The sequence below is a fragment of the Diadema antillarum genome, unplaced genomic scaffold (assembly GCF_040938485.1).
Source record: "Diadema antillarum isolate AM-2024a unplaced genomic scaffold, OU_Dant_1.0 seq00000382_RagTag, whole genome shotgun sequence".
Classification (NCBI taxonomy): domain Eukaryota; kingdom Metazoa; phylum Echinodermata; class Echinoidea; order Diadematoida; family Diadematidae; genus Diadema; species Diadema antillarum.
In genome coordinates this window covers 190,589-262,677 of record NW_027271380.1, presented here as the reverse complement: position 1 = coordinate 262,677, position 72,089 = coordinate 190,589, and the positions used below count along the sequence as shown (strand labels likewise).

At 39.7% G+C, this 72,089-nt stretch overlaps 1 protein-coding gene across 1 annotated transcript; it reads right to left on the bottom strand.

Annotated features, from left to right (window-relative positions):
* Positions 1-35,239: 35,239 nt before the first annotated feature.
* On the bottom strand, positions 35,240-66,170 carry LOC139731632 (uncharacterized). Its single transcript, XM_071642524.1, has 21 exons — positions 66,093-66,170; positions 57,972-62,633; positions 56,717-57,207; positions 55,845-55,973; positions 55,301-55,352; positions 53,707-53,783; positions 52,702-52,825; positions 52,109-52,186; positions 51,324-51,421; positions 50,791-50,941; positions 49,946-50,086; positions 49,206-49,316; positions 47,779-48,517; positions 47,459-47,724; positions 42,682-44,055; positions 41,669-41,875; positions 40,551-40,712; positions 39,794-39,909; positions 39,086-39,266; positions 38,151-38,252; positions 35,240-36,098 (listed from the first exon to the last, which is right to left on the bottom strand). The coding sequence occupies exons 1-21, from the start codon at positions 66,168-66,170 to the stop codon at positions 35,943-35,945; spliced, it is 9,495 nt and encodes a 3,164-aa protein (XP_071498625.1). The 3' UTR covers positions 35,240-35,942.
* Positions 66,171-72,089: the final 5,919 nt, after the last annotated feature.

Here is a 72,089-nt window from a genome sequence, read left to right as displayed (position 1 = left end):
TTCGCATATGAAGTCGGAAGAACTATACTCAAAAATTGCGAAAGAATGGTTTACGGTTCCATTGTAGGGACACATTTAGAGACAACCCTTACTGAATATTGGACTCACAATTCTTTTTTGACATTCGTATCCTACGCAAATTATTCGGGTACTCATTGTGGAGGTGTCACACTGTCTAGATATTGAGTGAAGATGGACACACGATCAAAGAAATGTTCGTGGGGCCATCGTATGGGCCGCCGCTGGAGATTCTCAGGCTTCGTAATCGCGATACCAAGATCTACGTGTAGCAACTTTGTTTTCTTTGTCTGTCTTTCTGAAAAAAAAAAACTTGATAAAGATTCATAATATATCTTTATATAGCCTTCATGTGTGGTTCGGGTGCCATGGTGTGACCCTCCGTAGGCACGATACTGCTTCGAATTTTGTCAGCTTTTGACCATGTTTGGAACCAAATTCACATGGAATTGATAATTCAATAGTCGTTTTGCCATCTTCTGCCGATTTCGGGACAGTGTGAAGCCACTCCTTTGTGTATGTCGTTGGTATTATAAGAATCATTTTGTCTGGTCAAGAAACGGTGAATAAATGAATGTGGACTGCGTCAAGCACTAATAGTCATGACACGTGGATACCGACACCCCACAAAGATTTTTCAGTAGCAGTTCTTACAATCTTTTTGTCGACTAAAAACTAACCGGTGACCAATCGCCGAACGCTGACAGCTCTTTGCCGGCTTAAAAACAGCAACAATAACAACAAAACTTTTTACGACATCTGACAACCAACTGCCGGTCTTTACTCTTGTGTTACTGGGACCTAAGTCCGTGTGTTTTTTCGCTTCTGTTCTGCAGACATACACCATGGAAACATTCCATCAAACAAGCATCCAGAATCTGGAGTGTTCCCTCTGTCTGACACTTTTCAACCAACCAAAGACTCTGGTATGTTCTCACTCCTTCTGCACAGACTGTCTGGAACGTGTCCTCCAAACTCAGCCAGACCAGCCAACTATATGTCCACTATGCAAGAAAGCAACGCATGCAATACCCAGTGGAGATGTGCGTGAGTTACAAACGGACGTATCGCAGAGTACTCTCGTTGACGAATTGAAAACTATGAGTACAACATGCATGATATGTGATCAAGAAGAAAAGCAGCCAGCTGTGTCCTGTTGTTATGACTGTAAGAAGGTCATGTGCAAATCTTGCGATAAAGACCATTCTAGCTGGAAACCGTTCTCAAACCATACTGTGGTGACCGTAAAAGATCTGCTCTCGGAAAAAGTGCCACTTAAGAAGCGACGGAAGTGTAAGATACATCCTAATGAAAAAGAAGATCGTTTCTGTCCAGGATGTCGAAAATACGTCTGCTTCAAATGCGGCGTGTTGGCGCACTCGCAAAAGGGGCATGGGATGGTAGAGGCATCCAAACATGAGGATGAATTAGTTGGAAAGATCATAGATTTGAGAGAAAGAGCAAATTCAAAGAAAACAATCCTTGAAAACCACATTAAGTTCCTAGAGACAAAACGCATGGAAGTACTAAGCATGATGACAGAGCTCAATGTTGATGTAGACAAGACCTATGAAGGATATATGGAACGATTGTCAGAAAGAAGACAGGCACTGAAATGTCGAGTGGAACAATGGCATGAAGAATTCAAGAAGGAATTGCATGACATGGCGGAAGAGAGTCGCCAAACAATCAATCACATAAACACTGCGGAACAGCTGGTAACTAACGGTATTAAGGTACAGCTAGAGAAGAACGCCTCGTTTGCACACGACACACTGTGCGAAAACTGGGAGAGCATTCTGGGACGAGATGATCCTGACGACCAACCACCGAGGGATGTGGCAGAACGAGCACAGAAGATATCATTCCGCAAACATGTGGGAGTATGTGAACTTGGTCTGGGAGGGTTCGGAGGATATGCGCACAAGGTGACTCTTAAGGCAGAGGTAGATCTCCCTGTTGATATTGATGTGAGCTGTATCACCCGCACCCCAGACGGTAAGGTGGCAGTGGCCTCATGGAAAGGTGGAGTCTATCTCTACTCTCCAGATGGCCACTTACAGCAGACGGCGATAAAGGATGTCCCAATCATGGCAATTGCTTTCCTGTCAGATGGTAGATGTGTTGTATGCGATAAAAACCAAAAGATATCGCTGTACACTCCACAATGGGAGAAGCTCGATGTTCAGTTCTGTGTTCATACTTCACCAGGGTATTATTTTAGCCTGTCTGTTGATCGGAATGATTATGTCTACGTGGCTACTGAATTTCCCGAGACTATCCAGGTTTTTACCCACCAGGGTGGGAAGGAAGTCAGGAGAATTGATTGTGATGGATATAATCTCAAGGAATTGTTCTCCTTTCAATCTAAGAGTAACCTGATACTGCCATGTTCTGGCCGTATCGTGTGCCTTTATGGCAAGGGAAAGAGGGAGCATATCTTGAAATGTCCGTCTCCGCGCCTAGCTGTTTGTCCAGATGATTCCGTCATCATAGTTCGTGTGGACAGACAGAATGATCTTGTCAATATCGATCGATACACGAGCGAATTGGAATACGTTGAGAATCTCGTCACTGGTTTCAAACTTGGCGGTTCCGATCCCTCTGTCAGTACGGAGATCCTCACCTTCGTAGTCGTATCATTCTTCTCCATACATGTACAAATGTTTCAGAGTGGTGAGATAGCTATCTCCCATGGTAATAAACTCTACATTTTGGATACGACATAGTTTGAAGGAAACAACAGTCATAACGACGATACTTGTTCCTCAAATTGGATAAGTATAAAGTTCACTTTCAATGCGTTTATCAGTTTGGGGGGGAGCAGTTTCAGAGATGGTTGAAAAAAGAATGCATTTAAATATGCAATACATTGTATATATGAATAGATACATGCATCGGTGCAACGGTTACCGTTCGTGTGGTTACTTCATACATTGCGTTACTTTCTGAGGGGATTATGCAATCATTTGATAAATTGAATTTTTGAGCTACAGTATATGGCCTTAATATTGTTCAGTCCAGCTTCGTATTATGCATAGATCGACATTCAACTGCCTAATATCATTATTCACTTCATTAGTCGCTCTATTCTACGTTCTACGTAGTGAACTATCATCAAAAGGTAAACGTGCAAAATGCAAATGGATAAATGTATATTAAAAGGAATGTATGGTTAGGTCTACTGAACAGTGAAGTGTGTTCAATTGCAAAACTGCTTATACAGAAATCGTTTGATCGCCCTACACGCGTACTGCACATTTTGGGATAAGAAAGATGATATGGATCTCGGTTACAGAGAATTTGTCTTCTCTCGGATCTGCTGGGATCCATTCACGTAAATCAGTTACATCGCCTTTACAAACCTCCCTCTGATCATGCTTTTCTGTAATCATCTATTCTCTTGGAAGAGGGCACCATTCTGTCGGTTCAGCTTGACCCCTTGCATCTTATTCGCTTCTGTTTCACTTTTCTTCGTCTTCTTTTAGTCAAGGAATGACTTTTCAATTACGATCCTTTTAGAGGATTTTGGCATACCATGCTGAACATATTGCGGTGTGTCCTAGTATTCCTCCTGTTATACCAGCAGCAGAGAACGAATAATTCTTGAACATGATCTTTTCTCTCTTCTTTCCTGATGCCTTTTTTGGTCATTATAATCAAGTTCTTTCAAAAATAACCTTCCCATTGATAGGTTTTTAGTTTATATATCTTACCTCCAAGGAAATACATTTCAAAAAGGAAGTAGTCAGAGGAAGTGATACATTCATCCTGTGTATTCATTATTTCATTTCATTTATTTCCACAACTTGCACAACTGGTTTGAAAAAATGAACAATACAGGACAACATGTCAATAATATGCAATACAGGGTGTGGAGGAAGAAGCAAAGGCCATTGTCCTGTCAAGGCTTCTCCCTAGTAAACAGTAACAATTATGACACAATACAAAAAAAGAACAACACAAATCAAAACAAATCAAAACAAGACAAAACGAAAACTACTGATATATACATATATTAGCATAAAGGGAATTATTACAGGAAGGCATTATTGCACGTATATGATTTTACAACATATTCTTTATATTTTCTCTTGAATGCAGATATAGAGACACACTGCTTAATATTATTTGGGAGACTGTTCCACATCTTATGGCCAATATATATTATTGTGGATCGTGAGAACTCATACTTGAAATTGGGCAATCTATAATCTTCCCCCCGTCTTGTACGATATCTACTTACTTCATTATTCTTTACAAAATCAAAATCATAAAAACATGGCAACATATTATTTCTAAACAGATACATAAAACAGACAGTTTGGGACTTATTAATATTAGATATTTTCAGAAAATTTAATTTTTCAAAGAGATGACTGGAATGCGAATATGGTTTCGAGTTCGTTATGATTCTTATTGCACGCTTCTGAAGAACTAAAATTCGATTCAAATGGCATAATGCACTGTTCCCCAAAATAATATTGCAGCAGGTAAGGTGCGGCAAGATCAAGATTTGATAAAGTCTAACGAGTATGTTGACGGTAAAATATGTTTTAGCCTATTCATAACACCGATTGTTTTCCTTATTTTCACACACACCATATCAATATGTTCCTTCCACATTAATTTTTCATCAATTACTACACCCAAGCATTTCACTGACTTAACAAAAGAAATCTTACAATTATCAATACATATATCAACTTCATTTACAATATATTTGTTTCTAGGCTTAAAAAGCATACAACATGTTTTATCCACGTTTAATTTAAGTCCATTTGCTTGAAACCAATCATTAACTAAACAAAGTTCATGATTAAAAGTTGAACAAAGAACATTCATATCATTACCAGACAAAAATAAACTAGTGTCATCTGCAAAAGCAATAGTGTGAAGTAACTTACTTGAAAAATGCATATCATTAACATATATAAGGAATAATAAAGGCCCTAAAACAGATCCCTGAGGAACACCAATATTTACACAACGATATGTAGACGATATACCATTTATGGACACATATTGCACTCTATCACATAAATAACTCCGAAACAAATTCAATGCAGTACCTCTGATACCATATATTTCCATCTTTTTGAAAAGAATACTATGATCCATACAATCAAAAGCTTTAGACAAATCTAAAAATAATCCAATCAAAAACTTCTTATTTTCAAAAGACTGTGCTATTATATTACTTAATTCCATTAAAGCCATGTATGAAGAATACCCTTTTCTGAAACCAAATTGTTTCGAATATAAAATATCTCTTTCAATCAAAAATTTCATCAGCTGATTATATATCAACCTTTCAAATATCTTCGAGAAAACAGATAAAAGAGAAATAAGTCTATAATTTGTTAAAAGATCTTTATCACCTCCTTTGTGGACAGGAATAAGTTTTGCTATCTTTAAACACTTTGGAAACACACCATCCTTTAAAGATGTATTAAATATATTGCACAAGGGATTTACAAATAGAATAATACTCCTCTTTATAACATAACTATCAATATCATCATATCCAGGACTTTTGCCTGTTTTTAAATTTTGTACAATTTGGAGAATATCACATAGGGCCTACTTGTATAGGCCTTCGAAACATAGAGTGAGGATTATTACTTGTTGATAAAAATTTCGTAAAATGTGAAGAGGTAGATGGAAGTGTATTTACAATTTTTGAACCTATATTACTAAAAAATACATTAAATGTATCAGCAATGGCATATTGATCACACAGAAATTGCCCGTTCGGTTGCAAAATGCGATATTGCACTCTTTTCCCTCACCTTACAAAGAAGCCTCTTTATAATTTTCCACGTACCTTTAATATCATTATGAACATTCTTAAATTCATTATAATAATAATTTCACTTCTTTTAACGTAACTCAGCATTAACTTTATTTCTACATGCAATATAAACAGCCTTTCGATACTCTGTTGGATTCTTTAAATACTTCGAATACAATACATTTTTCTTATTACACATTTTCCTAAGAGTATTATCAAACCATGGTTTTTTATATTGATTACACTTCCAATTGTATAATCAGTGTTGGAAAACACTGATTATACAATTGAGTTACCACTTTCATAAATTTCTCAAATCGACCATCAACATTCCCCTGCATTACATCATTATTCCAATCAATCTCATTTAACTTTTCACAAAATTGCATCATATTATTATCACAAATATTGCGTTTATAAATCTTTTCAGAACTTTCAATATCACCGAAATCATAATGACAAAATACAGGCCAATGGTCGCTTACATCTGTAACTATAATCCCTGCCCTTTTGACTATTTCAGGTCTATTTACAAAAATATTATCAATCAGTGAACTTGAATATTCAGTTACTCTAGTTGGTTTAAGTATCAATGGACTAAATGAGTACGTCTTCAAAACGTCAACATATTTATCAACATCTGAGCATAACGTAACATTCAGTAAATCAATGTTAAAATCACCGGATAAAAGACATTCTCTCTGCTCATCACACACTTTGCTTAATGAGTTCTCCAGATATCGTAAAAATTCAGCAATAGATTGAGAAGGTGGTCTATAAATAGCGGCAAGTATAACATTTTTATATTTTGTACGGATTTCTATAAAACTTGATTCAATACTGTCATTAAATACATCAAGATCTTTACGTATTACAAACTTTACTTAATTACTTACATAAAAACCAACACCACCCTATCGTTTCTCCCTTCTCTCGCTACCCACGTATGAGTACCCATCCAAAGGCATCACTTCATCTTCTGTCAACCACGTTTCGGAAAGAGCAATGACAGAGAATTTATTTTTCGCGGATAAAATTATTGTTTCAAACTTATGGAAATTCTTTTTAAGCCTTCTGCAATTAAAATGAACCAATGAAAATGATTTACCAGTGTGAAAGATATGTTATTATATTCATCTGGCAAGAGATATGTTAGCTTCATTGACAGATTCATCCTGAAGACTCCTCACATCATCGGTATTATCATATCTGCAATCATTGCACTCAGAATTATTGACATTTAATGTAAAACTATTTTGCCTTCCACACAGAATACATCTCTCGTATGATGACATAAATCAGTACCACGAACAGTTAGACACAAAATGGGTTGACACGAATATAAAAGAAATACAAGCAGTAAGAAAGGACGAGGGGGAAAAAATCATTGATACACAAAAGAAATGCAATGTCAATAAGTGTACATATGAGCATTGAGTTGAGTACGGTAAATGAAGAAAAAAAAAGAACGCAATATGTTTCTTATATTCCAGTAAAAAAGTGTACAGTAAATTGGAATGCAACATCAGTAAGTGTTCTGTGTCCAAAATTCACATTCACAGTTTATTCAGTTAATCTCGACCTCTGATTATTATTCATGACGATAATTCTTTAACTCGACATACATCTGACGGTTGTTTTTTCATTGGGGGGGGGGGGGGAGGGTTGTAACACATTTGTGAGCTCATTGCTTTTTTTATTAGATGATGCGTATATGTATAATATCACGGTTTAGACGCTATTTTTCAATGATATGTACTGCATGTAGTTGCACTAATAAACAAAAACGTCACATCTTAAGGATTGCATTTTGAGTGTGGACAGGGATACCATGTTCAGTTGTGCCTGTATGAGTCATAAACAAGAGCATTAAAAGCGCAAATCGTTGCCATGTTATGTATCTCAAAACTCACTGTGCTTGATATCCGCCAGGGTATAGAGCCAAAAAGGAAGTCGTGATCAAGTTCACCATCACAAAATAACGTTGCAATGATCGCTTAATAGTGAGCGACAGATGGCATACTATAATATCTGTGCTTCGCTGTAAGCAGTCGCTTGGGTTAAAGAGAGAGATTTTGAGAGGTCGCCAGGCATTTGGCAACGTGCTTTCACTTTTACTGAGTTTACATCTCTGTTAGTTTGATATGCCAAACTGTCTCCATTGATTTGAGTCATTGTAGTCAGTTCTACAAGTTGTCAGGAATACATTTATAGATACTCGTATAGGCCTTGAACAAGATTCTATAGGAATAAATGTACGTATTCTCTGTGATAAATTTCGCATGATTTTCATAAACTTACATGTCGCTGACCCTGGCATTGCCATGTGGATAATTTCTTTCCTGTCACTATAAGTAGGAATGGGATCTAATATGCAGGCCCCCCCCCCCCCCCCCCCCACACACACACACACATACTTTTGGGGCGTGAAAAAAAAAGAAAAGAAAAGAAAAGAAGGAAAAAAAAAGGGAAAAAATCTGGGGAAAAAAGTCACAACACCCATGAATTTGAATTTCCAAAGATTCCTCCCTTACATAAAGTTCCCGTCTGAGTACCGGCAAAAAAGGGGGAGCGGTCGCCCCCTTAAGATTCAGAATAATTCTGAGTGCACAAGACTACGTCTTATCACTGACATTTCGAAAAATCAATAGTTCCCTCATGTATAAGGGGAATATCCCCTTTTAATCAACCCCTTTCCCTCTCAGTTCTTCCGATCCTTTTTTTTAAATAATTTCCCAATATCAAATATGCGTATACGAGATATCTCAATTTCAACTTTTAAAGGCAAAAGCTCCCTAGTACGGGAAGGGTGGGGATAGCACTCTCCGACGCCTTCTTCCTGTTCGCCCCCCCCCCCCCCCCCTCCGCCCCCATGCATACAAGTAGACTATGGCTACACTTTGAGTTTTCCAAATATGCCACAAAATGTGTGCACCAAAACGTTCAACTGCAATCAGAAAATACAGTCTCCCTTATGTAGGAAAGAGAATAGTGCTTATCCCCTCCCACATCATCCTGCTATGTCTCGTTCCACAGACTTGCACTTTTCTGATTAAACATTTCAAGATATTCCAACAGAAATGTGCGCCAGATTGTTGAATTTCAGTTCTAGAAAAGCTCCCTCGAATATGGGAGGGGTATCTTGCCACCCTCCCATTGATTGGTCCCCTCTTTATACTTAGTACATTTTGGGGAATGGCAATTTCCGATTTTCCCCCACACACACAGAAAAAAAAAATGTGCTTCAGATCGCTTTATTTCAATTCTAAAAACGCAAAAGCTCCGTCGAGCGGGAGAGGCATGCCCCTCCCACACCCTCCCACTCTACCTAATAGACTTTGTACATACGCACAGATGATGCACAAGCGGAATAAGAGCTGAATGCCGTGATCTTGCTATTAGCACTTCCCTGAAAAAAACCCTCATTATTTTCAGGGGTTTTTTTTGGGGGGGGGAGCTAGAAAAAAAAATCGAAGTATTGCACCAAAAGTTTGCACCAGATTGCCGAATTTCAGACCTGAAAATGTAAAATCACTTTTGTGTGGGAGGAGAAATATCCCGTATGTACACCATCGTGTGCATGCCTTTTCTGTTTGATTGCTTTAACAGACAGCGTTCGTAAAATTCATTATAAGAACTAATACAAACACTTCAAATAATATTGTTCAATAATAATCCACATGAAAATATCCTGCTACCTTAAACAAGTGGGGCCTTTTCAATTCGATAAAACACGAAAAAACATGCATCAAATTGCATCATTTACAACATAAAAATGCAAAAAGTTCTCATCGTGGGAGGGGGGGGGGGGGAACTTTTAATGAAATGTGAAAGCTCATATAATTCCAAGAGTAATTCAACATTATTGATGAAAATTGATTTTGAAATGGCTGATATATCCGAAACAGAGCGATCCTAATGAAAGTGGGACACAATCTTTATTACAATCGCTTTGTTTTACATTGTTTTTTAATGTCTCAGCCATTCCAAAACCAATTTTCTTCAAATAATGATAAACTTTAAATTCCTCTTAGAATGATATGCCTTGTACTATTTCATAAGCGGTTTCTTCATATCTCGCAAAAAGTTAAACAAGTTAAAAGCCCAATTTCCTCATTTCCACCAATACTTTACCATTCCTTTATAATTGCATCTCCCCGACAAGTTATCTAGGGCTGATGGTGAAAACTTTCCTTTAATTTTAGCCATAAAATTGAATTTATGTTGTCTTGTTGTCGGAAATAGCGTCTAACGCAAAACTTCAAACATTATGCACGATTAATGCATCATGTAAAAAGCGTCTCAAAATGTCTACAGATTGGTTGATTCCAGTACACAAATATTTTACTCACTACCCCGACCACGCTAATTTACGTTATTGTTCGTTTTGTCTTGAGTCCGGTAAAATCGAACCAAATGTCGGTGAATTTCCTCCAGGTAATATTTATCCGGTATATTTTTACATGAGCACGAGTTAGTAAGCACGTAAGATTCTACGGTTATCATCTTCTCTTTTCTTTTTTTTTACACAGAATGCATGACTCAATGTTGGAATACACACACACACACGCGCACACACGCACACACACACACACACACACACTCACACACTCACTCACACTCACACTCACACTCACACTCACACTCACACAAATGAAAATGGTCTTGAGTCCGCTACTCTGCACCTTTTCGGTTTTAGTCAAGGGTAAATCGCCGGGTAAATCAAACACGTCTACTTGATATACTAGTAGGTCTCTAGCTTACACACGGTGCCATTCATCCTTTTTTTTAATTAAACCGGAAATATATACCGTTATAATTTGATAACGACATTGTGTGTATATATATCTTTGCTTTCATTCAATGGTGCATTTTATGACAAATTAAATAACATTATTGCTCAAACACTACTTTCGATGATTTGAAATGCAGTTGCTCTGCTTAGAACAATCATTGAAATCTCATAGGTTTGTGAGTGCAAATATGCATTAGACTTTCAGTTTTATCTGAGTCAACAACAAGAGCAACAGAATTTCATATCACCGTAATGTAACTTAACACTGAATGTTCCAGGGTTTCTGCTAACAAATGGCTAATTTGTGAGTGCAAATATGCATTAGACTTTCAGTTTTATCTGAGTCAACAACGAGAGCAACTGAATTTCATATCACCGTAATGTAACTTCAAACTGAATGTTCCAAGGTTTCTGCTAACAAATGGCTAATGTAGGGCGTCGGGCTCTATGCCAGGGAAGGAAGTCCTTATCAAGTTCACCATCACTAAACAACTTTGCTGTTGTTTTTATAGTGAGCAACAGATGACAAGGCAACATTCATGCTTCGCTGTAAGAAGTCGACTGGGTAAGAGAAGTCGTCATGATTTGGCAAAGTATCATCAGAGGAGATGACAGAGACGAACCCATGTTCTTTGTGGCCCAAGCTTCTATCCAACAAGCTAGACAAAATAAAGCCACCCATCGTTCTGTATCATAGCCCCCTTTAAACGAGGTAGCATATGTTTCTGTCTTTCTTCAATATCCGAAGTTCCTTTCCCCCCTCTTTAAATCCACAGCCAAGAGGAGATTTAACTCATGAAGACATTTCTTTTGATTATCTTTGCAACGAAGTATTTCGGTGTTTGTTTTTTCATCTCAGATACATTGATACGTCAAACTGTTTGCTTGATAGATATGACTACTCGTACAGGCCTATTACATTAGATTCAGAATAAATGTACTTAGTTATTCTCTATGACAAACTTGGCATGATTTGTAATAATACAGACAATGACTTTGGCGTGGATGTGTAGACGACCTTTCCCCTTCACTGCAATTAATAACGGGAAGGAAAAATATATAATTATATAACTACATATCATTATGTCATATATCATTTAACATTCATGTCTACGTGCGTACATTGATGCAATGATACCTTTAACAAACATTTTATCCTACCATGTTATATTCTTATATCACGACCCTAAAAAATATCTCATACTGTACTACTTTAAGTTTTCTCATTTAGAGAAAAGTTATGTAATGATTCTGTACCGCTTTCACCTCGTTATGTACAAGCTAAACAAAAAACACGAAAAAATTGCTTTGACTATTCCAAAATTTAATCGGCTATTTGCCATCGTAAGAGTATCTCAATGTTATGACCGTTTCAATATTCACGTACATTATTTCTTATGTTATGAATCTTGATAAACCCTTTACTACATAATAATGATGGTTATACAGAAATATATGCCTATACATGCATAATTATGTACAATTTTTTTTTGCTTTGTTATTCTCAACTTTAAACGGTTTTGCCATGTCATATTTTGATTCTATATCACGACCCTGCAATATTTTAATATACAGTCATATCTCACCAGCAAGTCATCTAGGGCTAATATTAAATGACTTGCCTTCAATTATGTTGTCATGTTGCCTAACTCAAAATCTCATATGTGATATATGTAATGATGGTGTATACTGCATTCATCTCTTTCTGTACACGTTAGTTAAGTTCATGTTGGCATCCCAAGTGTACCGTGCACGTAATTACCTAGTTACGTAGATAGGTCTACCTAACAACGTGCTATACTAGAGAATAAAAGCCGGAAATGTAATGCACGGCATGTAATGGTCCAAATTTCAGGTATAACGAGCAGGTATGTGCAGGTGTTTTGTTTTCGTATTTCTTTTCTTCAGAAGACTTCACATATTACAAGCAGGTGTGCTCAGATTTTTTATTTTTTTATTTTTTTTTTTTTTGGTATCGTGTATTTCTTTTCTTCAGGATAGCCCACATATTACAAGCAGGTGTCTTCGGGTGTCTCGTTTTGGTATTTCTTTTCTTCAGAAGAGTCAACATATTCTAAACAGGTGTGTGCATGTATGTTGTTTTGTTTAGTTTTTTTCTTCAGAACAGCCCACCTATTCTAAACGTGTGTGTGCAGGTGTTTTGTTTTGGGTACTTTTTTCTTCAGAAGAGTCCATATAATAATGTATTATTCTAAACAGGTGTGAGCAGGTGTTTTGTTTTGGTATTTATTTTCTTCAGAAGAGTCAACATATTCTAAACAGGTATGTGCATGTATTTTCCTTTGTTTTTGTTTTTTCTTCAGAACAGCCCACCTATTCTAAACGTGTGTGTGAGCAGGTGTTTTGTTTTTGGTATTTCTTTTCTTCAGAAGAGGCCACATAATATTGTAAACAGGTATGTGCAGGTGTTTTGCTTTGTTTGGTGACTCATGCATGTACCAAACTAGGGAATATAGATTTTCAGAAAATGGCTGAAAAAAGTGCATTCATATATATATATATATATAATATATATACATATATATAGTATACTTACGGGGTGCAACGGTTTTTATGTATTTGCTAAGTTCAGAGATTCTGGGCCGTATGCATAAACGGTAGCAATTGCGTGCAAGCAGTTGCTTCATGCACAAGCACAAGCTTGACCAGCTAAAGATCAAATTCAAGCAATATTGCTTGAATCCATAGGAATAAGCTTTTGCTTGCGCTTTATACATCGCTTGCCCTGCAGAAGGACGTTGTGGCTGTGCGAACACAAGAACAAAGGAGTGTGTGATAGCATGTTACTGAAACATTTCCTGACATAGCAGAAGAGCTGTGAAATGACACTCATAAATGCCGACACACAGACGCACACACATCTATACAAATATACATGTATTGGCTGATCCCCATCACCATGATCACTGCTTATAGTAGCCTGGATCTGTCGGTAGCACGACGGGTGGGGAGAGGTCTCCTTGCTCTGCACAAATGTCAGACATCCTACCTGTTTCTCATCACATTTTGCGTGCTAACCACTGGACATTCAGCTTTTTGAAACAAAAAAAACAAAGTTTCTTATACGTCCTAAGAGAAATTTCTTGTAAATTTCTACCACTCCTGCACAACTTGCGTCTTTCTTTTATGAATATAAAAATGATTCTTAAAAGCGATCTTCCTCATCATGCATATAAGCTCAAGCTCATTTTACAGAGCTTAGAAAGCCGTAAGCAATTGCCAGCAAGATCGAGCAAAAGGTCTGTTTTATGCATGTTTTTAAGTAAAATGCTTGCATAATGGTATCTAAGCGATTACTTCCGGGTAGCAAGCAATAACATTTATTGCTTGTACTTGCTAACAAAAACCGTTTTTGCTCTCAAGCAATTGCTTGCTTTTAGGCATACGGTTTCAAGCAAGATGCTAGCTGAAGCAATTGCTAGTTTTTATGCATACGACCCAATATGCAATCATTACATGATATGAATTTCTGCGCTGAAGATGGCTTTTAAAGGATTCGGTTAAGTTTTGCATCATGTCGTATAGATCTTAATTCAACTGCCTCATATCATTATCAACTTCATCAGTCGGTTATTCCTTAAGAGACGCTCTACTTATCAAACTTAGGGACGTAATTAGCATCCAAAATGCAAATTATACAAAATGTATAAAGAATGTGTAGATTATGTCTCCTTCCTGCTTCTACTGAACAAGGAAGTTTGTTCAATTCCTTAGCTGCTGATACAACAGTCGTTCGGTCACCATATTTACTGCGACATTGGGGGTTAGAAAGATGAAATGGACCTGGGTTGTAGAGAAGGTGTCTTCTCTCGGACCTGTTGGGATCCATTCATATAAGTCAACTACATCGCCTTTTACAAATCTCCCTCTGATCATGCTTTTCCATAATCATCTATTCTCTTTGAAAAGGGCACCATTCTGTTGGTTCAGCTTGACCACCTTGCATCTTATTCGCTTCTGTTTCACTTTGCTTGGTCCTCCTTTGATCAAAGGAATGACTTTTTAGAGGATTTGGCATGCCATGGTGAACATATTGCGGTGCGTCCTAGCATTCCTCTTGTCATTCCAGCAGAGAAAAAAAATTATTCTTGACCATGATTTTTTTTTCTCTTTCTCTTTCCTGATCTCCTGTTCGTCATTATAATCAAATTCTATTTGAGAATTAACCCCCATTAATATGCTTATAGCTGATATATCTTACCTTCAAGGAAGAACTTTAAAAAAGGATGTAGTCAGAGGAATTGAAAATGTCATCGCGTATATTTATGAGACTAATTCTTAAACTACACATACGTTTTACGGTATTTTTTTTCTACGTCACATTATTTAGCTCTCTGAGCTTTTTGTCAATGATTGGTATATGCGTTCAATTAATATTACGGTTTAGACACCCTTTTTTCAAAGATGTGTACGTCATGTAGTTGCGCTAATAAACACAAAACGTCACATTTTGAAGGACTGCATTTGGAGTGGGAACAGGGATGTCATGTTCAGTGGTACCTGACCAATACACAACATTGTCATATATTTCAAAACCTAATGTGCTAGGGTTTCCGCTATAAGGTAGGGCGCCAGGAAGGAAGTCGTGATCAAGTTCACAATCACAAAACGGTTTGCTATGGTTTTAGTGAACAACAGAGGACATGTAACATTTTCGCTTCGATGTGAGCAGTCGATACGGGTAAAATATGAGAAGTCGACACGAATTTGGCAAAGTGTCAAAAGTGCCATTAGAGGAAGGACGAACTTAAACTTCTGTTTTGTACCCCAACAGTTTTGTTTCTGTACTCCGCAAGCGAAAAGCTTGACGAAATAATGTCGTCCAATGTGCTATATTGTCCTCTTTACTAAACGAGACAGTGTATGTAAGGACACACACAAAGGCATTTTTTAACATTATTAATCAACCTCTCTGACTTAATGTCTTTCTTCATGTGTTTTTCTAATGTCTGAAATCCCCTTTTCATAGTTCCATAACCAAAAGGAGAATTCAGTTAAATGACGACATTTTTTTCCTTTTTTTTTTGCGACAAAGTACTTACTGCTTTAATCTCCTTTATCTTGATATACCGAACTGTCTCCGTTGACTTTAGTTACAGTATTCAGTTCTACAGGACTGGTTATCTGGAATGCTTTAATAGATACTCGTATAGGTCTCTAACATGATTTTAGGAATGAATGTGCTTATTCTCTGTGATATATTTCGCATGATTTTAATATACCTACGTTGACCCTGGCATGGCGATGTGAACAATTTTTTTCTGTTACTATTAAGTATCCATTAAGTATCAATTACATATACATCCATTTACTATTAGTGTGTGCTTTCGTGAATACGTTCATTCAGTAAAACTGTTTATTCACCAAGGAGATGTGATCATACCATGTTATATTCTTACAGCATGATCCTATGTTTCTTGCTTCGTTTAAAGAAAGTTATATGATTAAAAATGGTGTTTTGCTTTCATCTCTTTTTTTACGTTAGTTGAAAGGTCATGCATCGCTTTTGAAGACCTCACGAACTTTTGTAAGATTGATGAAAAAAAAAAGCGTCTCCCAACAACGTGAATGAAATCTCATGGTAAAACAACTTTGAGTATAAAACGAAAGAAAAGAAGGAAAAAACGAAAAACTAATCCCATGTCACTAGAGAAGAATCTCCTCTTCCGTACCGAGAATCACGGTTGGAATTTTTGGGATCCGAATTAATCCACTTGAAATCTATAGTATTTATTCCCCTCTAACAAAAAGAAGTTTCCAGTTTTGTTATTCTGAGGAATTGTCCAAAATGTTAATTACCTACGTTGCACCCCTACAATATAGAGTGCCTTCCTATGAAAGGAATCTAACTTTTAGGGATTCAAACGGAACACACGTTCATTTTAGCATGTCCGGTGTACCGTGCGAATAGTATGATAAAATATCATAAAATAACTCTGTATTTCTGATTGACTGGTTGTGTTGTAATAATGTCCCTTCTACTTAAACGCGTGTCAACATTCATTTACATTATTTCTGATGTTATACTTACAGTATATACATGAATACATGCATATGTACATACACAAGTATAACATTTAGAAATTTATATTACTAGTAATTCTCTATGTGCAACGTTTTGGTTATGTCATACTTCAATTTGATATCAGGACCTTGCAATACAATCGTATTTCTTTGATATCACTGTCATCTAATTTCCAGCAATTTAACTAGTTTTGAATAGATGTTCTTATAGACTTAAGACTTTCCCTTAATTCTGTCGATGTAAATTGAGTTCATGTTGGCATGTCGCTTGTAGCGTTATGCATAATTAAAAACGCGTCTCAGAATCTGAACAATTAGACTGGGTGATTGCTGTGTAAGAGTGTTTTTAATGCCAACTTGGCGCCCACATCAATTTACATTATTGTTCGTACTACTATGCGTCCGGTAAAATCGAGTCATAATTATGTCGGTAAATATTTTTTTCCTGTAATATTCTTCCGGTAAATTTGTGCTTGACCATGAATCAGTGAAGTTGTAAGAGTATTCTTTTTTGTTTTCTTTTTCACAGAACGCATTACTCAATGTTGCTTGACATAATACATGACTGGGGGAAAAGTTGCGAATTGGCAAACTTGGATACACTAAAAAAAGGGGATAACCGTTGTAAAGCCCAACAGGCTGAACCATTATAGAAAGACATTGCATGGAAATTGGAAAGTTATACTCAGTATAAGAGAAGGTGCATTTCAATGTCTTTTCTTAATCATATTACTAATTCAGCCGTGATTGGCAAGATGACGTCATCAAATCTTGGTTTGGAAGCTTCTTTTTTTTGTGGCCGGATCCAAATTACCTGAAAAAAAAAGAGCAGGAAAATTACTCTCTAAAAAAATCAAGTGAAAATATTCACTGTTAAAGGAGTGAATACAAAAAAGAGTGAATTTTGAGTGAAATTGGAGTGAATTTTGAGTGAAAAAAAAAATGTTCATTTTCACTCGTTTTAGAGTGACGTCAGGGATCACTCCAAAATCTTCGAGTGATCCCCGAGGTCACTCCAAAATGAGTGAAAATGAACATTTTCACTCAAAATTCACTCCAATTTCACTCTACATTCACTCTTTTTTGTATTCACTCCTTTAAGAGTGAATATTATCACTCGATTTTTTAGAGAGTATCATAGAATTATTATGACACACATTTAAATATTCTTTTCACCACATAAGTGATCATCAGGGCATATAAATCAACTCAAGTCAACATACGTTTGCATTGCATAATATGTCCTTTAAAGATTGACTTGAAAGACTCTGTTATATCAGGAATACTGAGAAGCACTGATGACAGGATTTATTATGTATCACAATACATTAGCATTTGGTACACCGAGATATCAATAAAAGAAACACGTACACTATTGATTTAATGCATTCCGTTGTTTTGCATCCAATGTTATTTCAGTTATTTGTGACTCAGAGTGAATATAACAATGAGCATGACACCAATGTCCTCTATTTATGTACGGTTGATATCCACGCACGATTGCAATGCATGCATACATTTCAGCGCAGCACCATGATACGATGAGACATTGTGCGCGTACACGGTACACTCGTACTAGCGCTATTGATAGTGCGATGGTGAAGGGGAATGCTAGCACAGCCCACCCAGGTCAGTCGAAAGCCGCAAGCAGCTGCTGCTGCGGCCATACTACATGTACGCAAGCTTTCTTGCTTTTACTTCACTTAACTTTACTTATGAAAAGTCCATGATGTCGGATCAACACATTGGAATTCACTCCCACGTGAGCTGAAACACTCTTGAAAGTTCCATAACGTCTTATAGGAGTAACCTAAAATCCTATTTGTTTGACAGTTCGTTTTAAAGACAGACTTTTATGTCTTCTTGTTTGTATTCTTCTTTTTGAAGGTATATGTGTATTTTCAGTCTCTTTGCTCTGGTGTAAAGCACCTTGAGCATTCAATTAGAATAAAAAATGATGCTATATAGAAATTGTATGTGTGTATGTATGTACTATTATTACTATTACACTTGTATCATTATCATTATTATTATTATTATTATTATTATTATTATTATTATTATTAATGCCTGTTCATCGACCAAAGCATCAATCAGAGTATTCGACAATATTTCTTGGGACTCGTCAACCCTATCCCTGAAAAAAAAGGTATATATATATATATATATATATACATAATTATACATATATATATATATATATATATATATATATATATATATATATATATTATCATAATTATACATATATATATATTATATATATTATATATAATTTATATATATATATATATATATATATATATATATATATATATCCCTCACGTCAAGTGGAGAATACTGTTTGTCCTGTTTCCTTACTGTGACATCTGGACTTTCTGTGAGCTAAATGAAAGTGATCATAATCATTACGCGTTATGAGAGACTTACGGGTATACTTGCGGGGAAACAAGTTTGCTACCCGGAGCTCTCCGCAGTTGGTCCGCACCTGACATTACCTAGCGCGTATCTCGCCTGTAGTTGCCAGGAGGTGCGCACGCAAGTCCGATTTACCCGCAGACAAGTTTTGAGTGTGAAGGCCGTGTCACACCAATCCGGGCAAGCCTTGCGTGCGACTTGCAAAGAGCATTTTTTACTACCCGGAGGTCCCCGTAGATGATCCGCACATGACAGTACCTAGCATGCATCTCAACCGTAGTCGCCCGGAGGTGCGCACGCATATATTTTTACCCGCAACCGTGTTTAGGCCCTGTCACACCTTTCCGGGCAAGCTACTCGGGCTTGTTACGTGTAGGGATTTTCTAGCATACCGGACATTCCTAAGGGTGGAAAAGGATTTGAGCGAGTCAGCGCATGTGTCTTACTTGCTGGACGCGTTCTACTTAAATTATACTTGCGAGTATACTGTGTGACCTTTGTACCAGTCGCGTGGGGGCTGACAACTCAGTGAAGGAAGTCCTCAAATGGAATGGCTGAAATCCCACAGAATTTCATTATCTTGGCTGCATACGGGACTGCGAAGTACCTGCGTGGGAGTTGCCTGGGAAGTGCTGCCGCTAATGGCCTCCTACTGGCGTTCTGCGTGGACCTCTACGGGCATTCCCGCGACTCACCCGGAAAAAGTTTTGGTCATGCTCAAAACTTGGCTGCGGTTAAATCGGACTTGCGTGAGCACCTCCGGGCAACTACGCGCTAGATACTGTCAGGTGCGGACCAACTGCGGAGAGCTGCGGAGAGTAAATTTGTTTCCCCGCAAGTCATGCCGCAAAACTTCCCCCGTACGGTATGACAAGGCATGAATGAAAATTGCAAACATTCTTGTTCGCCCGCTGCAAATCTTCTACGTGCTGGAAACTACCTCCTCGCCACAAGCCCGCGTAGCTTGCCCGGAATGGTGTGACACGGCCTTGACCAAAACTTTTTTTCGGGTGAGTGCGGGGGATTGCCCGCAGAGGTCCACGCAGAACGCCAGTAGGAGGCCCTTAGCGGCAGCACCTCGCAGGTAACTCCCACACAGGTATACTTTGCAATCCCCGTATGCGGCCAAGATAATGACATTCTGTGGTACTTCTGCCATATTTCCTTCAGAGGAATTCCTTCACTGAGCCCCCACGCGCAGGCTCGCAGACCACACAGAATGCCCGAAGTAGGCCTAATACTTAAGTAGAACGCGTCCAGCAAGTATCATTAGACACATGCACTGACTCGCCCAAATCTTTGTCCCCCTCAGAATTGTCCGGTATGCTGGAAAATCCCCATATGCAACAAGCCCGACTAGCTTGCCCGGAAAGGTGTGACAGGGCCTAAACATGGTTACGGGTAAAAATATTTGCGTGCGCACCTCCAGGCGACTACGGGTGAGATACGTGCTAGATAATGTCATGTGCGGGTCATCTGCGGGGACCTCCGGGTAGTAAAAACTGTTCTTCGCAAGTCGCACTCAAGGCTTGCCCGGGAAGGTGTGACACGACCTTAAAGGCCGTGTCACACCATAACGCGGGCTTGTGGCGAGGAGGTAGTTTCCAGCACGTAGAAGATTTTCAGCGGGCGAACAAGAATGTTTGTAATTTTCATTCATGCCTTGTCATACCGTAAGGGGGAACTTCTGCGGCTTGACTTGCGGGGAAACAAATTTACTCCAAGGAGCTCTCCGCAGTTGGTCCGCACCTGACAGTATCTAGTGCGTAGTTGCCCGGAGGTGCTCACGCAAGTCCGATTTAACCGCAGCCAAGTTTTGAGCATGACCAAAACTTTTTCCGGGTGAGTCGCGGGAATGCCCGTAGAGGTCCACGCAGAACGCCAGTAGGAGACCCTTAGCGGCAGTACTTTCCAGGCAATTCCCACGCAGGTACTTCGCAGTCCCGTATGCAGCCAAGATAATGAAATTCTGTGAGATTTCAGCCGTTCCATTAGAGGAATTCCTTCACTGAGTTTCAGCCTTCACGCGACTGGAACAAAGGTCACACAGTATACTCGCAAGTATAACGCGTCCAGCAAGTAAGACACATGCGCTGACTCGCACAAATCCTTTTCCGCCTTCAGGAATGTCCGGTATGCTAGAAAATCCCTACACGTAACAAGCCCGAGTAGCTTGCCCGGAAAGGTGTGACAGGGCCTAACCACGGTTGCGGGCAAAAAAAAAAAATATGCGTGCGCACCTCCGGGAGACTACTTTTGAGATACATGCTAGGTACTGTCATGTGCGGATCATCTACGGGGACCTCCGGGTAGTCAAAATTGTTCTTTGCAAGTCGCACGCAAGGCTGGTGTGACACGGCCTTTAACCTCAGATCGTTCAGAATAAACCATGTAACTAGTATTGTGCTGCGTTTACACCGAGCACGCGGGTGCGCCAAAAGGAACCGTGTCTGGTTCTGTTACAATATTGCTTCCCCGCTAATAATTCTGTCACAAAAGTTAATCTTCTTCTGTTGATTTTGTTGCTCTCAATTTTGACACAAGATTAACATTTTGGGGTTATTTTGTACCGAATTACGAATTCTTTTGTAGCAGAACCAGACATGGTTCCTTTTGGCACGTACACCACAGCAAAAACCCGGCCGGTTGCCCGTACCGTGCTCGGTGTAAACGCAGCATAATACTAGTAGCCAGGCACACAGCAGTGATCGTCCTCTATTTTTGACGTGTTAAGGTATGGGAATTTGCCTCTATCGCGAAATTCTCATCAACAGCAAATTTTTCTTGCCGAGTGCTCAAAGTGCCCGGATGCATATTCCCTCAGGTATACACTCGTAAAAGACGGGCAACCTGTAAGAAATTTACCCATCTTCACCATGCTGGCGCTTACAACGAAAGGACTATGCCTACAATGTCGTAGAACCACAGCACAGGCCTGAGAGATTCTGGTTGAAAATTGTTTATATGAGGTGCTCCGATCAGTAGTGCTATTGAAATCAAGTCGGGATGCTCACATCCGGCGGAAAGTATATGAAATTTTGCATGAAGGGGTATTTTGGGGCGCTGATTTCAAAAATTGCCGGATCCAAGAGATCTGATCACGGGGTCGGCCGTCATTTTGAATTCCAATATGGCCACCATCAGAAAACAAATTAAAAGGTCCCTATCTTCAGTTCTGAATGACCTGTGGCACCAAGATTTGGTACACAAGAGCGTTTTAACATATTGAATTTGATGACATATTGATTTGAAGTGTCTGATAAACATCGAATGGCCGCCATTTTGAATTCCAATATGGCCACCTCGACGAAATGTTCAAAATCCCTATCTCGAGTTCTAAGTGGTGAGTGACACTGAAATTCGGTGCAAACAAGTATTTTAACATACTGAGTTAAAAATGGACTAATGGGATGTGTCTGACAAACGCAATGCCACGACTAACATTCACGGGCATGCCAAAAAGTGCAGCAAAAATGAAGCATAATGCACCTTTCGCTGACGTCACAATTTGAATACAGCAGAGCGCACTAAATCAGTTACAAACGCGCGCTCAACCAGGGGGGCGTTTCATCAACGAGTTCGTCGGAGTTTTCACCGACGAATTTGCTAGCCTAACGCAAGGATTTACAAACCAAAAGCTAATGATATAGAGATTTGATGAAACAACACTCAACATGGCAACTATGTAGGAAAATTCAAATTGGCTGCCGTGCAGCTTGTCAGACATATTAAATAAGTCTGTTATTGAAATCATCACATCACCATGCTTTTATGCATCAAATTCAGGGGCGGATCCAGGAATTCTGTAAAGGGGGGGGGGGGCGTGACTATTTCTGGTGCCACTTCCGGGTTTCATTTCATTTTTTTTCTCTTTATTTCTTTTGTTTTTAACGAAAAATAAAGGGGGGCGTGCGCTGGTTGCGCCCCCCTCTGGATCCGCCACTGAAATTTCAATGGCTTATGTCATTCAGAACTGAAGATAGGCATCTTTAACGGCGGCCATATTGGAATTCAAAATGGCGGCCGGCCCCGTGGTCAGATCTCTTGGAACCGGCAATTTTTGAAACCAGCGCCCCAAAATACCCCTATATGCAAAATTTCATACTTTCCGCTGGATGTGAGCATCTTTTTCACATATCTGCCCCACTATTAAGGTTATCTTTTTTTTTTTTTAACAAACAATTCCAATTCAATTGACAAAGTGTGGACCAGCTAGGATCTTCATGGTGGGAATGTTTGTTGGCTTTTTTTACTTTCAATGTCCCCTACCGATCAGACGCAAGAAATAATTTGTCATTGATATGATATATGATTTTGAAAAATGTTGATAACGCGTGTTGAGTCCATGAAACTTATGAACCGCCCTCTATTTCAATAAATGCGTACTGTACCCACCACTGAAGATTCTACCCGGGATCTTGGACTATAGTCTGTAGGTCTACGTATCCGTGAAAATTCCACAGTGTAATACGTTACATGCAAGTCAACGCCATTTGCATTGTTCTGTGCCTGATACAGTTGACTGTTTGAACAAATACTTGAATGTAAGTAATTCTTTCATTGTGGGTGGGATTCTCGTACAACTAACGATCATTCTGGTTATCAAATCCAGCAGGTATATACGAAAGTGTGGAATGTTTAAGTTTCTTGCATTTGACATGATTGGAGTGTATTCAGAGGCCATCATACCTGTTGGGTTCAGGCACTTCGAGCGCATGTTGTGAGGCTGTATGACATTGGATTGCACTGGCGTTTCCCAACTACACCCGCTTTTAATAGATCAGCTAATTGCTACTCTGCGGAATGTAGGCCCTGCGCATACTCTCTCTTATTCCTGTATTTCATTCACAGTGGTAACATAAGTGCTATCTTTGGGTAAGTTTGAATCCAGAATGGTTAAGACCAGTATAGACCCTACATAGTGATTTAATAATTTGAAAAGCAGTTTATATACAAATGAAAGGTGAGTAACAGGAAAACATTTTGAGTAAGCGAATATGTAGTGACTCTTGCACAGCATCTGATACGGATTTAAGTAACGATAGTACCAGTACAAAATTTAAAGACAAAATATCGATCTTCTAATTTGTTTTTGTTTATTAGGCCTATAATGTACGCGTGGTTATTAGGCGGTATGCGTTATTCCTGTGTTTCGTCTTGTATGTACGTTCCCATTTTTGAATGTGAAGGAAGAAAATATCTAATGCTATTCATTTGAAGCATTCTGAACCCTATCATATAACAACGAACATGATAATCAGCAAATTATTGTATTTCTTTCAAATTTTGTTTACAGGAATTACTGACTTGCCGTGAATCCTTCGGTTTCAATCGCGCATTTACAGGTATTTCCCTATCCTTTTTTTTTCGGGGACGGTAGAAGTGGGATTTTTCATTTTCTTTGATTTAAATGATGCTACCGTGTAGTGGGAGAAATTTGCTTAGACTCAAGAAGCTTAATTCTATATCCATTGGTTACAGGAATCATATACACGTCCCCCACTTTGATTTGTGTAACTTCCCTCAATCGGCTGACGTGGGAATTGTAGCCTTAGCCTTACTATTTATACATAAGGCAGTGTAAGGTTTTGTATGTAGACGAAGCACATCGTGCCGAGCTGTTTCGCCTGGCTGCTTTATCAAAATAGGGTGCGGTGGTCTTTTTTTTTTTTTTTTCGTGCTTTCTCACAATATTGACTTGCTTATTTTTTTTTTCTATTTGAGAATATAGTTTTGATGCTTTGATGAGTAGTGTATTTGCTATGTAGCAAAAGCAAAGTTCTTGCCCGGCAGTACCCTCAGTTGTAATAGCAGCAATGTCATGATGCCAAGCGACGTTGGCAGTAGTTGCGAGGATTTTACGTAATCATTACTTTCAATTTTACGGGTCGTCGTCCCCACGTTATTTTAAATAACAAAAAAGCAAAGCTCCGTGGATAAAATTTCTGACACAATACGTGACATAATTGCAGCTAGTCATATTAGTATGACGGATACAAGTTGATTGAAGTAATATTCGTTTGTATTCTTTACTATACTAATAAGGACAGGTGACTCGATTGCTGCAAGTGAACCTTGTGATTGTCATCATGGCCGCTGGAGTGTACACTACGAAAATAGAGCAGTTTTTTGAAGGGCGATGGGATAAAGAAAAGGTGTTGATTCCCGACATTGAAGTATGCAATATGCGTCTCCTTGGGTGCATCAGCGACAATGAGGTAGTGATCACAGCCCCATGTTTTCAGTCACAATCATGTACAGTGCGTTTGAATGATACGTCATGTAGGCTTGAAGAACAAGGGAAATATTTTAGTTCGAGCAGAATCGTCAGCTACAGTGCTCGGCACGATGACGGACATATCTTTGGCTTAGAAAATGGCTCATTTACCATATACAATTGGGATTTGACTCGTACTAAAAGAGAGGACGTCAACACCGGACTCGAGAAACCAATTCTAGTCACTTTCGACGAAGATGGAAAGATTCTAGTCGCAGGATGGAAAGAATCCTTCATTCTCATATACAATCCCGATGGGACACACCGAAACACTATCGGGCAGTCTAAGGGCATGCCTATATATTCCTTGAAGACAATGTCACCAGGAGACGTCATCATACTAACTAAAACAGACAACCCAAGTAGAATCCTTCTCCGTATAATGTCTCAAGCTGATGGTGTCATCAAGCTTGATATTTCCATCCCTGATAGTGATGATTTCGAGGGCATTGCAGTCGATACGTCTTCCAACTGCGCTTACGTCCTGTGTTGGAGTAAACATCTTCGTACCGTGACAGTCTATGAAATAAATGTTACAGACGGTGACGCCCATGAACCACGTAGAATTCTGCGAGCTCAAAGTGTCAACTGCAAAGAAGTCCCTCCGTCATTTGCAGTCTTGGAACCAAATAAGTTTGTCATTTGCTATGACGACCATTTTACAGTCTACAAAAAATTTACTCTGGCGGAATTGCTGAAGATATAGGCCTACCCTTGGCGTGTTCAAAACCGTAATCGCCAAAATTTTACTTTATGAAGATGATCGGTCGTGACAACACAAAGGGAACATACACTGAGGGAAATTAATTAAACAATCAATTAAGTTCTTTTATTACACTTTGAAAGTAAAATATTCGACTCGTTGGTGAATTACTTACAGAACTATTGTCTTGACTTCAATTCCAAAATGTTGTAGAATTGATATTATTATAGAAACAGCAATAGTTCACACTCTATAGATGTTAGTAAATCACCGAGATACACTCAAGTTACATGAAAATAAATATAGGGCAAGTCCAAGCTATTTTGCACCAGTGAGGCGTGGGACATCATAAACAAATTAAGCCCTATTGATATTCCGCAGTTAGTTATGAAAGCTCAATTGTTTGGTTATTTCTGGTAGATAGTAGGGAGAAAATACACACAAAACAACAAAAATAATGAGAATTACTCATTCCGTAATGAATTTATGCTAATTTATTCTCCATGGCAGTAACGCATGGGAGCAGAAAAAAGGCTCCTTTTTTTTCTTTTACTTTGTTTCTCAAATATTGTGAAAATACTTGTCACAATAGAATATCATTGTGAACAACTTGTTACACATCTATTACTTAGGACAAAACAACATTTTTCATTGATATTCATCTCTCTGTTTGCTCTCAAGGTCAATTTTAAATAGATGAGTATAGTAACACGTGGGACAAGTAACGCGTGGGACATTTTTTGTCACTATGGGTAATATTCTAAAAATTGCACATCTACTTGAGAAAATTTGAAGTTTGGTATCTATTTTAGACAGTATAAGACAGATACATAATATTTGACCCTATTTGCTTAAAGAAAGGCTCTATTTACCACTTCATGAATGAATTATCATAAACAAACTGATCCATTTAGTACATCATTTTTTATGGAGGCTATGCTAATCGTCTGATGAAAATTGATACAAATAGACTGTTAACCATTACTAATTCAACTGCTTGAAACTACCTGTCTCATTGCTCCGTAAAATGCCCAACACCGCCTGTACCTTTGTTTGTTTTCATAGTTTTATGCTTAACCATTATTGTTTTCATATAGATTGTGTTTTGAAAGAGGTAAAAGGTCAACGAAAATGTGTCAGAATCATTTCTTACATTCACTGAGCAATGTTGTATAATTACAAGTACAGCTGTACATGTAGGCCTATAGTCACCCCCCCCCCTTACACAAAGATGTTCATTTATTACTGTGGTGAAAGTCTGTTGTATGACTTGTGTCATACCTATTCAGGGGCGGATCCAGGGAGGACCACAACCGGCGCACGCCCCCCCCCCCCCTTTATTTTTGTTGAAACAAAAGAAAAAAAAATGGGGGAGGGGTGCATGCGCCCCCCCCCCCCTTTAATTTTGTAAACGCTCCCCCTCTTTACGGAATTCCTGGATCCGCCCCTGCTATTACTGTTCAGTGACAGGGATTGTTTGTTTAGTGTAAGACACAACACTCATAGTCGCTTATTAAGATCAAACACAAACCCTGAATAACTTCTTTTTATCAAGCAAGATACATGTATTGTGACAATAAATCTTGAGTAGATATACAACATCAAAGTATAATTGTACATACCCAACATGTACAATACATTCTGTTCATTTTATGACTAGAAAAACAAAATTGGGTTAGTATATATCGCAGTATTAGCTGACACTTTATTTGTTAAAAAAGGGAAAAAGAAAAAGATTCAGACTGTGATTTTTATATATTGAAGGAAAAATTAAGTCATCTCTTCAATGAATGTAGCAAAATATATTACAATTTAGCAAAATATGGTGAGTTCTCAAAGACTATATGAAGACCTATGAAGTATACAAATTCTGTTTGTTTAATTTTATTTTGCTTTGTTTGTTTTTGGCTTTGTATAAAACTTTTCAAAATTTACTTCCAGCTCAGTAAAAGAATGCCAGAAATGTACAAGGAAGGCCAAAATAATTAATATTTTGAGTACTGTATCTCCAAACTCATTGTTCTAAAAGGTTTGGGAAAATTCTACTTCTTTATGGAAAAGTTTCAAAATACTCCCATTGTAATACACATGCTGTCCCACGCTTTACCTAATGTCCCACGCGTTACCAAATCTAATAAAAGATTGGGTTAATTATATTGTTCAGACTAATTTTTCTTCTCTGGTTATGATGGAGACAAATGTAGATTTGGTCTTTTGAAAGTTTCAGGAAAATTCAATTACCAGCTTTTATGCAAATGAGAAATAATAACCTAAAAAAGTAACGCGTGGGACATGCCAATTTCTTGCACGTTCCTCATTTGCATATTTAATTAGTTGAGAAACTGGAATTTAAAGTCATGATAACCTCCCATTCAGACTGTGTGGTCCCACTAATATTGGGCCACAAAAGTGGAAAACTTTGAAGATGTCTTTAAAAATGCATCAATTTTTGATGTCCCACGCGTTACCCTAATTTTAAATTTATGCAAATGTATTCATTTATCACTCACTGGTCACACACGATCAAATTTCTTTTTTCTCTTTAGAATTCATGTATTTTAACATCTTGGCTTTACAATAACACAAAGTTTGTCTTATTTGAATCATTTTGAATTTTCTGCCATGAGTGATCAAATAGCTTGGACTTGCCCTATAGCTACTTCTCGCTGATCACACTCTGTTTTGTCTACTGCGCACACGAGCCGTGAACTTTCTTAACGGACCAATGAAAACATGGCAACACGGCTGAAGGGCAAACTGTCTCATTTGTTGTAGAATTTAGTGAGAATATTATGCTTCAGGGCAGTGAATGATTGTCGTATCATTTGTCGATCCGAGAGCCTATGAAGAAGAAGCAGAAATCTGAGTGACATAAAATCTGTTGGAGAACGTACGGCGTATTTTTTGTCCTTATTTTCCACATTTCGTACTTTGATCTCTTGATTTCAACAAAATTTCGGCACTTCCCAAATCCTGTTTGTAACCAAAATGTCGTCTGCCGTTGTTACTATACAATCAAAGAGAACAAAATCCATTTCCTTTGACTCTATGATGTTTCAGCTGATACAAGTTGTGTTCTATTCAAGATTGTGAAATAGAGCAATTTTCGGTGCGCTGAGGTCTGACTGCACAATTGAGAGGGAGAGGGGAAAAAAAGGTAATTTGTCAGTAACAACGTATACATGAGCTAACTCCAAACTGGCTCTGATTAATGTTAGAGTGTACAAATGTCAAAATTTTACGAATGTTTCACTCTGCTATTTCTACTTTAATTGGAGTTCGCATTTTGTAATGTTTTGTCTATGCTGAACTTATCAGCGTTTTAGCTTAGCTGTGTTCTGCACGTTATCCTATTGAAGTTATTGAACTGGTATTGAACTGATATCATACCTATTCTGCGAAAGGACGCCGCATTAAAGTGGCTAGGGGTCTGAATGTCATAGACTTGATTTTTCGTGATATTGTTAGTTTAGGAAAGGTTGTACGAGTCGGTAGCAGAAGACTTGACCAAACAGTTCTTAGTGTGAAAATATACTGATGTGATTCTTAATTGATGAGGTAATGGGCGAAGTATTTTACAGTGCATAAAACTTGATTGTCAGTAAAAGAAGGAGCCTTATGTAATATATAGCCTTTTAGCTTTCTGTAAGAGTGCTTCATACAACGGTCTCGTATATTTTATCGCGTTTCTGATCCCAAAATTAATAACTATAGTTGCTTCAGAATAGGAGCATACGTAGAATTTACGGCATATGGCAGTGTATGGGGAACCATTTATATTGTACATGAATATCCTTTGATACTCGGCTACTATCATCATACGTTTATACTCTTTATAGCGATAAAGGGAATAAAGTATTGGAACAGGTACATCACAGCGTATTTCATTCTGTTTACAAACATCGTCGTACATGGATAGTAATGTTTATTACTCGCGTAAATCAATTTGTATAGTTTAATTGGAAAGGAAAAGGACCCAAGTGCGTAACATGAAATACTAATAATATGTCACAAATAGAGTTTTGGAGAAGAAGTCTATAATCTCCGAGATCGAACTTTATTATCATGCATGGTAGTCCCAAACAATGGGTTATTGTGTTTTCTGTTATTGATAGGCAGAGTGCCACTGTGAGAGAACAAAATTACGATGTGATCAAACTTATCTTAATATGAGATATACGTATGTAAACTGTGAGTATATAAGAAATAAAACTTGTCTGAATTTATGTCCCAGTTCTAAATCAGTGCTGTTAATAACTTGCAATACGGTTTATGGTAGATTATTAAACAGCATTATGCATTTTAAAACTATACGTGTCAGCGACTATCGTTTGTGTTGTATTTAGTGAAACAGTGAACCTGGATTTTTTTTTATGTACCATGATATATGTACTAAACATTCATATATGACCACCTAGCTGAAAATCCACCAAGAGCCGCAGATTACTCTTTGTAATGGAATAAAATATTCATTTGGGTTGACCAACTCAACTTTTTAAAGTTTGTCTTACCTGGGAGAGTAATCTTTTCTCTGCCCACTTTCAAAATTTCAAACCAAGTTATTAGCATTTTTCTGGACCGCAATTTTTTTTTTTTCAGACAGGCACTACTTTTGCTGGGAAATTGAACATGTGTTCATTGATACTTCTGCAGAGCACGCCTCAGTGACCCTTATATCAATCCTCTTTCTTCACTTCTCTATGAAACTACACCACCTTGCTCTCTTATTACGATCACTTTTTGAATGGATTAGGATGGTCCAACTTTAGCCATTCTTGTATCAATTATAAGCTTACAGCTTACTCTCTTACTATGCAGATTTGTGGGCTTTGAGCTGGGCGGTCATATAATAAAACATAGTAACATACATATATACGTATACATATACAATACATGTATATGCATATATGTATTTAATACCATATGTATATTAAATTCATATATATCAAAATTTCACATACATGTAGTACGGAGTATTATATAATATATAACATACGTATACATATACATATACAATTATATGCATGTATTTAATACCACATGTATATTAAATTCATATATATCAAAATTTTATATACATGTAGCACTGAGTATTATATAGTTATCAAAAAATTTTCACATACATTATTTGTATAATATGTACATTCAGTTATCGCAAAATTAGCAAAATCCTTTCTTGTCCAGATAGTGTATCTGCGATTAAAGCTGCCTAAAAAAGAGAAAATAAAAACATGGAATATTTTTCATAACTTCAAGAATATCCTTGTTATTTTACAGGTAAGGTATCACTGGAAAGGTTTAATATTGTTATATCTGATGGACGTACTTATTTTGACTCCATTTTGAGATCTAGACCTCAACAAATATAATACGAATGAAAACAAAGGAAACGAGTATTTCAATTGTCATGTAAAGATTCATCATATATTTATTTACAATTTTAATTTTTCTCACACGGAAACTAAGACTTTTGCTAAGTCTTCAGTCCCTCTGGCACACACATATTTTGGTTTCATATAAACAAATACAAAAAAAAAATCCTATCTACCTTAGCTGTACAAATAAACGTGTGGTCTAATACCACCTGTGCATTCTATGAACAGTGCATTTAAGCAGGCTCCACGTCAGTATCGCTATACATGGCAGCTGGTAGAATATGGCTGTACAAGAAGTGAATATTTACATATCGCTTTGTACAAAACAACGCAGACTCGACGAGACTCTACAACCAAACCCTATGTACAGCAGTCCCACAGTCTTCTCCTTTGGGTCACGGGGGCACTAGACATGTCAACCCAACTGAACGAGTATAAAATGCTTTACTCGTGAATGTGCAGATTTATACTTTATAGTGACAATGCACACGAATTTAACACCTCTGCACCTCTTAAAATATATTTTTCTAGCTCAACAGCATAGTTTACAAACATTCCCCATTCCTGCCAGCTCAAAACTATTGTTTCTGTCAATGTTGTTTGTTCTCGTTGATGTTGTTGTGCCAGGCAACTGCTGGACAGGTATAAGAAGCTAGTATACACATCAACTCTGCATCCACACAGCACACAAGTTTGACCTCTTCTAACCTTTTGTAAGTCCTCAAGAAAATATTGCTGCATTGCATAAATTGGCAACTCTCATAAATTTTCCTACATATCCTATATTAGCAAACGGTTGGAACTAAATTGGATAAATTCATCAATTGTACACAAAATCAAAAAGACATCTCCATTTCTTTTCTTGCCAATTCAAGACACAGTAACTTTCATTTTTCAAAATATGTTGGCATTTAGCGAAATGAAAGGCTTTAGAAAATTCTGCAAACTGAAAATTATGAATTAATATGTGAACATAGGGTGCAAACAGAGGTGTCTAGATTGCTATACCCTGCACAAAACTAAACTAATTAGTCGTAGTTCTTTCATGAAAGATACAGCACCAAATGACAACAAAGGGGGAGAGGGGGGTCTTGGGACTTGACCTGCTGTATAGCAATAAGCTAATTCGTCATTAGCTCACGCACACATTCCTGGAAAAGAGCGTCTTTTTATCTCAGTTGCTTCGGCACTTCACTCGTTTTCGAACACACGTTCGACGTAAGAAATTATGGAATCAATATTCAAACAATGAATGAACAGGCCAGGGTTGGAAAGGTGACCAGAATGGCCCATCAGTAACAATGGGAAAGCACCCCGTTCATTGGTTTGATCATGAAACTAATCATTACATCACAGACGATAATCTCACTGGATGTACAATCCAACATACCTGATCATACAAATTACATTTTTCTGCTCATGCACAACATGGAACTGAGAACAGGCCAACTGGCATCCCTATTTTCCAAGGTACGGTTGATACTCACATCTTATTCAATGCTACACTCACATTTATTTCAGAGAAGGTTTTATCTAATTAATACAAAAAGATTTTTAGGAAGCATGTGAATTAAAAATCAAACTAAATTTTCACGTCAGAACAACAGGAGAGTTTCGGATTGTGTTCTGAATTGTGGATGGATCTCCAAGTATCCTAATAATGTGCATTTCATGCAAAGCTTTTCAGTACTTTTTAGTTGCGTAAGACCCCAGAGTCTGGACCCAGTTCCCATTCACTGGCTGTCGCGATGTGGGACGAGGTCCGACAAGCTTTCAAGTTGCCACAAAGAAGTACTTGTTCTGACCTTGTGCATAATATTTGAATACATTAGGAAACGCCCTCCCCCAAGCCTTGTTCATCAACCTTCCCATGAGCAATAGGACTGCAATCCATCAATCAATCTTCTTAACATGTTGTCTCAACGACATTGCCAATTTCTTCCCCAGATCATCTTAAAAGTAAAGACATTTCCTCCCTCAACCTTCAATATGCACTGCAAGATTTCAAATCACTGAAATTGATTTAAAACACGAAACAATAATGAAAATAAAACCCAGCAGAATGCAGTACTGTATACAGTAAGATAACAAAACATTCTTAAGTATGGCCGCACAATTCTGATGACAGTCTCTTTCAACAATAAAATGGAACCGAGGAATGCTGTAACAGGAGACAAGATGGAATACATGTATAATGAATCCTTTCAGCAGCCTTAGCTCAAGTTCTCTCTACCTTATGTCTGTACAACACCTGAATCTAGGGTGTACCAATTGCATTTTGAATTTTGAACAATGCAGTTGTAAGTGCTGTAATTTCAAATTTTCTGTGGCTTTACAAGAGTCTCTTTTTATCTTAAACAAATCATCTTTCCACCGATAGACTGTTTTGGTCATGTATCCCAATTCTATACATGCTATGTTCACAAAAGTTGCCCATAACAACCACAAAGCTTACTGGTGCCTTGCCTTACCTAGCAACAACCAAGTGAATTTCTGCCTACAGGACTTTATTGGAAGGAGTGGGTGACTCAAATTCTTTGTTGCAATGCTGTAGGATGAGCAACATCCATGACTTGTAATACATTACAGAAATGGTCTATTACACCCAAACTTAAAATAGAAAAGAAGACACAAACAAACTCACAACACAAAATTTCAGAAAGTTACACAACCTGTTTGCCCTTTACAGCTAAACATGTGAGCAGCTTCCAAGGAACAAAAAGTTGACAGGAAGTCACAAATACATTTCTGAAACATCCCTGGACTGTGTGAACTGAACATACCATTAGCTAAGAGCCTCGTGCGTGACTGCTAACAGGAAAAGACCCTAACTTTTCAACCAACACTTCCTCCTATTCGCCCACACACAGAAAGTCACTCTATTTCTATCATACATACGAAAAGTGCATGGGCAGTCCATAACACACTTCACAGGAAAAAAAAAGACAAAATAGACAAATACAAAACGAAAAATTGCTCACGACTTGGGTAGGGAAGATCTGAAACAGAGCAAAGCGAATAGCACAGTGCTGGCATTCTTGCTGCTCCGCTGAAGTAAGAAACACGTCTGGAAGTGGCTGAGGGATCGAGGAGCACAGGAGCACAAGACAACACACAATAAGTATTGAACAGGCACACTACATTGAGTAGCCTGGGTTGCTGTTTCCGTTTTTCCTCTTTTTCTTTATTCCCTTTCCACTCCATTTCAGATAAATATTCACTTCCTGCTGTTTTTCAAACTTGCGCCAACGTCCATCCATTTTTTTTCCCGTCATCTCTCGAGGAAAAGAAGAGGAAACTATACAATCATCATGACCATTTCTATGAATTCTTGTCAACTTGAGGAGAAGTGAATACTTCAGGGAATTCAGTTGCCTCATCTGCAATGTTTACCTTTTTTTATCCTCCCCCAGTTTTTTTTTTTTTTTCTTTTTGTGCCTGCTTTATTTTTTTTTCTTTAATGTTCTTTTAGAAAATATAAGCTGTTCAGCAGGAAGCAATGATTAAATGAACAGATGAATGAATGGATGAAGGCCTTAAGTAACAACAAAGATACAACCAAAAATTCAAGGCAAGAATTTCAGATTCTTGTTTCTTTATGTTCCTATCAAAGAGAAGCTGTTCTGGAAGAATGGATGCAGTTCCATCCATCCCTTTCTTTTTTTCTCTCTTTTTTTTTTTTCATCGCCAAAATCAATTTCTGGCAAATCTCAGGCTGTCAGCAGAGAAGATCAACTCATGCACAAAGCAATCTGGTCACACACACACACACACACACACACACACACACACACACACACACAAATGAAAAAAACAAAGAAGAGAGACTAAACACAAGTAAATGGAAGGTCTTGGGGGATTCCCCCACCAACCCCCCACTCTAAGCATGACCCTGAAGGGTTTTGCTCGTCACAGGAGCCCAGCTGCTACAATGGATTCTCTGCACACCCACTATTCAGGCCGAAGGTAGAGTTTGGTTTTGGCTTTTTCCTTTCATTTGGGATACAAAAGAGCAGTTTCTACATGTCTCCATATTCTTGGATTGCATAACTTGTCAAGTTCATCACACGACCTCAATTAAGTAGGAACTGAGAACCTCAAGCAGAACTGCAAGGGCTTATGGCTGCATCCATACAGAAACATTTCATGATTCTTTGGAATTGAGCAACCAAATTCCCATTTTTCAGTAAGAGTGAACACTTTCTCTTTTAATGTTGCACTTCTGAATGCACCCTACTAAACTTGATTTATCACTATTGCACCTTGTACGCTTATCAAAAGTCTGGCTGCTACAGCCCAGGGAAGCATGTTCACCTCGTGAAAGATTGCAAAATATTCCCATTTTGTTCTGCTCTGAGAAATAAGAAAAGCACAATCCTCCCAATGGTGGGGGCGTGCTGAAAATTCCTCTTTATTCCGTTAATTCTGTCACATTATCTGACAAACGAGTCAGATTGGCAATGTTTTCGATGTTTGCAAGGAAATTCGGAAGGTGCGGAGCAGACTAGCGCCCTCTATTACATGTCCGAGGAGTCCTTTTTGTAGACCTTGCCGTAGCGCCCCATGTACTTCTTGATGTACTCCTTGGCCTTGTGCTTGACGTTCTCGTTGACTTCAAGGTCCTCAATGTTTCGACAGTGCTTCAGCTCCTTGGCCATGATGCCGTGGGTCAGCTGTTGGGGGAGGTTGAAAATCGCAATGAGAATCAACTTTTCCCACAACACATCTCTTTCTCTGCTCTCATATTTTCATCGAGACTTACAGTCCGAGGAGAGGACAACTGATGGATCTAGAAATACATGGTGCTTGGGTTGTTTTTTTGCTTTGTTACCATAAGATACTGACATACTGTCCCTGGGGTGACAAGACCTCACCTAGTATCTCAAAAACATGAATTTTCAGGAGAAAAAAAAACTTTTTTACTTTTGTAACATTTTCGCAATTTAACATCAATGTTGACATCAAATACGGTAGAAACAATGTTTTGGATTACACTTATAATTGTTCTGTTTAAAAACTCAGTATTTTTTATGTTCAGAATTGAGCTAGGAAGTCTTTTTTAATCAATGCCAATTGAGATATGAGGTCTTGTCAACCCATTGAAATAATCTACAATTACAGTAATGCATTTCTTTTGTTTTGAACATAATGTGAGTGCTACTTTCATTACGTTGCCCCAAATATTTCTGCTATTTTAAGAAGTTTGAGAATCACAGAATTGAATTGGATATCTACATACACATTGTCCCAACAATATCGAAATCACTCTTTAGTTGAAGTTAAATATCTGTTGGTTGAGAAATAGACTTGTGGCTCTCCTGAAATTATCAAACCTTTCTGTCACCTCACTGAATTACTCACTCGGTCACTCTCTTTCATTATATTCAACATCTCGTTTCTAGAATTGTCTAATGCATTAGATCAAATTACAAAACATCGCATTATATGCTTCTGATATTTCATCTACATTCATCTAAGTGGCTGATGACATTTGTGGCACTGGATGACAAGCAGCTTAGTACTGGCTCTAAACTACATGGAAAACCTCCGCGGTAAAGAATAGTAGCTTGTGAAATATCCAGTACTACCTTTAACCATGTCATAACAAACTATCTTTGTAGAAGAATGAGTTTCTAAATGCATTTAAGACACAAAGATTTCTCATGGTTCTGTGCGTACAGATTCACAGGTCAACGTCAATTGACAGCACAGTACCCACCAGCTATAACAAAGTAATAACAAAATTTCATTACAACAAAGTGTAAATCCCAAAATTATCTCTATATTTTTATATAATTCATTTGTTCGGCTTTCACAAAATGTCGATATGAAAAAAGATTTCATTACGACTGAATCTGCCTGTGCCTCAAATGTGATACTCTTACCCCAACCCGAAACAGGCTTAACCCTAAAAAGACTGGGCCATTTTGGTAGCTTGAAAGACTTGGGGGGGGGGGGGGGGGGGGGGGGGGGGGGGGGCCTAAAGGGCCCCCCCTTAAGATCGCCGCCCCGGATCACGCAGTCGCCGTGGAAATTTGCACAATGGTAGTGTGCGATGTAATCTACAAGATCATATATTTAGATTTTACAAAATAGTCTTCTTTTATTTTATTTTGATTAATTATGCTAATTTATGCAAGAAATCAGACTCTTTGATCTAAATCAGTAAATAAAGCTCGAAAAGTGCTCATTTTTGGTCTAATTATTTTTTGTGGCATTCTTAGCAAATGTACTTGAAAAAAAATTCGGTATCAAAATTAATTTCTTATTTATTTTATTGTTTTATGAATTTCTTATGTATTTCCCTGTTTTTTCGACCTTTTGTTTTTGTTGTTTTTTTAAACAAAATTTGTGGCAGACACTTTTTGAAGCATAATACTCCTATAACAAATTGATTTTAGCCATTGAGAGTAAAAATAAGCATATTTATATGAACCATGTGAAAAAACTCAATTTGCATTGACTTTGTACACAAAGTCACATTTTTCAGCCATTTTCGGCCTCACGTGCATGTACAAAAAGTTATGTAACTTTAGAACGTCACAAATTTGGTGTCAAAATGTGCGGGAAACTCGAAAGAAAAAAGTCATGGAACATCGCGGCGAGAACATCGCGTGTTGCAGAGTAATCGCGCGAAATGTCGAGGGGGGGCCTTTTAGGCCCCCAAAGGCCCCCCCCCCCCCCCCCCCCCTCTTTTTAGGGTTAAATAAAATTGACATCATTACCTTCCTGGCAAGATGCTTGAAATCTTCAGTGTTGGTGATTCTCCCCGTCTTACAGTCCGGCTTGCGATACATGTTTAGGTAACCGATGACATGGTGTGACATCTATAGACAAATTACAAGCGGCACAAAATAAATTCAGTATTTTACACAATTTTGCAGTCTTGCCCACACATCACAATTTAAGTCAGAGGTCCTTCTCTACGATCAACAACTGAAACATGAGGAGTAAGTATTGGGTCAGCATCACTTGAAACTCTTCTTGTTGGCACAGCATTTCAAAAGCTGAATGATAAGACCAAAATGCTGTAAAAATCATAGTGAGGTCAATAGGTTTCCTTGCTCTGATTAAAATTCCAGTCCCTGTGTCACTGCCATGACCTAGCAGAAGATTGGCAGTGGGTTTGTATAGTTAAAAGTAAGTATACGAATTAATGACAGCACAGACTCTTATATTTGGTTTTTCCACATTTCTTGCTTCAGAAGCAAATTCAACAGCAACCTCACAACAGCGCAGCATCGACTGCATTTTTGTTCGACAGAACATGTAAATGCAGATTCTCATCTTAATCATATTGTACAGGTGGCACTTTAAGTGAGGACAAGCTCATTTCGCTATGACACATTTCCCATAGACAGTTGCTCAAATATATTCAGAACTAGTCTTTAATGGGTTAAAAGACAGTATAATTCTAGTCTTCTGGTGGCATTAATTCATTTAGGATGGGGGTTAAATAACTCCTTGAACTTTGAATCTTGAAGATATACTCAAAGCAGCTTGTTTATGAAACTCAACTGGGATGGGTGTGCAACGCAACAGTATGCGACAGCGTTGAATGCAGAGTGAGTGACACTGAATAACAGTTTTATGTTCTAAACATACGAAAGACAAAAACTAAACAAAGAGTCGACGATGAGGATGAGTTCTCACAACTCACCTTTGACCTAAACGCCTCCTTCAGCCTCTTGGCGGCCTCGCTGGAGGTGTCAGCCGGGGCTGTGGTCGTCTTCTGCTTGCCCTTCTCGTCGTACGTCGGCGTGTTTGAACCCTCGTCCTCCTCCTCCTGGTATGCCCCGTCAGTGACTTCATCCCACGTCGGGGGCTCCCACTGTGTTTGCCTAGCAGGGGAAGAAAGATTCACTCAAGCAATCATTTTGAAGGTCTTGGTTTGACACTGGAAAACAAACTACAAATGGTCTCCTGGAAATGTTTGATTTGTATAAACATGAGCCAGTGCCACACGAAGGTTGGGAAAAGATTGTATATGTAAGGGGTGATATAATAGGCAGGGAATAGTTTTGAATCGTAATATCTTAGGCAAGAAAATAAGCATGCACAATTACTTTGCTCATATCATTGGATACTGTGCCTTATGTGAGTGTGTCATGAAGTGTGTGTATGTGTGTGTACTTTGTACATGTGTGTCATTGTTTGCTGAATGTGCACCCAAATTATGGAAAGACATGAAGTGGAGTTAAGTTGTGGTCTAAGTGCTCGCCAAAAGGGCTTGGCTACATGTAATATTCTAACACACACACACACACACACACACAAACTTATGAAGCTGTGCACACAATAAGTTCAACCATTATTGTCATCAAAGGAAATTTTCAGCAGTGTGAAAGAACTGGGGCAAGGGACATACCTTGTGATGGAGTGGTAGTAGTACGTTTTGCCTTCCGAGTCCTGGGCCGTCTTCCAGTTGGGGGGAAGTTTGGCGGGCTTCGGTTTGGCGGGTGGCGACGGAATTGACTCTGTGACCTGGCCGGGTTGGACAAGGGAGATAATAAGCCATCAGTGTGTGGTGCCTCCATTGATCTCAGGCACAGTTAGTACCCTTGTTATTTCAAATTCAACTTTATATCTTACACACAATTATCACAGACAAGATAACGCTTACATGGTGCATTTTTTTTTTCACACTGCCTCATAAAACCAACTATATCATAATCATTGTCATAACTCTTATCATGTTTTTCATGTTTCTTTGAGAGACATACAAGAAGTTTTGTTTTCTAAATTGGGTAGCCAATTTAATGATCAAACTTGAGAACAGAGAAGCTTCTGCAAAATTCTGCAACCAAAACAAAAGCTTTTCAACAAAGAGTTTTTTTCTTTTTTTAGATTCTAACTTATGAAACACAAGGGATAGTGACAATTGCAGATAAAAAAGTGAGCACCACACTACACAATCCCATGTGGTTTCTGGAACCTGACAGGTTCAAGCATCATCAGTCACAATGTGAATGTATAAGACTGCAGTAAGCCTTGTAAAAATGGAGGAATAAATGTGCTAATGATTGTACATGGCAATAAGTAGGCTAAGCGTTGCCTGGCTCATCTCAAAATTCACAGAGTCATTTCAAATCAAGCAAGACACAAGTTCTTTCGACTCTTTTTACCTGAGCTTGTTGCTGTCCAACGCCCATGGGAACATGTTGCTGCAACTGTGATACATGCGGAGCCATGCTCTGTTCGGCTGCGGCAAGCGGAGTAATTGTCTGTGTCACCAACATCCCGTCTGGCGTCACGAAAGTGAATGTCGTTTGAGCGGCCTGCTGGGGCTACAATCATGGAGAGAGAAAAAAAATAACAACAAATAGAAATGGAGATCAAATTCTGTTTCCAGACTGTCTTTTGCTACCACACATACAACTTCTGAGGCATGCTTGATACAGTAACAGAAAAAATTCACTCCCTCAAAAGCAAGTGCAATGTCTACTGGAGATCATTCTAAAAGCATGTCATCTTTTTCAAAGCTCAGAAAACTTCAAACTTCGTAGAGAGAAACAGGCTTTTTCGGACTCAAAGCTAACTGCAACCATATGACACAACACAATGCATAAAAATATTTGTGGGGCACTGTTTACAAATGCAAATACCCTTGTCGATGGAACAGATGTATCTCAGTTACTGTGGTATGGGTGCTTTTACGGGGGTTCCTGTTTCCTTTACCTCTACAGTACAGTCTACTGTTTTTAATAGTGTATGAATTTCAATAAGTTGTATTTGTAAATCTTAAACTGTATTGAATATATAATCTAAAAAGAAATCAAGTACACAGAAACCTCCTTTTGCAGAGCAGTAGATTATGCCTAAATAACAGCTATGTTACAGAAATGTGCAGTTATCGTTACTCTTTCTATCTTCACTAATGGGAGATGCAAAGCGTGCAATTCTTCCCGAGTTTTGTGATGCAGGGTTGCATGGATATAATAGAGAGTTTGATTGCAAAATGGGCTAAGCGCCATTCTTAAAAATTTTGAAGTAAGTCAATCATCAGATATAATAAAACCATTTAGGTGATACCTCACTTCTAAAACAAGGAATATTATCAAAATTATGATTTTAAAAATCCCATATTTTTTTATTATTTTCTTAGTTTTTTAGAAGCTTTAGTCGCAAATATCTCAATTTTATAAGAATGGAGATAACTCGTTTTGCAATCAAACTCTTCATATGTAGGAAGAAATGCTGGGACTGGATGGATGGTCTGGTCTTTACAAGTGAAGTCACTCACCGGCTGAGGTAGTACTGGAGTCTGCAGGACTGGGGCTGCCTGCTGCTGGGGGGCGTACCCCTTGTGGCCCATCCCTGGCGGCACTGAGCCAGCGGCAACAGCAGGGGACTGGGCCCGCACGGGGTTGGGCTCGGCCTGGCTATGGGCTGGAGTGGGTGTGATGAACGTGGCGGAGTTCGTCGCGGCGCTGGCAGCCTTGGCCGAGGCCTAACCAAACAGAAGGGAAAGTGAAGTGGGGAGGCTATAAGCCACATAGTATTCGTAGACAATGAGCAGCCCTCCACTTATACATTTAAGTCCTGCTATGATGATGATGATGAGGATGATGATCATCATCATCATCGTCGTAATCATCATCATCATCATCATCAAGTCCTGCTATACACCTGACCTTTGACTCATCAAGTTTAGGGAATTACACTTTTGTAGTTGGGTGCCAATTCCTTCTATTATGACATTTATATTTCTTTATCAGTGTTTAATATGGTAGAGTATTTAAAAAAAAAAAAAAAATCTTTCATAGGGGCCCAATGTTGTTCATATATACTGCATACATTTAGCAAGTTTATTTCCCGATAATTTCACGAGTAGTTAATTTTGCAATCGTGGAATACAGTATTGAATGGAGAAATGTACACTTGCTTGTCACATTTGTGTCAGAATTTTAATGTGTTGGTAAATAGGCGAATATCACTTGACTCATGAAATTCACAAAATATATAGTGTACACAGTATATTTCTTGGTGCAAGGTGCAGAATTTTCAAAGCCTCTCAATCAATACACTCGTAACTGAAACTGCCAAAGCATTTCAGAAGACAACATATCCAGGTTCCTCTCATATTAACAAGATTTGTAAATTCCTTTCTGATTTTTGTGCTGATTTCATCAATTTAACCACTTGGGTGTACGTCTAATTTTTCTCTAACAAAAGATAAGCAGTGAAATTCAGAGATGACAACTGAACTAATGGATATGATAATTTCTGCCACAAAATTTTGCCCACTGTCCATACCTTGGATAGTGACTTCTGGGTTTTGGCTTTCTTTGATTTCCTAGATGGGGCAGGCAAGGATGGTGGCGGCATGAGCTCCTGCTCGGAGGGTCCCTGCAGAACCGGCACCTGTGGCGTGGGGGCTGCTGGTATAGGGACCACCTGTGGTATGTGCATTTCTCGCTGGGGTACCATGTCGCCCTGCTGGGGCAGCATGTGGTCCATGGGAGGCACCATGTTGGCGTCCATGTGAGGCTGTTGCGCCATCATATGAGGGTCCATAGTAGGGACAGGCTGGCCCATCATGCTCGGGTCCATGTGGGGGTCCATGTGGGGATTCCCGATGGCGGTGGGGTCCATGGGAGGGTGGTGCCCCATGGCGTTGGGATCCATGTCTGGGTGCATCCCATACTCCATGCCCGGTTGCATGGCCTCCGGTGGGTGCATACTCATCATGTGTTGGTGCTGCTGCTCCGGAGGGATGGGGAAGCCGCTGTCGTCGTACATCGGCCGCCCATCCGGGTGGGGCATCATGTGGTGCTCAGGTATATGTGCGTAACCCTCCTCCATCCCCATGTGCTCGGGAGGGGGGAACTGACCCTGCATGTCTGGGTGCATCTGCCACGGCTCGCCCAGGGGCATGCCGCCCATGGGACCCATCCCCATCTGCGAGGGCACGACCTCAATGGGCATACCGTGCTCATTCATCACCATGCTCTGCGCGTTGGGATCCACTGGGAAACCGTTGGCATCTATGAAGGGTGCCATCTGTTGCTGGCGCTGCTGCTCACTCTCCTGCCACTGAGCCATCAGCAGAGCCTCTTGCTCCTTTCGTGCAGCCTCCTCTCGCTCCTGTGCCTCAACTTGCATTGCAAAGAGATGTCTCCTCTCTTCCTTGCTCAGTTTCTTTCCTTCTTTCTCTCCAGCATCTTTACTATCCTCCTTTTCCTTCCCTTTACTCTCTTTAGTTTTGCTGTCTTTCCCTCTTCCTTCTTTCCACGTTTTCCGGAGCTTTGGGGGAGTAGAATTTGTGTCCGAGTCCTTTGACCAAGAAGATTTGGTCTCTCGCTCTTTGCTCCGCGATCTGCTGCGTTTCCTGCGGGATCGATCCTCACTCTTCTCCTTGTCCTTCTTGTCCCGATCCCGGTCCCGGTGGCGGTCCCGATCGCTCTCCCGTCCCCTGTCACGGTGATGTCTGTCATCCCGGTCCCTGCTCCTGTCCCTATCTCGACCCCTATCACGATCACGGTGCCTGTCCCGATCATAGTCCCTGTCGCGATCGTGCCTGCGGTCCCGGTCCCGATCATGATCCCGGTGCCTGTCCCGGTCATGGTCTCTGTCCCTCTCCTTGTCCCGATCCCTGTCACCCTCTTTCTTTGGTATTCTGTAGATTTCCTGAGATTAATGTGAACATGCTTTTCATGTTATATAGAAGAGAATCATATATATGCAGACACCTACGAAAATATCAAATACATATCAATTGTTATATTCCAGCTTTTCCCTACAAATGTCACTCATTCGCATCGTGGCACAAGAACCTAACACAGTGGTCAGCTGTTTTGGCTCAATAAGGAAATGCACCATTCACATTGCATGTAAAGACAAATCTGCATATAATGCAGAAAAAGCAAGGGAACACATTGGAGTGTGTGTGGCAGTTTTATCGTGCACGTTTGCGTTTTAACATTTATGGGAAGACTCTGCCAGTCACATGGTAGCGTTCCCCAGCTACCTGCTTTCACAAAATGTGAATTGCGATTCATGCAATGAATTTCTCATGTATACTGTATCTCATGTCAAAGGGACTGGTTCCTTCCTTCAAAATTGAATGCATTAGGATAGGAATAAGAACTGCTTTCCAGCTATTAAAAAAAAAAGGTGATTTTTGGCTCATGCAACTTTGACTCATACACATTACTATAAAATGCACAGTGCAATTCTTTGAAATGAAGGTTAAAAGGAAAGCTATCAAAAGAAAGCAAACTTTGCGTGCATTGTGCTGGTGTGAGCTTGGTGCGATTTTTCTGAAGGTAACAGTTTTATATAGTTCTATAAATGTTTATCTACAAACACGTGTCTGTGAGCAGGCATGCATGACAAATAAAATTCATTTAAGGGGGTATCTCACTGAGCGGCGAACGTTTGCGAACGTAGCGACTTTGGGATTTCGCCAGGGTTCGTAAAGGGTTGCAAAAGGTTCGTTAACAGTCGCAAGAAGTTCGCAAACGGTTTTTATAGTCGCAAACAGTTTTTCTTGTCGCAAAGAAATTTTGAACATGTTCAAAATTTCTTTGCGAACCTTTGCGAATTTGTATTTTCGCTAACACTTGCAAACATTCGCAAAACACTCGTAAGAATTCGCAAACGGTCGTAATACAGTGTCGCTAACATCTTTATTTGATTCGCCACTGCTAGCGAACAAGTAACCATATGGTTTCTATATAAGAGCTTCTGAAACAGACAAGGTTCCACTCTAAGAATGTTCTTGAAGCTCTTGACATCTCCATCATGTAATTGCTTCAAAAGCTTTTCATATTGACCAAAGTCTGTCCTCTGCAACAACCACTCTTGACCCAAACAGTCTTTCTTTTCAACTTCCTTTCTTGTTTTTCTTTATTTTCTTTCTCTTATGCTACACAATAGCTGTAGCAGTAGCCTGATAAAGCAGCTCTTCAAGGATAGCAACACGCTGAGCCTCATCTTGGCAGAAATTTATTTCCATATACAGTGGAAACTCGATATAACGAGATGGTCGGGACCGAGTCGTTTTCCTCGTTATAGCCGACATCTCGTTATATCAGTAGGCATAAAAGAAAACATAACATAAAGACATTAATTTGCACACGTGGGACTACCCATCATATTTCAATCAATACCGATAACTTGGTAATGTGTGTTAGGTAATTACTCACCTTTATGGGTAAGAAGATGTTTTTCGCCAATGAAATGCGATATCAAGAATGTTTATTCTTAATAATTGTAGATGTTTGAATTTGTAAATCTATATAGCTTGCGATTGTGTGAAGATCGTCTGTGGATTGGTATGTGGTTATGGTATGGGTGTGTGTTGTGTGTGGAAAGCTTGAATATGGTCTGCACAATGCTGTGTGTGTGTGACACATTCTGTATGTACAGAATTATGACTGCGTGTGTGTAAGTGTGAAGATGGGGAATTCCCTACGTAGAAAGCCAATCACAGCATCAGATTGCCTCACACTAGCTAAACGTCATGATGATGTCATGTATACGGCAGTCCCACCACATTTTCTGCATGTATCAGTGCGCACACACACACACACACATTACACGTACAACATGCGGTGCTAGCTATAGAGTGAACTGAAGAAAATATGTGTGTACAAGACAGTTTTTGGCGCATTGAGCTTTACAATCTCAGAACGTGATAGCACAGGCGAAGTAAAGCTTTACCCGGAGACATTTTGCTTTACCTCGCTTTAACAGGTTTGATTGGCTACGTTTTTCTTTGTTTGGAAATCACAAAATTTATCTCGTTATAGCAGTTATTTCGTTATAGCCGATCTCGCTATAAGAGTAGCATTTTACATATAGACTTGTGTGGAAGGAAATTCGGGACCAGGAAAATTTCCTCATAATAACCGATATCTCGTTATAGCAGTGTTCGTTATACCGAGTTTCCCCTGTACTGGAAATCCATCTTGAACGGTTGTCACAAGAGATCTGAATTCAGTGGAAGGTTTTACGTTCGTTTTATGATTCTGACTATACATAATCGCCTGGTACTTTTCAAGGTCCAAGAACATTCGCAAATTGTCACAAAGGATTTGCAAACAGTTGCTAACATTTGTAAAACTGTCGCTAACATTCGCAAACTTGTCGTTAACATTTGCTAACATTCGCTAATAGTCGCCACCTGTGTTTCGCAAACACTTTCGCAAACATTCGCTGAAGTGTTTCTAATTGTCGCTAAACATCGCTAAAAGTCGCTAACTGTCGCTAATGGCAGAAGCGAACCTTGACTTTTCGCAAACGTTCATCAGAAAAGTTGGCGAATCTCAAATTCGCTACGTTCGCAAACGTTCGCCGCTCAGTGAGATACCAGCTTTACTGGTTCTCTGTCATTTTGAGATGCTCACTCTCCTATTGCTAGCTCTTGTGCAAGAGCAAACAGCAAGTTCAGGTGTCCCTCCACAGGACAGTTCCAAAATGGGCATATCAATTTACCACTGCTAAGAAAAGTAAATTATTAAAAAAAAAAAATTCTCCAAAACTTGTAAGGACCAAGACCAGCCATCTCATAAATCACAAAAGCTCCAGTAAACCTGGTGATTTACCTAGAACACAATGAGTTATCAAGCCACGATTTGGTAAATATAGAGACTATGGCAACTACAATATGTCTTACATATTCAAAGCGGGAAACTACTAATCATTTTGATGCTGGCATTCTGAAGTGTGACATGCACTACGAGACAATATATGGTAAAATGTAGAATAAATGGACACTCTTTCTTTGCATGCTAAATCTTTTAGAATTACTGGTTAGGATTAGCTACAATCTAAAACAGTAAAATTAAATTTTAGAAACTCTTAAAATGATCTCTTGTCCCATTTACAACAATTACATGAGCGACGGATTCCAATTTGTCAGTAGTTTTTGGCTTGATAATGTGTACATTGATGACTGGCAAGGGAAAAGCTAGAGGGGCAATACATGAGAAAAGATTGTTTACTGCATGAATCACGAATCTCTGTGAGGCATCTTATTAGGAAGTGCTGAATTTATGAAACAGTAGAGCAGCTGCTTGCCACTTACTTTTAGATTACTCCAGGAGGCTAGGAGGGAAGTGATGATGTTCTGAAGTCCTGAGGTCTCCTTTCTCTCCGGCCCTTCGCTCTTACTCTCTGCCTCATTATTGCTGTCCTTCATACCAGCCGAGGGAGCCTCTACGGACAAGGCCTGGTCAGATTTTGGAGTCCCGTTCTCAATCGTACTGGCATTTACACTGACAGATGTGGGAGAGTCTGAATTCTGAGGTAAAGGGTCGCCTGTCGCATCGGGCGAGCAAGCCTTTGTGCTGTCTAGTACTTTGTTGGATGGAATTTCTGGAGCACCGCTCGTCAATTCGGATTCACCGCCTGGCACATTCTCGTCCTTGACTTCGGCATCCGTGCTGTCCGCCTTGCCACTGGCTACACTGGGCACATCATCTCCCTGTGATTCGGGTTCAGTTCTGTCGTGGTTGGTTGCTTCACCCACTTTCTTTGTATCATCTGTGGGGGATTTTCCCTCCACATTCTTGTCCAACTTTGACATCTCTTCTTCCATATTTTGGCTGGATGGATCTGCTCCTTCCGCGTCGCTGGATGTTGCAGCCGCCTTGGCTTCTGATGCAGAGTCTGGTTGCCTGGATACTACATCTTCCTCGCTCTGAATCTCACCCTTAGCGATGTCTCCTGCACTCGAACTGGGCTTTTCATTGGAGTCTGTGTCGCCGCTCGCTGTTGACGACGGTGAAGCGTTGCTCTCCATCTCCAATCGCTGCCGCAGCACAAAGCGCTTCTTTGGGGCGAGCTCGTTGTCCACGTCGCTCTCCGAGCTGGTGGCCTCCACGACGGACTTAAGGACCTCGATGCTACTGTTTGCACTGAGGCTTGCCGCCATGGCAGCCGAGATGGGCGTGTCGGAGCGAGATGGCGTCTCGCTGGCGCTGGACGAGTCGACGTCGCTCTCGTTCTTGGCTCCCTCAGAGACTTCTGCCTTGCTCTCATCCCTGCTGAGGTCCTTGGACCAGCGCTCGATGACATGCATCACCTTGCTGTCCTCCAGTGCATTCTTGTTGGGGATCGGAAGCTTGGATAAGGTCAGAAGGATCTGTAACAAAAACATATTCACATACACAGACACAAACATATAAGAAAAAGTTTATGAAAATAATCTACACATGTTTCAACACATTTTACTTCAGACCTCCTCTGCACAAGAAATTCTTACACCACAACTTTGCCACTCGAGCTAAACCTTACTTGATATATAAACACCTTGATAACTGATTTGATTAAAAACTTTCTTGCATGTATTTCGTGTATTATCAGGATATACTGTACATGTGCATTCATGAAAGAAATATACAATGTATGTGCCAGGGAAAAGATATGTGTATGTATTTGAGGAATGGATTTATAGGCATTCATGGATGAGAAACACGTATTCTAGATAGGGAAACATGTGTTCAGGATGGGGTATGTGTATGCAGGAACTAGACACAAGTATTCGAGGAAAGAATGCATGTATTCCAGGAAGGGAAAGCATGTGGCGAAAGGAACATGTGTATTCGGTTAAGGGAAATGTGCATTCCGGTAAAGGACTCTCTGTGAGGACTAGATACGTGTATTCAGAGATGACATATGTGTATTCAAGGGAAGGATACATGTGTTTGGGGAAGAGAAACTTATTTGAGGAAGGAATACACGTATGTGCATTTGGGAGTGGGACATATGAGTATGTGGGGAAGGTGGAAAAGTGGAGTGAGGGAAGTTGAAAAAAAGGTCAAAATGCCCACCTGCATCTGAAGTTCTCTTGGATTGTCTCCAAGGTCCACCATCCAGCTCCAGAGGAGCCTCAGTCCATGGTGCGTGAGGAAGTACTTGAGGTAGGTCTGTTCCGTCGTCTCCTGCGCAGCATCAAATAGCATGTGATATTTCAAGATGTCAAACCCCATATACAGAAAGTGTTTTTTCCAGCGCAAAGATTCTGATAGAAACTACAGCATTCTCAGACACTACATCTTCTGCATTTTTCTTTTTTCTTTTTTTCTTTTCTTCACGTCCCTTACAGTCAAAGTTCCCTAGATGCTGATCAATAGACCATAACAACTGTATACGGAGACAACTTTGAAGTAGCACATCATAAATTGCAGAAGAGTGCCTATTATCTTGGGTAGTTACTAGGAGCTTTATCCTTGGGGATCTCAATATTCTGAAAGAAAAGGAAAAGAAAATGGCCTGTAGAAAACACTGCAAGGTCCTTGAAATGTGCTTTTTCATCTTCACAGCTGGCAAATTCTTCCTTAAAATTGTTCATTGGTGTCCCCAAATTTTGAAGCCTCTGTAACATTCTTCCCTACACATATTTCACCAATCTGACAGCTGTTCAGTCCATGAAGCTAAAACTGATGAACAAATTCCAACTCAAAGACAACCAGCACCACACAGAAAGCTGGTGTTGCTGCATCAATAGACATCGTAGGAACATCGAAAGAGAAGAAAATGAAAAATGAAGAGCAAATGATGTGACACAAACCTGGAGCAACTTGAGGAGGGCCAGGCGCTGCTTGGCGTGTTCCGCCCGGACCATGAACCTGGACAGGGCAATGGTGTGGTCGTTGGACCGCAGCCCGCCTTCCTCCAGCTCATCAATCATCTGCTGGATCTCATCTTCCAACTGAATAAGGTACAATGTACAGAGGTCAAAGGGTATAGTTCAACATCAAAGGGTAAAGTTCAAGGTCAATCCTCAGTTTCTGCTGATGTCTGGATATTTTACTGACATATATCTATGCAAAAATAAGGTCATTTTCATTAATCTGCGAATACACACATGTGTTTGTTTTCTAGAAAGCATGTTTATTTCGTCACGTCATTTCATGGAAACTAAAACTGATGAACACAAAGTAAAAATATTCCTATGATGATTATGATGAGTATGTATAAGTCATCTAAAAACACTGATTCAAAAGCATTTTGTGTATTTCACTATAGTGAGACTCGGTTTTGTTTTTGCTCTCTGCAGGACATGCTAGAATTTCTGCATTTTCAGAAAAGCAAGATTATTTGTTATACAGGTCAAGACAAGAAGTTCATGATACATGAGAAATCCAAAATTTAACCAATTCAATCAGAAAAGACCCATCATTATCCCTATTATAGCATTAGAAATATTGAGGCATGGACTTCCTATGATATTGTTCTGAACGATTAGGTTGGCATTTCTCACAGCAGTTAGTCAAAATCAGCTACTACAGTCTCATATTAATTGATTCTAAGATGACAAGTCCACAGAGACAAGGTCTGGGCTCAATCAAGCAAAATCCTTAAGGCAAGAAACAAAAGTGCAGTGAAATGCAGTCCACTGTTACATCAACTCACCGTGATGTCCTCAAAGGAATCCTTTCGACGCCTCTCCCCAATACTCCCCCTCCTCTTGGGCGTGGCGTCCCTTCCTTCCCGCTGTTTCTTCTGCTTGCCTATCACGCCTCGGCACTTTTCAGACCCGCACAGGCACTTCTGGGCCTCTTGACTGGTAGTATAGATGAAAAAAATGTTGATCATTACATCGTCACATCAATCACCAAGGTTTTCATAATCGAATGTCACCATGAATCACATACATGTAGGGCATATAATTCATCAGCAATCATCTGGAATTTTTAGCAAATCTGGAGCAAGTTTTTTTTTCAATCAAACCCTCTGAATGCATACTGATTATTTCCTGCACCAAGAAGTAAATCGTTGAACTTCTATGAAAGAGGTGAAAATAAATTGATCTTTAAAACTTCAACATCAATTTTACAAAGGATGAATATATGTTTTCATGTATTCCTGGCTAAGTGGGATTGATTTGAATTTTTATCCCCTTTGTTGGTTGTCCTCAAAGATTGAGACAATTGCTAAGAACTCACCCATAGACTTCAAACTGGTAGTCAAATGTCAGTTCTGTTCCAGCCTTGACTGCCTTCTTGGTGAAGAATCCCACCCTGAGCTGACCGTTCACTGTCCACTGCAGGAGTTGAGGGTCAACAAGGAGGAAAGGTGAGCAAACTTGACAAATCCTATAGACAGGTTTTCTATTCATGCACTCTTAATCCACATGAGAAGAATGGATTCAGAAAATGGCATGGCACAACAGAACGGCAATTAGATGATTGTTATTCGGCAGTAATAATCAAGTGAGTGCCATGACGACAGCATACTTTTGAAAAGCCAGCATATTTGAGCACCATTTGCAGACCTTTAAAGATGGACATGATACAGATCAGAAATCCAGGTTAAGATGTACACACTTGAGTGGGATGGCGACAAAGTCATCAAAGATGATTTAAAATTGGCATTAACCCACTGAGTATGAGTTCCAAGTATACTCGCACAGGCGTCTATGAGAAATGCGTGTTTTAATAGCAAATCAGCCTGTCCTCAACAGGTTAACGATTACAAACCATTCTTCCTTTCTCTCTTCCCAAATGACACTCAGAAATGTTTAGTCCCCCTCTCTGCTTAATACTCTCTTGCTTTCATTCAATGTTTAATTTCTCATCACTCTCACTGCTAAGACTCAAGTCATCACATTCTCTCTATAAGGGATTCATAGTTTTAAACATGCTCCCCAGCACCTCTATCTCACCTACATAACGTGCAAGAAAGGTTATCAGCACAACAAAGATTCCTCAAGTGAACACAATTCGCTCACCTTTTGCGTTTCGCAGTTTGGATCACAGCTGTGGTTCATAAAGCGAGACACATTTCCCTTTTCGGTGGCATCAATGATCTAATGTAACATAGAGGCAGGAAAAAAAACAAACAAAAATGTCAGTACATTGCAGTTACATCAATCAAAATCATTCTCCACATGCGTTCTTTCCTTCAATAAACATTATCTTTTATTCATCACATCATTTTCAATCATTTTATGTTCATAATAGCAACTCTACACACAAACTTTGCTGAAATATGTTTATTTCTTGTCATTGCTATTGAATTTAAAAGGTAAACACCATGGGCATTTTCTGAATTTCTTTCACATCTTTTTGTCATGTCAATATAAAAATAAAGTGGCTTTTCAGCACACACCATCAACAGCAAAGAAACAGCTCTAGATTCCCAAAATCTCCACATCTCATTGATATTGCATTATCACATCCAAAAACTAATTTCAGACTTTAATCTTGATGCCTCTCTGAAAATGAATAAAATAAATCTATTTACAATCAAAGCACTATCCTTTCAAAACAAGATTTTTGCAATATGTCTGCACAGAATCGCTGTACAGGAAAATGAACTTACCTCATCCGACTTGAGGGCCATGAAGTAGAAGTGTAAGTTCTTGTTCTTGCTGTAACTCTTGGCACGCTGCCTGAACTCAGATGGGTTGAGCACCTCACCCACATATTCCATAACAAACTCATTCCTGGAAAGAAATTATTCCAGTTGTGATAATTAATCATTTACATCCCAGTTCAATAGCACACTGTAGTGGAAAGAAGAATGGTATCACCTCCATGATGATACTTCATCATTACAATTTCAAATATTGAATTGATTGAAAGATGCAGCTCTGACAAATAGAAGTCATCAAAAAACACAATGAAACAAGGAGCCATATACACCCTCATGATGCCTAGCAAGGGAGACCTCGTGTTCACACCCTGACTACATGTTTCATTCTATAAGCAAACACAAGACACCAAATCATTGCTCTGCCAAACACCAAACAAGAGAATGAGGCATCTGACATCCTACAAAGTGCATGTATAGACTGTGGTCAGAGGAATTAAAAAAAAAAATTCAAAAGCAGTTTTACAAGTGTGAAGTCCCATCATTTGTGATGTTGCATTTGTTAAAGAGTGAGCTAAGTGTTGTATAATGTACAGTCACCAATTCAAAATGCTTCTTCATTCAAAAGTAAAATGTGAAGTTAATGAAATTTAGTGATATTACACTAGAAAGCTATATGCAGACACTCAACACTGTGACTTCATTTCCTCACTAGGGAGAACAACAGGGCACCAAGAGATAAACAGAAGGTACACACCAAGGAATACACCCCAAGAGATAAATATGGGGGACACACCATGGGATAAACAGGGGTAACACATCATGGCATAGACACAGGGTACACACTTGGGATAAAGGGGGGGGGGGGGGGGGGGGGTGGCAAGGGATAAACAAGGGGAATACCAAGAGATAAACTGGGGGTACACACCAAGGGATAGATAGGGGCACACCACAGGCTAAACACGGGAAACATTCCAAGGGATAAACAGGGGGACAAACCACTCCTCTACTTACGCTTTGATATCCTCCTTGGCCTTCAGTCCATGTCCTTTCCCTTCAGCGTAGAAGACTCCAACCCTCGCATTCTCTCTCTGTCAGAGCAAAAACAAAAGGCAATGTTCACATGAATGTGGCAGTTGCCTTGGAAAACACTCAACATGCATTTGTGTGCTCCTACACTTCACCGGGTAAAAGGGGCCAATAGACCTGCTTCAAGATACATGCATTGTAATTGAATGCACAACTTTGAAATCACTGGCTGCTCCTGGCAACCAGAGAGCTTGTCCAACACAATAACTAATGCATGCAAATAGACAAGTTTACTAATATATGCCCATTTTATGCATGCTTTTTTGGCAATGGTTCTCCTTGACAACCCAAATGCTTGCCAAAGTTTGCCAAAGTAGAAACAACTAATGTATGCAAACTGAATTCCAATAACTGGAAAGTGCATTTGGAGTACAAGTTAATGGAATAGCCTCTTATGACATCACAAGGGAGAAACATCCATATATTTGCATATTAGTAAACTGGTCCACTGGATCTATCTGGAGCAGAAGAATCAACTTATAACTGAATAGCTGAACAACTGAACATTCATGAACTTACATTATGTACTTTTCCCTGAATGCCAAACACTTTACCAACTGCACTTGTAACCCAACATTTCTCCAGAATAGACCTGTTTCTGTAATGTCTTTAACTTCACGACTGTTTCTTTTCCTACAGCCTATCAATGAACTATTTCATTCACCTGCTTCTTCCAAGTAAGTTCCTTAGGCTGGAATTCCTTTAGTTGTTGCCAGGTAGGGCAAGTCTCGGGCAAGCTTTGTGGTTGTTACGGCAAACTTTTGTGAACAACGCATGCATAGCATTTGAATACATTACAGAAACGCTCTATTCTATGTCATCAACAGCAGTGCTTTCCAGGAAAAGACACAATATGCTGTGAACAAATCTTATGCAAACCTCACCAACAGTGTTGCCTGACCTCACAAATACACTGTTTCGGTAACACATTCAAATTCTATGCATGCTTCTTTGTTCACGAAAGTTGCCCTTAACAACCACAAAGCTTGCGCTACCTATAGCACCTAAGTGAATTCCTGTGTAAGGAACTAAATTGAAGGGAGCAGGTGATGACTGTGAAAAGAAACATCCATGAATTGTAACACATATAAACAAAGTGTCTATTTGATACCTCTTTGGCATGTGAAAGACAGTCAATAAACATTTCTTCTTTTTATTTCTTTTTTTTTTTTTTGCAACTGCTCAATATCAAGTCTGACAGCATGAAACTGATGTAAAGGCACTGGGTTTCTGAAGAGGAAGAGACTTTATTCACATATGAATTCTAATTTCTGCATTGTTCTGGTCCAGATGCCAGCAAGCAAAATTCACCCAAAACTCAATCTTTAAATGAAATCAAAACAAAATAACCACACTTTTTACATTCTTGTCAGTGAACTAGTAAAAAAATAATATGTCCAAGTGGTAGACATTTATTCATACTCCAAATAAAACGTAAACTGAATCCACAACATACTTCACGACTCAACAATTTGAAGAAAGAGACATTTCGTGAACAAGATAGCAAAATAAAACTTACCTTCTGAAAGCGTTTGTTGGTACAATAATCCCCACAAGGGCATCGGGAACCACTGAAAATATGGACATGACAATAACAGTAGGTAAACGTGTTGAAGGCCGAAATATTTTGCTCCTTCATGACAATTTTTGTAACAAAACAGTCAAGGAGAGAAGAAAGATTTCAAGCGAATGTATATACATCACTTCATATCAATTTTATATTGAGGATATATAAAAGGTTCATTTTTATCTTTGAACTTGACATCAAATACATATTTTATCTGTAATGCATCATTCCCTTGACACAATTCAAATTCAACAAGTCTTTACCTCTCCACATCCATGTCCATCACATCAATATTACCTCCATCTGGTATTTGAATATCTTAACCACTCCTGTGTCTGTATCAAGTTTGGTACATTCTCTCTTTTGGCTTCATGCAAAATGCCACCAACTCTGCTGCACATAACGCAATAACCCTCTACTGCTGAAAGCAGAGCACAGGGTGGACACATCTGATTATGTGTCCACAAAGCTGGACATCCACTTATGATGTACCTACCACTCTATCATGAGGATCCGGTTGAGGCAGTCTTCTCCGCAGGGCGTGATTCCTTCCCTTCTCTCTTCACGGGATGTAGTACAGCAGCACACCATTCTTCGGGCTTCCTTGCCCGCCTTGGACCGTCGCCTACCATGAAGAGCACATCACAATACATAATCAAAATACAAACTCCCATGCATTCCCTCCAGTCCAAGATTACAGTGGGCTGGTCTAGCGCTCGTAAATCAAGATACACCACTAGGACCAGGGACCAATATGCTTAGATATTTCATTTTCTATTAACATGTGATGCGCTATTTGCACAAAGCCTCCAAAGAGACAATCATATGCCTTGATCATTTGCAAGTAAAGCTACCTTGCTTTGGCTTCACCATCCTTTAATCCATCACATAATGCTGCTTTATCATTAAAGTCCCAGAAAACATATTTCTGGAGTCTGGATGCTTTACCTGTTTAAATAATAATAAATACCATTTACTGTTCATTATTTCATTAGGATAATCAAAATTCCTCTTTCATTTGAGTTTTTTCATGCTCAAATACCATTTTTTTTTTTTTTGGGGGGGGGGGGGTTCACAGAATTTTCCAAAGCTTTTCAATTATTCTCCTTGTAGCAGCTTCCATCAAATTGACAAGACTTTTGAAAAGATTAAAGTTAAGATTTCTCTCTCTAATTGGCAAAAAAATTGTGGCATTCTTTTTTCCTGATTTTGCACAGAGTTGATGAATTCGGGCCACTTCCTGAAGTGGATTTTAGAGGTGCCAATTTAATGAATTATCTAATCAAAATTTGATAGACTCAATGGATCATTAGACAGAAGGACATGTAGATGTGACAAATGAATAGACCGAAGGATGCAGTGGCTTACCTCTCAGTCAGGTAGTTGTTTTCCTCCAACTCGGTGAAGGGCGGGATTTTGCTCCTGTCGACGATGCCCCACTCCTCGTAGAGCTTCCTCCTGCGCTCCTCCCGGCTCTCCCTCGGCGGCTCCTCCTTGGCTCGGTCGCGCTCCTCCCGCTTCCGGTCCCGCTCCCAGTGCTCCCCGCCTCTCGGGATGTTCTCCTTGTCCAGGCTGGAGCGCCGTGAGTGGCGCTCCCTCAGGCCGTACTTTTCCTTGGACACATCCACATCCTCCTCCTCATTATCCACAATCTCTCCCTGCTCCTTGCCGCTGCTGTCATCCCATTTCTCCTCTTCCTCCTTCACCTCATTCATCTCCTTCTCGATCTCGCCCTCCTCCATCGACTCCTCGCCGACTTCCTCTTCAAGGGGAGCAGGTTCCTCTTTGGTGGCGCTCGAGTCCTCATCCCTGGAAGATACGTCTTGCTTCTTGTCAGTTTCCAGCTTCTCCACGATTTCCTAATGTTCAGATCAAAATTTTTGAGATAATTACCTCATTAACCTCATTAATTGCACTTTTAATCAAATTCAATGCAATCAAATTTTGAAGAAATGTTACCATAACACTATCCCTGAATATCATCTCTCATGTTTTAACAATGAATCTGACATAAAAAACAAAAGCAACAAAAAACAGCAAAATACAAGTCTTTCATCACTAACTACTTCTTAATAATAACTTATTTATGAAAATTTGCTTAATTTCTACATTTTACATTATGTGTAAAAGTCTTGTAATGCAATATATCTTCTCGACCTGTTCATACCATATTGTCACAGTCAGAATAGATACTTAGTTTGCTATAGTATTTATACTGTAAAGCAAGATATTTTGGCGACATGAAATTTTCGCAAATTGAAGCCGGCACCCTTATTCGTGGCATGAAATTTTAAAACTTTTTACTGGCATCCAATGCATATAGCGTAACAAGAACTTTCGCTGGCATTTTAATTTTGTGAATTTTGGCTCTCGCAAAATTTGCAAAATTCAAATGTATGCAAACATTCCTCTTCTTACAGTTTATAATCTTGTTGTGGTCTACAGAGGGATCCCCTTAAAATCACCTCACATGAGCTGTGACTGAATACTATATATTTACGTACATAAAACAATGCATAAATCAACTGCAAGAATGACAAAAATAATTCTACCTAAGAGTGAACAAATATCTACATGAGGTACTGCCACTTTCTGATCAGAGAATAAAGAATTTTGTACTTGCCTCAATGGGTTCAGACTTTACATGAACAGCACCAACACTGAACTGGCTGTCTCCACCTGCATACGCCATGGCAACCTGTGACTTGATGAATACCTCAGTCTCTACAAGAGGGAGACGATCCTGTTGCTGGATGTCGGTGTACACCAGTCCACTATGGCTGTCACCAGCAGCTGAAATCTCCAGTGGTCCTGGACCACCACTTTCTGCCACATCGCTCTGGAAAAGGTCCACTTCCACTTTCACTCGCTTTGTCGGAGAGCAGGACAGCTCCAAATCAAGAGATCCTGGAGCAAAGTCTCTCTCGTCCGCAACTGGAGTGCCTCCCCCATCAGAGGCAGTGTCCTGCAGAGTTCTATCAGGCGGTGGATCTACCAAATCCCATTGGTCACCGCCTGCTGGGGATCCATCGTCAGTTCTCTGGTTTGCTGTCAGGTTTTCTACCGCTTTGTCGGGGTCTACCGGTACATCTTGTCCTACCACAACTGTCTCCACCTCACCCACTGCAGCTGGCTCCACTACTGGATCCCACCTCGACTTCCTCTTGCGTTTCACTACACCTTCACTCAACAACTCCTTGTCCACAGCTTCATTTGCAGAGGACTCTGCAGAAATCTGCAACTCAATTTGTCCTGGAAAATTTGACACTGCATTGTCTTTGCTCACAGACGGTTCATTTTCACTAGCTTCGGCAGTGTTGGAGCACACAGTAACATCTACACCTACATGATTATCCTCATCAGACTGGCTTTCACATGAACTCGCGACTTCCATTGTGCTTTGCCCTGGTGGGTGGGTCTCCTGCACAGTTGCAGTGTCAAGAGCAGTATTCTCCTCCTCCTCCTTCGCTTCTTCCCCCCACCTACTCCTTTTTCGCCTGGAGCTTCTCCTTTCTGATTGTGAGGTTTCTACAGCAGATGGAGTGCTTGGTTCATTAGTACTGTTTGTGTTTGCACCTGGTGTTGGATCAGATTGGCTAGAACTTAGCTTACTAACTACATCAGACTGAGTATCAACGTGAGAAGATGTGTCATCCATCGTGGGCATGTCAGTAGTAACCACCTGTTCTGACGGAGGAATGTGGTCAATCTTGCTGTGAGGCTCTTCACTGCCAGATATGAGCACAGATTCTGCAGTCCTTTCCTGCAGTGGGTTGGGTGACATGTTCATCGGGACCTGCACACTGTGGTCCTCAGCTATTTTTCCTGGGGGAGGTACCTCTGGAGGTGACATCAAACTCACAACAGAATCTCTCTGATCTATTTGATTTGCTTCTTGATCTGTAGTTTCAAGTATTGTTCCTTCTTCAGGACCTGTTTCTGTCAATATTTCAGGACATGTTTCTGCCAATGCTTCCAATGATTGAGTCTCTGGAGAATTCTCTGGTTGATCACCATCCACTGTTGATGCCTCTTCCTCAGCTAGTGATTGACTTTGTTCTTTGGTTGCAGCCAGTGGTGCATCACCTGTCTCTACAGCTGCAACATCACCTAGATCTTCGGAAGCCATTGGAAATTCTCCTGTCTTTTGCCCATGCTTGACTTCTTCTGGACTAACATCCTCAATGTTAATGCTTGGCACTGCTATGGTAACAGGGCTACCGTCATGGAATCCATCTTCACTCTGACGTGGGGTGTCCTCTTGGTCGACACTGTGCAGTTCCTTTTCAGGTTGAACTTCTGCAGTAATGACCGGGTCTAATTTTTTCTCTGGGTCGGCCACACTTTCGTCACCAACTAGCTTTGATTCGTCCTCTGTGACTTCTGGAGTGTCACCTACAATATTCATTTCCTCACTGTTGCTGGAAGGTAGGTGGGCAGATTCTGGCTCAACCTCGCCAGCAGCATCCTCGTGTGAAGGTTTGCCTTCCTTGTCTGGTAGCGTTGCAACATTGTCTACAGGTAATTCTAGTTGTGGGGCAGCCAATTCTGGCTGTGTAGCAGACTCATGTTCTTTCGCCTCCTCCCCCTCTTTGGCTTGTTTCTCATTTGCCTTATCAATATCCATATCAGCTTCAGTGTCTGTTGAGCAAAAGGCATTGGCAAGAAGTTCCATCTCTAACTGACTATCCAGGATAGTCTCGGGGTACAACTTGGGAGCTTCGTCTCCCAAACCTAGCAAACTGAACTCAGCCCCACTGTCCGATTCTGATTCAGGAGCTTCCTTTCGAATGTCCTTTTTCAATGTGAAGTCTGCTGCCAGACTATTTTTCGTTGATCTAGTGCGCAAGGTGTTTGCAGCAGGCAGTGCTTGAGGGTCAGGTGTAGATGGGGAACTGCTCTTTTGTCTCGACTCCCGGACTTCTGCTCTCATACTCTCCTCCTTGCCTTTGCTACGAGTACGCCTGCCAGTCTGCTCTTCCACAGGTTCCACAGTTTCCTCTTCTCTCTCCCCACATACATCCCTCAAGTCTGACAGTGGCTTTTCGCTCTCTTCCTCTTCCTCCTCACCAAACACACCTCCTTTGGCCTTGCTGGAGCTACGTGTTGTCCGCCTGACGGCACGGGACGTGAAATTGAATTTGATTGGTGTTCTGGCAGATGCTTTGTTGGACGGATCTGGCTTAGCACTTTGGTCCTTTTTCCCCAGGGTATTGTTTCTGGGATTATCTTCAGTAGGCTCAGCATTTTTGATATCTGCGTTTTCTTTCTCTGCTTTGACATTCCTCTCTTTGTCAGTCTTCTTTTTTGGCTCCTCCTTTTCTGTTGCCTTATCAACGCTCTTCGAATCAGTCTCGCTCCTTCCTCTTCGGGAGTACCTCCGCTCGTCCTTCTCTCTCTCACGTGAATCATTCCTGTCATGCCTGCGGTCATCATCGCGGTGTCTACGCTCTTCTGATCTCTCTCTGCTCCTGCGGTCACTTCTTCTAGACCGGCGACTCTCCCGGTCATACCGGTCATATCGGTCGTCATATCTTCGCCTCTCCCTGCTGCTGCTCCTTCGCCTGGAATCTCTGGAATCATCCTTCCTCTCGTCATCGGAATCATCTCTATTTCTTCCACGTCTCGACCGTCTCCTACTCGACTCCTCATCCCGTTTTTCAACCTTTGCAGCAGATTCCTCCTTCTCTTTCTTTTCTTCTGTCTCATCTTTTGTTCTCCTCCTTGACTGCCTTGTACTCATTCTACTGGTTCGCTCCTCATTTTCTTTTGTCTCCTTTGTTTCCTCCTCCACTTTCGACTTTTCCTCGCTACTTTCTCTACATGATTTGTTAACTGCAGCTTCATTCTTCTTCTGACTGTCTTTGGCTTCTTTGACACATTCTGGGTTTTTCTCTTCAGGTACAGTATGATTCATTTGGACAATTTTCTCTGCCTCATTCAACTCCTGTTTATTCATCTCTTCGTGTACCTCATCCGTTGCCCCCTCTCTGGGTCTTTCGTGTAATGCAGGTTCATTATTGGTCTCTTTCAATTCACCTGTCCTTTCATGTTTCACACCATCTTCCTCAGTTGCTAAAGAATCACTAACAACTTCCCTTTTCTCAGGTGAACTGGCTTTGACTTCGCCCTCAGTGTTCTTCAATGATAAAACTGTCCTTTCTTCGCTTGTGGGTTCTCCAGCATCATCATCCCCGCACTTTAGCTCCTTAATTGTATCACGATCACATACATCCTTCGGGTCAGAGTTTGATATGACTGACACAACATCCATTTTTTCAAGTTCACTATTTTTTCTTCTTTCTTTGCTCTCTTCTGATGCATCACACCGGGTATCGTTTGGTCCGTTTATGAGAGGCATAACAGTGAAATTGCTTTCCGCCATGTGTTCCATTTCAGTGTCCGTCAAGCATCCTTTGAGGTGCTCAACCTCACTCTCATCATTCCACTTGTGCTTGGTTGTCGCCATCAAATTCTCGTCTACAGGAAACTTGGTTAAGTCTGTCCTCACATAATCCTTGCGCAGCACACCGATACGCCACTCAACCAAGGGCTTTTTGTGCCTGCTTGAATGGGAATGCTTTTTCTTCTTCTCTTTCTTGCGCAGCCGCAATTCTGGGAAGAGATTCTCCTGTTCCGATTTGTTTTCCCCTTTATGACCTGTTGGTTGTTCGGGTTTATCAGCGGCATTGTTATCTGTTTTGGTGACGCTTTCAGAGTCTTTGTCTACATGGTTGTGCAGATTTTCTGGATTAACAATTTCCTCCCTCTCTGAGTCCACTAGCAGTTGCGGCATATCTGCTTCAACTTCGGGTAATTCTACCTTTTCTTCTGATGGCACCGTTTTTTCTCCATGAGGTTCAATTTCCACGTCTTCCTCGGTAGGCTGATCAGGGTCATAGGGTTCAAAGTTTTTAGTTTGTGCATCTGAAGGAGGAGGCTGCTCATCCCGTTCATCTTGGTCATCGGGCGTGGTTGGTTTCTCTGGCACATACTCTTCATCAGTAGGGTTTGTGGGCTCATCAGGTTCATACGGTTCTGAAGAAGGGGTAGGTTCTTCTTCTGGCTTTGGTGGCAATTTGGGCGTGGTTGCCGCTTGTTTGGTCGGCTCCTCCTTGGTCTTGTCCTTTGGTTGTTCAGTCGGTTGTGCAACATCAGGGGCAGAGGTATTAGACGAGTCCAAAAGCATCAGCTTTTCAAACTCTTCCATCTCCTTTGCCAGCGTAGATGGGTCTGGGTGAGGGGTGGGCACCTTGGCAGTAGTTCCATGACTGTCGAGTTCATCCTGCAAGATGTCATAAAATAAATACCGGTACTATACACAATAAACTGTGGGAAGACCTTGAGTAGATCTACGTAACCAAGGTAAACATAAGAATGTGAGTTACTTCTTAGGTCTGAAGCATGTTAATGAAAACACTGTCATACAAATGAAATATTATGACCAACCTTTGTGTACAGTCAACCTCACCCAAGTTTAATCCAAAGGGATGGGTACAATCCTTTGACTTACGTATGTGAATTTTGACTTACACAACAAAATCAACACAGATTTATATCCATCAGAGGTTGATTTTTTTTTTTACATATCCAGATTTTCAACTTAAGCGAGGCTGACTGTTTGGAAGTCTAAATATAAGACATGAAAAGTTGCAACCAGTGAAATCATAACTGTTTATCTATCATAATTGCTCCAGCTAAAAGATAAAGTTGTTTTAAACACAACTTTCCTTGTGAGAAAATGTGAAAAATGTTTGTCAAATTAGGTTTAAAAGCACACTAGGATGTTTCCTAATTTGGAAATGTTGACATATCCTACATGTAGTCTAATCTAAGTATTGTACTCTTATTAAAGGGGTTGTATAGTTCTGGTTTAGCCTGAACTTCAGGTTTTTATCATTTTGGGGGGTGAGACAGTGAGAAACCTCTTATGAAATATGAAAGAGCATGAAGGGATTCAATGTTGATTTGATGAAAATTGGTTTTGAAATGGCCGAGATATCCAAAACAGAGTGATCCTAACAAAGTGTGGGACCCACATTTTTTTACGATCGTTTTGTTTTACTTTGTTTTTGGATGTTTCAGCTATTCCAAACCCGATTTTTATCAAATAAACTTTGAATTCCTCTTAAAATGGTATGCTCTGTACTATTTCATAAGTGTTTTCTTGGTATCTCGCAAAAAAGCTAAAGTCCAATTTTCATCTCCACCAATAGTGTACTCATCCCTTTAATGTTATTTACGGCACCTTGAAAATAGCAGTCCTGGTGTTACATCAATAATCATGACATGGCTACCACGAAAATGTCCATCTTTACCATTACAAGAAACTTTGGTTATTGAGGACCTCCTAATTTGTTCCAAAAAATCAATTCTAGTTTAATACCCCTGAAGACATCATCATACAACTTTATGTCTGTTCATTCATATCCAGTCTTTGAAGGCACTAAAATGATTAAGATTGTACGATACAGTCAAGAAAACAAAACAAGGAAAACACCGAGCGATGCCTGAATATCGCAATTTGTGATTATGGTGTTTTCAATATGTACATTGTAAGTTTATTGATCTTTCGATTTTTGACCTTGTCGGACCTCACCCATATTTGAACTTGACTGGCGACTGGCGTCTGTTCATTATTGCTGTGAGTTCAGTGGTCACAGCTGAAAGCTGTGGATAGTTATTGGGAGTACACCAAAATACTATGTGAACAGCGGTTATCAGGTAAAGTTCAATGACCATTTGACCTTTGACCTTGTCGGACTGCATCCATATTCGAACTTGACCAGCATCTTTAGGTTAAGTACAATATGTGTACCTGTCAGTGTGGTGTGAGTTTGGTGGTCATAGCTCAAATCTGTGGAAATCCATCCAGAGAATACACAATACTATGAGCACAGTGCTTTTGGGAAAGTTCATTGACATTTTGACCATGTCAGAATTCACCAGAATTCGAACTTGATCGGCATCTTTAGTTTAAATGTACCTGTCGTGTGAGTTTGGTGGTCATAGTTCAAATCTGTGGAAATTTATTGAGAGTACACCACAATACTGTGAGGTGAGTACAGTGCTTGTGTCAGTTCATTGACCTGTTGATCTTTGACCTTGTCGGACTGCATCCATAATCCATTTTATATTCTAACTTGACCAGTATTTTTAGGTTGTAAATGTACCTGGGGTGTGAGTTTGGTGGTCATACACATAGCTCAAAGCTGTGAAAAGTTAGAGAGATTACACCAAATTGTTGACGACGCAAACGATGACAACGGAAAAGTGACACCTACAACTGTATGTCTACCTTCCGCTACACGGGCAAGACAAAAACAAGGCAAAACAAAAACCCTACAAAAATTCAACTGCAGGGTGTTATCATACGGGACAACTTCATCTGCTGTTGCAAAAGTACTACAGTCCAACAAAAGTACATGTATGGCCTTTCGTTGCATATACTGCATACAGTTGCATAATATGTAAAAGACATGGTACGGACTGGGTCACTACAACTCAGAGGATTGACCTGCAACCATCCAGCATAACATTGGGAAGATTTATCATATTATTACAATAGATCCATCACACCACATTACAGCCCTCCTGGATTTTTTTCAGCAAACACAATGGATAAAATTAAATCATACCTTTATCTCTGACCTCTCACCCAGAGCTGTTTTTCATCAAAATAGATTTTCCATCTTTCCTACCAAACTATTATTGACATTCCTAAACTGAAGTTATTATCAGTGGGCGACAGTAAGAGCCTACATGTACAATTGTACATACATGATCACAGATGACATATTACGAGTGCTTAGGAATAATGGTGAATCTTCATCAGCTTTGTGAAACTCAATTGAGCATGTCAACAATTAAGTACATATAGGAGGTGCACTGTATAATACTTTGAACACAACATCAACGCAATGACAAATTGGATCCCTACTTTACAGCTTTAGCAAACCTCTTATGTGATGTCATAATGAGAAGCACGCACGCATCCTAGCATTACTACAGACTGCGCGATGCGCAGAGAAGACAACGAAGGCAACGTTACTTAGCAACACCTACGCACTTTACTCTTGATGACAGCTCAACTTGGGTAGTCTTCGTATCAAAGTTAACGGTGATCGGCAGTATCATCAACAGCGCCCTCTACACTACCGGGACTATGCCCCTTTAAAGGGATGGTACAGTATTGGTGGAGATGAGAATTGGGCTTTTAACTTTTTGCGAGATACCAAGAAAACACAAGTTTATGATATAGTACAGCTCAACATACCATTTTAAGAGGAATTCAAAGTTTATTAAATTTTAATGAAAATCGGGTTTGGAATGGCTGAATCATTAAAAAACAAAGTTAAAAAACAAAGCGATCGCAATAAAATTTGGGTCCCACACTTTATTGAATCACGCTTTTTTCGGATATCTCAGCCATTTCGAAACCGATTTTCATCAAATAAATGTTGAATTCCTCATAGAATTACATGCTCTTTCATATTTCATACAAGTTTCTCATTATTTCACTAAAAAATGTTAGAAACCCGAAATTAGGTCTCAACCAAAACTGTACGATCCCTTTAAGGCATGCATCATACGCACCAAAGAAAGGAGCACTTACATACAATTGTACGTACACAGCCACAGTACAGCCAGCTGCTGAAGAAAAGGCTGAAAATGGTAAACTGTGAGATCAAATTACAATGGACTTTGAACTACGACCCCTTGACCTTTCCACACATATCCTCACCTTTTTTTCACTGGCCTCCTGCACTCTTTTGCTGCTCCTCAGCCGCCGTCTGGTGGGGATGATCCTGAAGGGTTCCATGCTGGGCCACACCAAGTCTTTTCCTTGCAGGTTCAGCGGCGTCAACAAGCAGAGAGGGAGAAGTCACCGAGAAGGGAGTTCCGGGCCATTAGATATGGTAATACTGAAAGGCCAGCCAAGAGCACCCGTTATTCGGGGGTTTGATCAACCTAAATTGGGAGATAATGTTGAACATATGCTTAACCTGTTGACCTTTTGACCTCAAGCTTACAGCACCTTCATCATTACATTGACACAGCATTAAAGCACCTTTATGGGAGTTCAGTGTTCAAATGAATCTGGTTGCAGACTATCAACACCAGATTCAACATCAAATTCAACATCACATGCTAACTAACAAAGACTTCATTGCCCACTTCAGGTGCTATTATTCAGGGTGTTCAGACGTGAAAACAAAACAAAAGAAAAATTACACGTAAATGGTATAGTAGCTATACCAAAAAGTTAGGCCTTATAGCTATACAATGAATACAAGTGTGTACGTCTGAATGCTAACAAAATGACGTACTGTACAAGTACATGTATAACGAAACGACATACAATGTATTACATAACGAAATGACGTACAAAATTTGAATGATGAAATGACGTATAACGAAACCACATTCAGAACACTTTTTTGAACTAGAACTTGATAATGAATCAGCATTCCATCATGTCCATATGCATCTGAATGTATGGCAACCATAGAACAGCATTTATAATTGGGCGGGGTTTAATGTGAGCGCACGCAAAAGGTGACCCTATTCCTCTCACTAGCGGCAACGTCATGACCATAACATGTGCAGCGGGAAACTCTGCATCTACTGTATACAACATTTTCCAAAATGGTCAAGATTAAATGCATCTGAAAGGTCTGTCAGCTATACGACGATTCTTTAAACATTGTTTCTTTATCAAGTTTTGGTATTAAATCTGGCTTGCGTCAGAACAGGAGGGGTTGTTTCACAAGACTGACAAAACGCTCGATCAGTTTCATCTTAATGACAGATTTCTTGCTATCAACCACTGGGGAAAACAAATGAGAGAGATGATACACTGTCAATTCTTTCTTTGTTTTTTAATGAAAATCACAGCATTATGATGGGGACTGGAATAAATATTTCAAATATTTCAATTATGAGATATCATAGACGACATGATACAACTACTGTATCATAACCCACTGGAACTTGTGACATTTTCTTTCAATCTAACTGTAAGCACTAAACACATATCAAATTGAAGACCTCCAGTTTAGCCCCTTTCAAAACCTTGCATTCGTGAACATATAGAGAACTTTTGCCATCCTATTACATGGTGCAGTAAGATGTACCGTATGTAATTAGAATATATGCCTGCATTTCATGTACACTATTAAACAAAACCATTCAGCAGTATAAACAGAACAGTGACTAGTTGTATTCCAAGATAGAGAATGTTTGGTCACAATTGTTTGTTGAAGAAGTTTGCCTGAAGGCAGTTACTACAAAGTTACAAGAACTTCAGCTGAATGAAGCGATCCTACTCATGTTCCACTGTCGTCACTTCATAAAAACCAAGGAGCTTCAAGCTCCTTGATAAAAACAGAAAGAAAAGAAAGATTGCTTGGGACCAGGGTCCAAAGGAGAACAATGTTTAATCTTACTGATAATAAGCAAAGAATTACACTGAATGATAATTTTTCAAAGCTGAATAAAGGCATACAAAAGTGTGAATTAACAGAGTTTCAAGTGTAGAAAACACTTTTACACTGATCCACTTTGTAAAAACAGTTTTGAGTCTTTGACTCAAAGAAGCTACAGTCAAGAGATGGAAATCATAATATAGAAAAAACAGTACGAAACAAAATATTACTCTTCCATAAAAATGATAACTGAAAAAAAAAAATCCTCCATTGCCAAACAGCATCAACAACATAATTATTTACTCTGAATCTCAACATGAAAAGTATGAAAAGTGGCAGCTGCATTAATTCTTAGATCCTTTCTGGCGGCTGTAAAATTAAAAAAAATAAAAAATAAAAAAAACAGCCTAATACAAATTGTAACAACACAAAAAAAAACTGTGGTAGCTGTCTCAATGTATAGTGCTGTGGTTTGAAATGGCTTTGTACCCTACACTTTTATTTTATTCTTATTTTTTTGTAATCCCAGTAGAAGCCTAATGAATACTGTAAAAGTGGTTTCTTTCGCAGTGGTTTTATTTTCACGCTTTTCGCGCTTTGAGGTTGAACCGCGAATTTAACATCACACGAAAATGTTTTGAATTCGTCAGTTGTTACAATGCTATCATTACTGACTGCGAATTTAAACACACGCGAAAAAGTCGGCACCAACGGAAACCGCAAAAGTTTCTGTACGCGAAAGGAACCACTTTTACAGTATCATAAAAAAACAGAACCCCCTTTGCCTCAACTTTCCCTTCTACCCAGTCCCCACACCCCCCCCCCCCTCCAAAAAAAAAAAAAAAAAAAAAAATCTTCTTACAAGGGGAAGCACAATATTTGTCCGATGTAAAAGATGCTGTTTATACAATTTGTACCATTCTTTCCAAATGCAATTACTTGTACCTGGTACTGAAATTTAAACAAAAAAAAAAAAAAAAGTCATTGATATAACATGCAATTAATATTCTGTGTTTGGTGAGCAAGGAACACAATCAAAGAATAACAAAAACTAAGCAATAGTCATGAAGAAAATAAATAACACATTTATAAAATACCCTTCCAAAGTGATAATGACAGGGACATATGGAGAAGTTTTACTGGGCACACCGGTACCAGGGTAGACGATTTATGTTTGATGTGGGGTATGTTTGTATATAACATCCAGGCGAGACAGGATGGAATGAGTACACAATGTACTTGGAACAGATCATAGAGTCTCAGGCAGTAACATCCAGCACCACTGGCAACTCATGCTACACTGGATGCTGAATGGTATCTTATTTATTTCAAAACTTCCATTTGTTCTAAGTTCCTGTTTCAGCTCTGAATGTCTTATGGCTCTGACAGGATCAAGTTTGCCAGACTATGTATGGTGATTCAGCATCAAACTACAAAATGTACCTGCTATTCATATTGTAGGTCTAACACGAGAGCACCAGGGAAAGAGTACCGGTATCAGAGTAATAATGCTATAGGCAGAGACAACCAGAAATAACTCAGCAGTACGGTGGAATCAAATCAGGGAGGCAGGCCCAATGAACCAGTGATCTCATTCACAATGGCAGCAGCACAGCAGTCCTTTGCATTCGGAGAAAGGCCTGTTCCGGTAACTGAAATGCAACAATCATTTACAAATTTTTTATTACGAAAAGAGGTCTAATCACTGCTGACATGCACGATGTGCAGTCCAGAGCATCAACAAGACAAACATGAAAAGGGATTTGTATCAATAGCCGAGGTGCCACTCACATTACTTCATGGCAATGACTGAATGAAGCCATGCCAACTCAATGTCTGAAAATGATCAAATCTCGAAGAAACAGTTTCCACATCCCCATCAAACTCATTCAGTTGTAAACTCAACTATTTGCACTCCTAACAAAATAAACTACAGATGAGAGGCGATTGTATAGCCCTGCAAATAGAGAGGGAAGCTTGTAGATTGAACGAACAAGCAGGAACATGCCAAATGCTTTGAGCTATGTTGTCGCACAAAGCCGAGTAGGACGCGAGCAAATTCGTTTTGCGCTCGCCATTTTTATTCCGCCCCTCATTGCAGCGTAGCTCGAACTCTCAGGCGATACATTTCTTGACATCCCTCAAAATCGACTGTAGGTATGAGGCTGTCGTGTGAATGATGTTTCATATTAAATGTCTGCGGTTCGCATGACCAACATTATCAAGATTATTTAGGTCACATTGGGGCCGATATTCTGGTGAATATTTGCCGCTACCGACAGCTCACTTCACCGAGCTTTGCGCCCCATGTTCCATACCGAACACGCACGTATTGTCAAGCCGACAGTGACGGCCTGGCTGTAGTTGGACGAGCGGTACATGTACAGTGCTCGCTCGTGGTGTGTCGTCGCTCAGTGTGTATCCGGCCGTGTGTGTGTGTATGTGGTTGGTTGTGTATTTACAGAGCATGGGACACACTCGGACACTTACTTACACACACACACACGCACATGATGTGCCACCATACACACACTCGAAGCAGTGTGTTTAGTGCATGCAATGCAATGGGTAGCGAGGTTACCTTGATCGAACTACAATCGACTCCACCTTTCGCGAGGAACACGAGCGAGCATCTGAAAGGAACCAAAATCCAAATTTATGTTATCTTTCCCAAATTAAAATACTGCTTTGGTATAAAATATCGATATTGATATCGACTTAATACAAAAAGGAGACAATCTAACGAATAAAACACGCGACTCGACCTCAAAATCGCCGCAAAGATAGAGGTATAAGCGACAAACATCGCTAAATTTCGTGCGCTATCAGCGAAGAAGATCCGGGTCAGATGTAAAGAGAACGATAAATTTCGCCTGTCCTGCAAATTTCGAGGCTCGAGCAACATTAATTTGACCACCGATATACATATCACTACTTCTATTACATTCTACTTTACTTACTCTGACCGAAACTCCTGAAGGTGGGGCAATTCTTGCTGTCAAAACCACATAAATTTCGTCAGAAGCCGCACACCCAGCAATCTCCGTTCTGTGTTCGGTCCGTCACTCTTTACGTACACACACGCTCGTATGTTATGTACAATCTCTACATTGACCACGTGATAAATATACCGCGGGATATCGTCGAGTATTTTGACAGCAGAGATCCCGTTCGCGATTTTCTGCCTCCTTTTTGACGACACTGCACAACGCTCGGACCCGTCGACATATCTTTTCTCTGTTTCTCTCGTTCCTGACGAATTTATTACGGGAAAAGCGAGTAGAATCTGCTAGGCTCACACCTTCCCAGTTCCTTGCACCAGTTGTCTTTTTATTCGTTGGATGTGATGGACTGCAGATAGGTCTGATAATACAATGTGCTATTATTTGAAAGGATGGGTAGATACTAAACTAAAAATGCGGTTTTGAAAATAATCACACATGAATTTGAGAGATAAGACTCCAGAATGTTGAGTTTGTAAACTTCAAGATTTGGATGTTGACATCTAGCACAGAATGGGAGGGCAAGAGGTAGAAAAACATTGGGTTGGGGCTTGCAATGATATTATCAGCATTTGTGTAGTTATTCCGATAAATATGCATTGACTGGCTAGTCAGAGCACTCGCACCAACACTAACTATTGCTCTTTCCAAAGTAATTCTGCCATCAAGATGTGCTCCAAAAGAAGGCTGTGGAAAAAAAAAGGGATGGTGCTCACTCTGATCTACATAAATGTACCATGAGTTCTATAGCTGCTGGTCCTAAAATCTATTGAATTAAATTTGTCCATGGCTTTCCAAAAGGTTATCTCGCACAGAATGCTACAGAATAGCTAACATGGAAAAATGTTTTTCTTCCCAAATTCTTACTTTATACCACAATACATGTGTAGGTATCAGTGTCTTCATGGCAGCTAGTGAATAAGAAGCATTTTGCGACTGAAAATGATGGTTTGACAGAATCAATCCCCAGCTACGTGTAATATTTGGACATTTTCTGAACATTCCTGAAACGTTCCAAGTTCGTTATTTGGACATTTTGTCAAAAAGTTTTCAGAACGCATTTTTGTGGAAGGTTTTCAACCTATTTAAAACGTTTCAAATTGATGTCATAAAAACGTTTCTTAAATGTTTAAAAAACCAACAAAAAACCTTTCAGAATTTTTAAGGACCTTCAGAAAGACTTTTGGACATAACCGACGTCAGAAAACCCTATAGGACTATTCAAAACATTCTGTGGATGTCCAGAAAACCCTTGAAAACCATCTATGTTCAAAAAGACATTTTAAGAATGTCTAAAAATGTCTTATGACC

Coding starts and splice junctions, on each gene's coding strand:
- LOC139731632 (XM_071642524.1), bottom strand. CDS start 66,170: ATGGAACCCTTCAGGATCATCCCCACCAGACGGCGGCTGAGGAGCAGC. Junction 48,518..49,205: donor CAAGAGAACTTCAGATGCAG/GTGGGCATTTTG, acceptor TTTTTGTTACAG/ATCCTTCTGACCTTATCCAA. Junction 47,725..47,778: donor GGACGAGAATGTGCCAGGCG/GTGAATCCGAAT, acceptor ACAAAGTACTAG/ACAGCACAAAGGCTTGCTCG.